Genomic DNA, 59,984 nt, shown 5'->3' with positions numbered 1-59,984 from the left:
CACTTGTTCTCTAGCCAAAAATCTGGACAATATTCTTTGTAAGTTTTCTTTTAAAACTATCCTTTAAAAAAAACTTATTTTAAAGTAAAATTAAGAGAAAATCAAATATTCTCTAAAGTACTCACAATAGATCTCCACTGAGAATTCTCTTCGACGTTTCTTCGACTCACAAGTCACGAAGCACAAATAAGAGTAGTCATTCTCCAAATTAACAGGATTCGTGACCAGCGTAGATCTGTTCCCTTCGTTTATCACCTTCCCATTCAGCGGCCTGTCCATGAGAGCTGCCCACGAGAAAGCTGGGGACTCACAGTGTGTTGTGCTGCAAGTCATTGAAATGGAGTCACCAAGCTGAGCAATAATTTTGGAGGCAGGGGACGTCTCAATTTTAAAAGCTTGAGCTGTGAAGGCAAAAAGAGAAAAACAAACTTAACCACTGCTTATTCAGTATTCCTCTCCCTCTTCTCTGTTCTAATATAACACTCAGAATACCATCCGGCTGGTCTCTTTCCTAAACTGCTTCAAACCAACGCAGGGCAGCATTGGAGTCACTGCCAAAAGGTGTTGAAATCATCTTCACATAGGAGAACTCTCACTTCTGACCGTGATGCCCATTAATCCGAGTTGTTTTGTGACTAGCTAAGTTCGAGCTCATATCAACTACTGGAAACTACAGAGATAGAACTTACTAGAGATAGAATCCAATTACTCATCTGACTTTGGAGAAAAGGTACCCAGAAAACATCAGCTTGCAGCTCCAGCTGTGACAGGACAGTGGTGTATAGCAATGTTCAATAGCACATTAAAAGTTAGGTTCCACTAGGTTTTCCCACCGTTTAAAAACCCTAGTGCCTTTCTTCACTACCAGAGCAAAACTGACTAAAGCCAAAATCAGGGTAAAATAGAATGCTAGCATTTGGAGCAGATCAAGGAGCAGAACTTACAAGCTGCAAACACCATCCAAAGTGTACTTGAGGCTGCAAAGATCACGACCATCTTCCTAGGCATTTTAAGTCGCTGTTGTGATGAGGAAATAACGGTCCCCAAACCCTTCTTTCTGTCCCCCTGAAAGTGGCTGGGAAGAGTCTTGAGCTCCTGGAGCCAGGGAGGTTCAGTGAGGAATGAGATAGAAAGTCTGCTCTTTATAAAGGGTCTTGTTGCAGAGGCTCAGAGGCGGAGGGAGGGAAATCCCTTCAAGGGGAAACTCGGAGCAGAGCCAGAAAAAAAGTTTAGCTGACACCCAGCCAAGTCCAATATTAACCCCTTCCGTTGCTCTCAGTGCTGGAACTCCTCTCTCTGCCCCCAGAAAAATAAAGCACTTCCAAGGCTATAAAATTAAAACCTTTCCTGATTTTCACTCCAAAAGGATGTTTTTGCAAGGAAGATCTAAAGTTATGCTTGTCACAGAACGAGGCTTTCTGACTCCAATAGGGGAAGAGAGATAGAGGGAGGGAGGGAGGGAGGGAGGGAGAAACAGTAAATTACTCTAGTTTTTGAGGTGTCTAAACAAGCACTATGCCATGTGAACCAATTATTCTCCATGATGAAAATACATTAGCAATTCTAAAATAGAGACTAAATTTTCTCTTGCAAGAAAAAGGAAAAGAGCTTTTCTTTTGATGAGATTTTTTTTAAAGGGAGACAGCATAACTGCTAAGTTTTATACTTTTATTCACAAAAATATTTCTTTTGACCACAAACAGCAACTTTCTGAAATGATGTTCTTGAGTAGAAAGTGGAGGAATGCTACCAAAACAGGAGAAATAATTTTCCTCTTTTGTTTTAGAAAAGTTACCAACCCTTTGGGTTCAGTTACTAGAAAATTGGAATTCTTTTGCAGATTTAAATGCAAATGAATGAAATTCATCTGAAGTAGTAAATCTCTTAGACTGTGAGACTTAACCACAAACACAGTGAAAACATGAAAAATAATTTGTTTTTGTTATATGGGAGATGATGACAATTTTATGCTTGTTTTCCCCTCCAGTGAGATACCTTTTTGAAGGATATTTTAAAATGTCTGTTTTTGCCCTGCCCATACCCAAGTCTTTGCAAAACGCTTGCCCATCAAAAAGAAACCGGAAGAGCCACTTCCTTGTATTGTACACGTGCAGGTCTTCCTCCTCCACTGGACCATCAGTTCCTACCATGGTCCCAGACCAGCTCGTGTTCATCGTTGTATCTCCCTCTGCCTTCCTAGTAGCTCATGCGTGGTTTTTATCCCCCCAAAAGGGCAATAACAAATATTATAAATTGAAATCTGGGGAAGAAACTTCCAAAATGCTAACAATAAAATGTAAATACTAAGTGAGAAGAATACTGGATTCTACAAGAAAATCCCAAAGCTTATAGACTCACAGATATGTGTGTAATAAACAGTCCTGTGCTCCATGAGTGAAGAAGGCCAGTAGCTGAGGTTCAGAACTGATAACTGTTCCCACATGGCTGGAGAGGCTCCTGGACCTCTTCTTGGCTACTAATGAGGCTCCCACGGAGGGACAAGGACAGAAAAAGAGCGGAAGAAGCTACCGTCGGGCTGTGATGGTGTATAACTGTGGCTTCACCTACCAAATAGCTGAGCATCAGAGTGTGGCTTCAGGCAAAATTAGCCAGTGAACAAGCAATCTCGAGGTCCTTTACAATGCTCCCACCATGGGAGAAGACTATCCGACCCATCTGTGTTCACTGCTTAACACAGAGGAGATCTAAAGGGGAGTACAGGGCTTGAGCGCATCTCTCTGAGGTGTAAAGACAAAGGTGACCAATGGGATCCCAAATGAGGTCACTAAGAACAAGTCATAGCAAATGACTTCCATTCTGAGCTTGGCTATGATTCCAAGCTTGGAACAATGGAATCTAATCTATTGGATTAGTTCATAGCGGTTTCGACAATATATTGGATAAAGTCCCTCATGATACCTTTGAGTTGGATGCCATTTGCCGTCCCACCTGCTCCTCCCAGGCTGAACTGACTGCGCTCTCCTCTGTGACCTCTACACGAGAGCGTGCTGGCAGTGCAGCACCTGTCATGCTGCGTTTACCCGTTAACATGTATCTCTTTCCTAACTTACAGACTCAGGTAACCACTTGAGTCGTTCCATCATAGTTTTGCATCATAGCTTCCAGCCCAGAATAAGATATTCATTAAAATTTGCAGAATGAATGAGTGAGTAGAATTTCAAGTGTAAGGTCAAAAGATTGGGACTAACCTACCTGGACAGAGCGTGGCTGTGTTTCGCCTTTGAACTCGTTCAGTTCAACATTTTTATCAGTAACACAGAAGGCATCATTATCTAATTTATTCATGATAAGAGACTGAGAAAGATAGTCAGCCTTAGAGATGACAGAATCAAGATAAGAGGGATCTCAAAAGACATAATAATGGTCCAGATGATGAAGTGAAACTTAATGAGAATGCGTTAAAGTCCAGCATCTAAATGTAAAACATCAAAGGCTTGAGTAAAATACGGAAGAGATTTGACTTGATGGCAATGCATAGAAAGACCCTCTGATGGTTTTAGTGAATCATAAAGTGAACACAAGCCAACATTGCCATGAAAACCCAAAAGAGATGTTAAGCCTAAGGTGCACTTGTAGTATTCAACCTTCCAATCACCTGAGGCCATGGTCTTCAGGACCAGACTGGGAGCAGAGGTGTCTGATTCAGGGTGCTATTCCTTATGGGAGAGACTGACAAAATAGAGGGTGTCCAGAGGAAAGTGATAAGGATGGTAGATGGCTCCAAAATCCCTGACCTGGTAGGGGCTATTGAAAGAACAGGATGTTTAGTTTGGATAAGAGACACCTATGACGCCATGTAATAACTGAACGACTGGTGTGCAGAGAGAGGAATGTAATTGCTGCTCTGTGTTATACCAAATGCTAAAAGTAGGACTTACTGGTAGATAGTTACTAGATTATTCCTAGATTATTAACTCTAGGAATGCCAGGAATGTGTGCATCCAGTTCACCACAAGAGCCTCAACACTTAACACAGTGACCAGTAGGTAGTAGGGGCTCAGTAAACCACTACTGAATAAATAAATAACTGAGAGAGAGCTTGACTCAGATCCCAGCAGTCCTGAATTCAAATGCAGCTACTCCATCTAGGAATTGCAAAACCTTGCACAAGCATAGGCAGCCTCTCTGGGCTTGTCTACACATGCTCAAGTAGGGATAATACTGTCATTTCTAGTGATCCACATGGCTTTTATGACTATCAAATTGAAAGTGATCATGGGAAATCTCTTTAAATAAGAATAGCAAATTTCTGTATAAATGGCATGTAATAAGATGCAACCATATTAAGTTCATTGTGAAGAAGGGCATTCCAGTTATTAAATCTTTTCAACAGTGGAATAGGTGACCTTATGAATTCACCAACTCTTAGTCACTGGATATTGTCAACCAAGGTTGGATGACACCTCCTAAAAATATGGTAGAGGTCAAGCTTTGCCTTATATGAGATGTCCAACTGGATGGTCATTAAGGTTCCTTCCAATGTTAAGATTTTGTTATTGTGGGTGGTGTTATCCACCCTTTCTAGCCTAACTTCACCAGTCCCCTCATTGTCCCCTTCAAAATTCTACACATTCTGATGCTGCTCTGGTTGGAACTGGAAAAGTTTCAGGCATGCTTCTTTCAGCCTGTTTAATAACCAACCCGTTTGTGGCAACTCCAGCTCTCTTAGAACTTGCAAATAATCGATTTGTTCTGGCCCTCCTGGAGCAAAAGTTCCCAGCTGTTTCTTGAGGGACCTCACGCATTTGAGGCAAGTGATGTTCCCAGTAGTAACAGTGCCTCATTATGGTGGCCAGTCTCACCAGGGTGAGAGGAAGAGCAACTTCTTTTTTGGAGGGCATGTGACAGAGCCCTGTGGTAGATTCTACAACATCAGTTCCTCCCCACTTTGAGAATTACCACTCTGGATAGATTCAAAAAATCTATGACTATGACTCCATTTGCCCCTATGTAATAGAAATCTTTCACAGCAACTTAACTAATGTGAGATCTAAGGGTCTGCAGTTCAAGGCTGGTTCAACTACTTGATGAAAACACCGAGAACCAATATTGATTCTGGTCTCTGGTTTTGTCATCCATGGCATGTCGTTAACCCTTGTGATGCTAAGACGGCTGCCTCATCTCCAAACATTACATCTGCATTTCAGGCAGAAAAACCAAGAAAAAGTGAAGGGAGAAAGGACAAAGCCAGTGGAAATTATCTCCTTGTAAAAAGCTTTCCACGAAGTCCCAGGTAGTGACTCCACTTATATCTCAAATGGGAGGTTGCATATTTTAACTGAATATATTGTTGCCCCCAAATAAATCAGGATTCTGTTTATAAGAAGAAGAGAATGATGATAAGTAGGCAATTAACAGAGTCTGTCACAATTTACTAATTCAGTTCAAGTCATAAAATGTTTATTGAGAAACAGCTATACAGGTGCTGTGTTGACCCTGGGAATATATGAATGAAGCTGAAGGCAGTTCCTCTGTCAGAATGAAGAATAGCTGGATGGTATCAGTAAAGAATTTCCACATAATTGTGACTCAGAAGAAAAGGCCACTTGTTTCTGTCTTGCCAGAAAATAAAATGCATTTTAGCAAGCTGATATCAGTTTGAAATTTTTTGGAAAGCAAACTATAGGAAGGATCAATGGTTAAAATCCTACTTCACCATTTATTGTGACTTTCTGGAATTTTGAGAATAATGTTACTCATCCTTCATTATGAGTAAAAATGATTACTTAATAAAGCACATACACCTGGTAAGAGTGACTTACTGAATTTTTAATCTGGCACTAAATTGCTACACAAAATAATAACAGGAAGACCGTTGATATGAAAATTATTTCTTTTTTTCTCTTTTGTAGATGTATTTCACAGAATTTGGAATTTAATCATTTATGTTCTGACTCTCCCAGCTATTAAGTTCGGCACTTCACATGGACAAAGTTGTCTCTGTGTGCATTGCAGTCCTGCTCTTTGGGATGGCTCTCCCCTGCTCTCTGCTAATCCCCACCTCTGGCCTTCTTAAAAAACACTTCGCCTTGAAACTGTTCCATTACTTACTATTTCCAGCATGGGCTTTACTCCCTCAGCAGATTTGAACTCTTTGGGTATGAAGCCTTGCCTGTTTCTACTGGTCAGGTGGGCTGATGCTCTGTCTGCCCCAGGGCCTGTGACGTGATATGAAATCAACAAGCACGTGCCTTGTGAGCTGCCGGGCGCTGTCCCACCAACAGGTAACCACTGAGGCAATCGTTCAGGGCCTCCTTCTGGTATTAACGACGCTTTGCATTTGTGTAAGCTGCTCAGCTAAAGCGTTTTCCAAAATGCCTTAAGGTTATCACCTGTGAGCCTCACAACACCCCTAGGAAAGAGGTAAGGTGGCTGTTTTTATCTCCACAGCGTTCATCAGGAAAGTGAGGCTCAGCGAAGTTTAGTTGAGCAAGATCACACGGACAGTGAGCTGTGGCTTCTTAGGCCCAGCTGACTACGTGGTACATTCCGCCAAGTCATCTCCACTTCAGTGGTTCTGGGAGAGGTGCACCTTCCCATAGATGTTGTTACTTAGAGGACCCAGAAGCCCGTGCCATGAGAGAAAATCACTATCAACCAAAATGTGTTAGATCTATTAATAAATTGCTTATTTCATTTGGCAATGATCTTATGATTTACAATGGCCAGAGTTTTGCATAGAAAACAATAAAAAAATTTTTTCTACCATTTGACTAGAGCATATTTTCCTCCAAAGCATAATACCTTTAGAAATCTCCCTTTAAAATGTGATAATTATTAAAATTTATGTGCTAAATTAAAATTCCAATATTCATAAAAAAAACATAAGGTTTTTTGTAACCTAGGCCCATTTTAAGAACTGTAGCTCAGCACTGCACGGAACTGTTTAGAAAGACATTTTGACATTTGCAGGACCCCATGAAGGAAAAAGAAGCAGTCAAGGGTAAGAACACCTGGGTTCTTGCCTCAGTTCTATAAATAAAAATATAATCTAGGGCAAGAGTCTTCACTTCTAGAGTCCAAGTTTTTTCATCGGCAAAGAAGAAGAGGGCAAGATAGATGGTCTGCAAAGTCATTCTCTTCCATCATTGTGATTTCTGAGCTAACAGCAAGTAGCTAAAGAACTGGAGGCAAATTGGCCCAATACCTGCTCTTCCAGGCGTTATGACTCTAAGCAAACCAACACAGGTCCTCTTGCAAGGCACATATTCCTCTGCAGGAACTTCATGGAACTCCTATTGCATATATTTTTTTTAAAAGCATGCTATTGCTTTTTATGCTTTAGACCGACTTTCTGCTGTTGGCTGAGGCTCTTGTACTTACTCTGTTCGTCCCAATATTTCTATTTGAGCCCCTGGACATGAACGTGTCTATTTCCCCTCCACAGCTAAGGCTGGTGACAAAATGAGTATTTATTGAGTGCCTCCTGTGAGCCAAGCACTGTTCTAGGAATACAGGAATTTCTGTAAAGAGCTCTAGTTGAATGTTTCAAAAATATTAAATATTTTCAAACTCACTGGAGAATCCAGAATAAATACTACCTGGGGGTCTGTGCTCTGTGTTTTTCTCCCCTACTTGGACTTGTGAGACCTGAGTATTATGCTACCCTGACAGCATACTTCTTCCAAGTGCAATAATACAAGCTGTGCCTTTTTTGGACTTCTGTTGGTCTGTTTCATTTCTTTTATATACATATGATTTTTAAGCATCCAATTGTAAACACTACTCTAATCAGGAATACAGAGCTCAGGAAGACAGCAGTGACAAAGCAAGCTATCTCTGCCTTCATGGAGTTTACCTTTCAATGGAGCTAAACAAAGATGTATAAATAGCAAATAGACTTGCAGAGGGAAGGCAAGTCAATGAGTTGAAAAAAGTAAGGAGGAAGTGGTCAGAAAATGGGACTCAATATCAAAATTTCAGTTAGGAATATTATAGGTGATGACAAGTTTTAGAGAATGACTATGAGAAGGAATGACTAAGGTTCGGTAGAGGCCATGATTATTATAAGCGAAGAGGTCAAGGAATTCAAAGGCCAGGTCCATGAGGATATTCAGGTTACTAAGAATAAAAGATAGGAGTGGTGGAGAGGAAGAGATTGAAACAGGTGTCAAGATAATTAACAAAGTAGGGTCACCAGAAGGTATCAGGAAGTTAAAGAAGACGGACTTTGGGCAGTAGTGATCTGGAAAAATGTTTTGGAATTGGCAATGAGAAAAAGGAAGATCCCAAATCTAAACTCCAGTCTCAGTGGCTTATGGGGGGTCACCATCTGACAGGACTCCAGTGGCAAGAGTGTTATCAAACCAAGCCAGTCTTCCATGGGAATAAAACGATGAAGGAACGGCTTAGTGAAGATAGAGGTTATCAGAGATTTTGCAGATAACTAATCTTAAATTCTAGACAGCATAATGAAAGAATTGGCATTGAGTAAGAAATGTAGACAGAGTTATTGATAACGAGTTCAGAAGCTTGGACTTGTGAAGAAGGACGTAAGGAAAGACAGGATTCATCAAGAAAAAAACACCATATCCTGACAAGCTAAAATGTCCCAATTAGTCTTGCCATCTCATCCAATTTAGGCATCATATATTCAAAGGTTAATTGGATTATAGAAAGGTTTTTATAAAGATATCTCACATTTGTAAAGTGCTTTATAATTTTTAAAAATCTTTAATATATTTTATCTCTCATGAGCCTCCTAATGATCCTAAGAAGTACTCAGGGTATTTTTATCTCCATCAGATGGAAGAAGAAATTGAGGATCAGAGAGGTTAACTAATCTCCTTGAAAGCACACAGCTAGGTAATAGGAAAACTGGGACTAGAAGCAAAGTTTTCTTATCCCGTGGCGAGTGCCCCTTCTGCTCTAGCAGTGCCTACTTTCAAAACAGTCTCAGTTCAGCTCAACCCCAGACCTTTTTTTGTTTTCCTACAACGGTGGCTCTCCAGGAAAGCCTTGCAGATAAACTTAGGCATGACTTTTTCCTAGGATGTGGTATCGCGTCAGATGCAAACTATTTTTATCCTTTTTCCTTCTGATTTCACAAAAAACCAACTTTCCATTTCCAAATCGCACTTAGAAGTTCACCTCCCTGCTACACAAATATATTTGTAAGAAGTAACATTGTGAAGTAAACCAATTGAATTCAAAAATTCCCTCTGTGTGTTTTTGTTGGCTCAGAACATAAGCTATGGAAATTCCAAAACTGCCATATAAAAAATGAGAAAAACTGGTCTGTGATTTGCCACATTATAGCTAAAATAGGACTTAAGGAGAATATCCTGTTCTTGAAGCCTTTGTGCCAGGATAAATAAGGTAAATACTAAGTGACTAAAATGTTTAAAAGGGAAATTATAACAAAAATTGCAATGTCCTTATGGAGATTCAAAATATTTTCTATAAATTTTCTAAGCAGGTTTTTAAGAATCCGAAAGGGAAATAAATAAATAGGGTGACATGTTAAATGTAAAAATGAATGTAGACAATTTTGACCTAAATGATTTCTCACTTGAGGGATTCAGGCACCTAAGAATCAGTGGGTTCTGTTAATTCCTCTACACTGAGATGGAGGCCATCATTGCTCCAGATGACAATAATCTTCTCAAGCCAAGTGACACTGGGCAACATGACATTTTCCATGCCTCTCAGGATTCTGCAGGAGCAGTGATGGGGTTGACATTTTATTTTCTTCTTGGGCATGTTCTTAAGTTTTTTCAAGGAACTGCTACAGCACTCTTTTTTTTTTTTTCAGATTAGCAAACTGGACAAAATTTCGAAGTAATTGTGCTGTGTAACTCATCTTCAGAGCAGTGAATCCAGAAAGACTACTGTGCAGGTGTGTTGGACAAAAGCCTCAAGACCATGAAGTGAGATGTTTGTGTTAGAAGAGATCTGAGAATCATTTGCCCAGTGGTTCTCAACCACAGAATGGTGATCTGGTATACAAGCTGCTTTTTGGAAATTATTTGTTTTTAAAAAATAGATTAGATTGCAGATAATTCCTATTCCGGTCACCAGGATTACTCACTTGAATTCTGAAATACTCTCCTGATTGGGAGTAAAGCGGTGGAGTTACAGCCAGCTTCCTGTGAATTGCTCATAACCCTCAGTCTATCTTATCTACTGTGTGGTAAGATAACAGACATTAATTATTACAGTTCTTGCAGTTAGGAAAAAAAGTCTGCCGTCACACTTGTTCTGCATCTTTGCAAAACATTTTTGGGTTTCTCCTAGATCTGGGTTTGTGAAAGTGAAAACCATCCATCCTATATTGTGGTGGAGAAAACTTTGAGTCCCTCTGTTGCAGCCCAACCCCATCCAGTGTAAATGCAGCAATCAGGGACCATCAGGAGTCACCGGGAGCAGCAGCAGGGCTGGGACTGGAACTCCGATCCTGAGAGCTCTTTCCACTAATCTCTGGTGACACCGGAATATCTGCCTTTAGGGTTGATTACACATAAAAATAAAATAATTTTTGAGTAGTCCCACTGACTATCAGCAAGGAAAAGGCATGCATGAACATTCTGAGGAAAAGGACCTGAAAATAATTCTTTAAGGATCAGGCATACAAGATGATAATAAATGTACAGGATGTAGCATTTGATTTTCTGTAGAAAAGATTAATGTCTAAAACATTTCAAAAAGTAATATCCTGTAGGCACAATGTATTCTTTCTCTGTGGCATTTAACAAACCTGTCGTCTTATTCATTCCCACATTATCCCTGGGAGGGAGGCCCATTTTACAGAATGTAAACAGTAAAGAGTGTTTCATGGGTTTCCAGGATGATACAGTTGGCGGCAGGATAGAAACTGCAAATCCTGGTTCCATCACTTCCCTTTTGAGCAACCTCAGGGAAGTTACCTCTCTAGGTCTTGGTTTCCCCATCTATAAAATAGGGATAAAAATAATACACATCCAGTAGAATTGTCTTCAGGGTTACATGGGGTCATGCAAACAGCGTTAACAGCATATTTTATGATACGCAGAAAATACTCAATAAATATCAGCTACTCTAGAAAAAAAGGGAGAAAAAAAGGAGAGTATATTGGAACTCTGATTTGTGATCTGTTTCTACTGGATTCTACTGGAAACTGATGAAGCACCATCCAAAATACACCAATCTTTTTATAATTTTTGGCTAATTATGTGAACTAGACTGTCTATAGTTTTGAGGAAGAATGGGGAAATTGAGTGACTGTATGTGAGTTTGCCCTATTCTCCGTTTTCTCTCTCTCTCTCTCTCTCTGTGTGTGTGTGTGTGTGTGTGTGTGTCTGTGTGTGTGTGCGTGCGTGCTGGTTATTACTGGAAAACAGACTCTTCTGGAATCTGAAATAGAAGGTCACAATGTCATCTCAAAGGTTGCCCGTCACATACTGTATGTAACCTGGGCCCACAGTTGACCTGGGGAGGTCAGATCACTGCCTCAACACCAGGCAAAATATGTCCTATAGCAGTGGTTCTCCAAGTGTGGGCCCCAGCCAGTAGCAATAGCATCACCTGAAAACTTGTTAGAAATACAGGTTTTCAGACCTTGATCCAGATCTCCTGAATCAGCAACTCTGGGGATGGAACCCAGCAATCTGTGTAATTGGGGTGCTGCTAAAGTGTGAAAATCACTTTTCTCCAAAGAGTCCTCCCCAAGGAAATCCCCTTTTCTCATAGGTTATGGAACCAAAGGGACCAGAAACACATTCCTGTGGCCCAACCTGCTTCTTAGCACAGTGCCTCCATATGTGTTAGTCATTTCACTCCAGAGAAGATTAAATCATGGAAAGAAATGTGAAGATGAAATAAACATTATTTGATGTACTTGATCCAAAAAATTTAAAAAGGAGAGAAATCAGAAGCATAAATTCTAACTTCCCATTGTAGTTTGCTTTTTCCTCTAGGTTTAATAGCTTAACAATTACAAACTGGACAAGATCTTGGCATTTGTTTAATTCAACTAAAGCCCGGAAAAGCCATCATGTTCCCAAATACGTAAGCCTGTTTACAGCAGAAAACACAGTTACAATCCAAGCCTCTGGCCTAAAATTAGCTCACTGCTTTTCCAGTGGACTAATATACTGGGCTACTTTTTCAAAAGTAAAAATGTCATGGCAATTGAGGGAGAATTTTTTTTTGTAAAATTCTAATCTGGCTTAGCACTAATGCCAGTTTCCTAATGCTTGTCTTACAGGCTCTGTAAAAGACATTTGCTCAAGTGACTGGTGACACTGCTGTCGTCTGTGAGAACTGATTGTCCAAAAAGTCAAGGAGGATATTTTCCTAAAAGTCATAGGGCTAGATGGTGGGTGAATGGGTCAAAAACTACTTGGGTAGAGGATTAGAATCTCTGTGGTAAAGGCTTACCGTGTTTAGAACCTTCCACTCCGCAAACACATACACCTGCATCCCAGGAAACTCTCAGAGAAATCCCCTCCTCCCTTTCCTCAAGTTGCGATACAATCCTTGCTCTTGATGAAGTAGGTCTCCATTGTGAATTATAGGATGCATTCTCCCTTGGAAGAAGATTCTTTGATTTAATATCGAAGTTCAAAGCCCCCGTACAAGACAGAAACGTCCACATAAAAATGTCTGGAATGGCTGTATCAGGCTTTCTTGAGGACCAAGAACCTTGCATTGATAAGAGAGATATTGCAGTGTTGTCACGAGGGCTGCCACGTGACAGTGTCAGAAGAATGTGGGGCTTTGTGTGGAATAACATTAAAATAAAACAATACATACAAAATGACATTAAATTGCAAAACATAATTGTTCTAACACTCAGATTATTATGATTAAGCATTTATAAAATATTTTTAAGGAATTGATCATAAGATGGCTTTACTCTTTTTTCAGCAGATTTAAATCTAGTCTCCCTCTTCATAATCCCACGGTGTCAGGCCTTCCGTCTGTCTCTCCTACAAGGGGAACCAGTTAAAAGCTTTATCGCCCTCTCCTTGACAGATCTTCAAGAGTCAACCGTCTTCTTAGAAATTCGCCTCAAGACCTGTGCCAGTGAGCCGCATGCATTCGATTGTCCCTAATTTTAATACAGAGACGCCATTTCTAGTACACCAGGAAACAGTTCAATGAGATCAGCTAGGGTTACTTTCAGCCAAAAGGGAACGTGTATGTCCCAATTCACTAACTAACCTTGCTGAGTACACTGCATTCACAAAGAAGGAGATGGTTAGACAGACTGCGGGAAATGTAAACCAATCTAACCCACTTCTCAGTTTCAGGATAGGACAAGTTCGTGGAGGCAATGGGACATGATGCTAAGAATAGAGAATAACCTTGTAGTCAGAAAAGAAAGTTCCACTCTTTACTCACTGAGTGACTGTAGGCATCTCAGTGTCTCCTCTCCATTTTATTGACCTGTTAAGTGGTGGTGATAATGATAACACCGGATTTACAAATAAGAAAAAGTGGCCACCTGCCAAACTAGAGCGTTTTAAATATATTCTAGCTTATCGTCAGCAATTCTACTCCTGGAGTAGAACTATAGAGTCCAAAGAGATTCCCACACATGTCCTTAAGGGCCATGTCCACGTACATCGACTTCAGCGCACTTTGGAGGGAGGTAACTGGAGGTAATCATCACTAGGGAAGTGCATAGAGGAAATTATTTATCATTAAGTAAACATATCATAGGAAAAATGTACACATTGTATGGTAGGTAGAAGCAAGGGACAAAATGCACACACAGTCACGGATGAATCTTCAGTATATGGTCCTGAACAAAATAAATCTTCAAAGTAAATAGAAATATAAAACATGGTATTATTTACATAAATTGAATACAGACAAAAACAAGCATTTTGCAAGAACACATGCAAACAAAAAGATACACAATTAATACATTAGAATGGCTACCTGTGAGGAGGTGGAATGTGAATGAGCAATAGAAATAAAAGGGAAAAATTTTTTAAGTAAAAGAAGAGTCTTGCTTTCATCAGTGATGATAATGTGTCATCAGCTGAGGGAAACATTAGCTGAATCCTCTGCATTTAATGTCCAGGAAGCGGAAAAAATATTATATAAATGGTATTTGTTAAGAAGATAATTGTTGCCTCCCACTCCAAACTCTTCATCTCTTTCTTTCAACTCTTCGTTGAAGACTTTTCCTTCCTCTGATCCTTATTAATTAACTATAGCAGTTTTTCCATTAGGGAACCTCATATGAGTAACTCATTTACATTGTTTTTTGTATCCCATTAACTTAATCACCAGTATTATTTTTTATTACTAGATAGAAAGAGGAGCTTAAAATAAAAGGTTCTCCCCTTTATGGGGGAATTTAGCACCAAGGAAAATGGGCGGACTCTTTGAGAGCATGGTGGATACTCCACTGGTGCCAGGTCACATCAAAGGTCATCAGAGATCTGTGACTGGAGACTGAAAATTTGTATAAGATCTCATAGAATGAAAGAAAGAATATCGCAGGTAGCTGATTATTCTCTTCTCTCTTTGAAAGTTGGCTTCGGTTAGAAGTTCTCAGGTCCAAGTGGTCCCCCTACCATTCTTCCCCAACACACACATGGACTATTCAGTGAATAGGTCTACTTTAATCTATTAATGTCTTTGAAATTTTGTGGGTGCAGCAATACAGGAAAAATGAGGTACAGCTGAAAGACTTGAATAACTAGGAGTTGGGGATAACAAAAGACTGATTAAGGTAAAATACAGTTTACTGGATGCATTGTCCAAAGAGACAGCCAGGAAATTCTCTCCCACCATCACGTCACACTGCCGAGTCATCTGGTTCACCTTCACCAAGGAACTGAAGGAGTTACAGCGAGAGGCTCTCTCTTATGTATTAACAAAAGGGCAGGTGTTTGTAGGTGTACTGCGGAGGAGGCTTCTGACGTTCCTTGTTCTGTAGATTATGTTTAACTTGTCACCTTGTCATCTTTCTTTTGTGTTCCTTATATTCCCCCTTTAACATCTTCACCTTCTTTTACTGACTCCTTTGTTCCATGAGATGTTAAGGGTCATCAAGCTTTCATAGCCATTGTCAAGACATTTTGTCAGGTAAATCAGTCACTGCACTTGTCCTCTTCTAACCGCTAACAACTTTGTGAAGTTTAAAGTGTTGAAGACACTCTTCTTGTTCTTTGCTCAATCTTGATTACTCAGTCTCCCAGGTCTTCTAAGACAATGAAGGAGCACAATATCTGGCGGGCCCTCAAAAGGTTTATCTTCCAAAATATCTTCCAAAAATAGTTTACAATAAAACCATTAACAAACATGATCATTGACATCTCTTGTTCTCTCTCATTCTCTTTTTTTACTTGATTTAGGAGTGTTTCTGTAGTCATGATTTCACCATCATGCTTTGTAAGTTCCAAGAAAGAGCCAGATATTGAATTATCAGTTACTCAAGCAAATAGTTTTAAGACACCATTTTTTATGGTATACTGAGCTCAGTACATGAATTTCATTGTAGTCATTTGTGACAGTTTAAATTCTATTATGATATCCAAATAAGAATAAAATTTCAGCTATATTGTTTGCCTGGATTTCCTGTGGCTTCGTATTGCAGGGCACTAGAAAATTCAACACAGAAATGTGTTGGCCAGGCTAGGTGCTGCCAGTTGTCTAACCAGTCACAAGACCGGGTTAGAAATTAAAGGCACGGAAAGGATGATTTTTTTCCCCTATTGGTTTCTAAGGAAATACTGCTGTAATTTATGGACCTAATGGAGAAGAATGGGGTAGATCAATGATGTTTCAAAATAGTAAGAGCAGGTGTTGGTCGTGGGATAGCCTTCTCTTGTCATCTTTAAGAGCATGCGAAACAATCAATTTTTCTTCAGTGCATTTCTACTCCGGTGCCTGGACCAACACGTACAACTCTTTAAAAATCCTATGATTTAAAGCATAATCCAAATTGCCTCTTTCCTTTTAGAAAGATTTGTCAGAAGAGAACGGTGTCAAGCAACTCTCCGGAAAATCTAAACAACATAACCAACAAACTAGTCATTTCTTTTCTCATTTTCTTCATATTGCTTTAATAATTTCTTACAAGAAAATCCAAAATCTATGTTTCAAATGTTATTACAGCTGACATGAGAGCAAATACATGGTTTGCTAGCTTTTCCCCCTCCAGCCTTGATGTTACCACCCACGTGATGAGGAAGAAGATGGGGCTGAAACACTAATGTAAGAAATGGGAGAGGGTCTAGTCAGAAGGCAGCTGTGTTGCAGTTGATGGAGATGATGGGGGGTCTGATGGGGGAGCACCAGTCAAGGGTGGAGGAGAGCTGGAAAACCTGGCTGAGAAATAAGCTGAGGGAGAGATCTGGGCTTGTGCTCTTTTCTCTCCATCCTTATTGCATTAGAGAGGCTATTTATTCCTGTTTGTAGTATTGCCACTACAGGACAGAAAACAAGCCGGGTCAACGCAATGCTGGCCAGAAACAACAGAGCAGTGCCAGAGGCCAGCTAGAGAGGAAGTGGGTAACAACATATGCAGACAGAACAACAGCCCCTGAGAGTTCCTTCTACCCTTTCCCCCATCACTTGCCATATGCTGAGGTTGTGGTGGCTCTGCAATGTGTCAACTTGGGTAGTGTGAGCTACAGTTCCGATAATTCATTTCTCTGTGTTTCCGGTTAGAGTTAAACACTTTTGTGCAATATTGGAGAGTAGAAGTGAAGCAGTACTCAGATTGCTTTATTGATTTATTTGTTTTAATGGAGGTACTGGGGATTGAACCCAGGACCTCGTGCATGCTAAGCACGCTATCACTGAGCTATACCTCCCCCTAGACTGCTTTGTTTTTCTTCCCTCAGAATGTCAAAGCAAGATAACCAGGAATTTTTGAAGCTCATGCACGTTGTCACTTTGCTGGTTTAATTCATTTAATTCACGCAAATGATTCAAATTCTTTTGGAACCTCCTTTATCTTTTCTGATTCATGAGCTAGATGTGTTTGGGTCCATGATGAAGAGTTTCAGCATCTTGAGGTTGAAAGCAGTGAGAACTGACATGGTTTCTTGTTCATCACTGTGGATTCCAACTCATGCTCCAGTTTTTCCTTGCTTCCTCTGACTTCATGTCCATCTGGACTTTTGGACCTACTTCCCTATAGACTTCAAACTCCAGCATCAGAAACGAAGACAACAGCCTTGCAGAATGTTTAACCAGCTCTTTCAACTGTGTAGGTCTGATTCACCGTAACAAATCCTTTAATATAGAGAAATAGATGTATTTCCTTAGGTGATTCTGTCTAGACTGATACAGAGATCAAGCATGCAAAGGAAAAAGCTTTCAGGAAGGACAGTCTCCTAGCTGAAGGCACAAAAAAATAAGCCAAGGAACAGGGTCAGCTGTGGGGAAGAAGAATGGCAAAGTGGTAATGGAAGAGTCTTGGCTCCCCTCCTGGGATGACTTCCCCATCCTACCCTTATTACTTAAACAAGGCACATGCCTTGGAAGTCCTGAACCAGTATGTTATATGTTTGGCTACCATGAAGCCCCTGTGCTGGAAAGATCATGTGAAGGGTCTACATTACATCTGAGATACTGAGGGACTTCTTTCAGAGGGTCAAGTGACAACGCCTCACACACTGGGTTGTGTTACAGAAGAGGAGTTTAGGAAACCCAAATACATCTTACAGGACAGTACATATGCTTATCCTTTGCTCTGGAGAGAGATGTTATCTCCGTTTTCCAAGACTTCAAGCAAATCATCCTTTTCTCCAGAAGGAGATACTCTTCTATTTTCTAAGTCAGTTTATTATATAAATATCCTTCAAAAGTTAGTCTGGAGGAAATGTGTTCAGTGCTGTTGCCTGGAAGACATGATACAATGCAAGAACCCACAGAGTTTCTCTCAGGAGTCTCATTTCTACTGCATTCTATTTGTTAGAAAGATAAATATTTACTAAGGGAGATTGAGGCACAAGGACTTCTACTTCTAACAAAGATAGAGTAACAAGGACCAGATTGACTCTCTGATCTGAAACAAAAAAACTGATCCAAATATATGAAACAATGATTTTCAAGACTTTGGAATTGGACAATGAGTAAGAGTAATCCTTGAGAAATGGAAAACAAACAATGTAAACCTATGACTGCTCTAGCTACGTACTTGAGAGCGTTTTCAGGCCTTGGCACAGGGAAAGGGAATCTAAGCAGGGCTCAGAAAAATTCTGAAACAGAGCTGAGGGCCCAGGGAGATCAAGGAGGTTAGAGTTCCCAGGGCAGAGTACAGGACAGGAGGGGGCTACATCCACAGATAGAACCCAGAGATCTGAAGAAGCACCCTCTTGACTATTAAGCACAGTATTAAGTTCATGTGCATAAGGAAACTACGCAAGGCTGAGGGAAAAAACCACCTGAAACAATTAAAGAGGACAGTAACCAGAAGTTACACAAGACTGGGAAGCTGCTCAGCCTGTCCCAGACTGATAAATATCATAATTAATAAGACATTAGGTAGAAAACTCAGAAGCATCTGGCTTTAGTAATAGGGAATAATTACTCCAGAATTAATGCTACTCTGGTCCTCTCTAATAAATGTCAAGGAAATTTTTATAATTGTATTCCCTATGTTTAAAAAGCAAGGAAAAAAATGAACATGTTAAGTAGAGACATGGAAGACACAATAAAGAACCGAAAGGAACATTTTATGAGATAAAATTAAAATGTGTGAGATGCAAAATGCACTGAATGGGATGAATGATAGATCCGTCACTGGAAAGGAAAAGAAGTGACATTGAAGATGTAGAAGTAGAAGCTTTTCAAAATGAAACGTAGAAGGGAAAAAACTAAAAACTATGAAGGAAACACCAGTGAGCAGTAAGGACAACTCCAAGCAGTCCAATACACTTGTAAATGGGTTCTCTCTCCTTTGGGAGACGACGGAGAAGGGTGCCACAGAAAAAAAAGTAATATTTGAAGAAACAACTGAAATTTTTTTCAAATTTGATTACAACAATAAGCCCATAGATCCAAAGTTATTTGTTAATTTTGACAAATGATCGATGATTAGATGAGAAGTTAACGTAAAGGGAACTAGGGAAAAGTATATAAAAACTGTATTATTTTTATGATTCTTCAGGAAGTATAAAATTATCTCAAAAAGAGAAACAAAATACTGTAGGATATTAAAAAGCAAAACCCAACTATATGCTGCTATGAAACCCATTCTAAACATAAAGACAAAAACAAGTTAAAAGAATAATTAAACTTATAAGCTTTTGCACAGCAAAGTAAACCATAAGCAAAACAAAAAGAGGCAACCCAAACAGAGGCAGGAAAGGATTGTTTTTAAGGAATACAGGTAATTATAATATAGGAGGGGGAGGATACAGCTCAGTGGTAGAGTGCATGCTTAGCACGCATGAGGTCTTGGGCTCAATCTCCACTACCTTCATCAAAAAAAAAAAAAAAGAATAAAAAATACCCCCCCAAAATTTGTCAGCATAGAATATGTGAAATGAGTTTGCAGACATAAGTTTAAATATGAGTATTTAAAATAAGAGTATATGGGTAAATTTAGTGATCAAAAGAGGAGCGTCTTAGTTTGTGTTTGCAAAACCAAGTCTAGGAGTAAGTAGTTTACAAGAATCATCCAATTACAAGAAAAACATACAGAGAGCTGAAATTAAAGGAAGAAAAGGGAAATATGAACCAAAAGAAAGCCAGGATAGAAATTTTAATATCAAAATAAACTTCAAAAATAATACATCATAAGAGTTGAAGAGGGATGTTCTATAATGCTGAATAGGTGAGTTCAAGAAGTCACAACTGGTAATGGAAATATTAACACACCTCTCTCAGAAAGTGATATATGAAGCAGAAAATTTCTTGAGAATTAAAATTAATTAGCTATGATGAAAAGAGCATGAGATTTGATATCAATTCAAATTGATCTCAACTCCATTGGGTTCCAGGTTTCATCTCTATTTACTAGCTTTGCTCCTTACAACAAGTCACTTATCTTTGAATGCCAGTATCCTCTTCTCAACAATAGGCTATACAACACCTAGCTGAACAACTGTGTGACTTTAAATTTGCCTCTCCGATTCCCAATTTCCAATTTCTGAACTAGATACTAAAAAATACCTGCTATGCCAAACTCACCAGGTTGGTAAACCACAAATAAGAAAATGTATGTAAAGTGTGAAATCTAATGTCCTATAGATGTTATTGTTGTTCTTACCTTTACAGCAGCAGTTTGTTCACTGTTTAGCTATAGTATCGTTTAAAAAATTAGACCATGTCAGTGTAATAATACTATCATGTATGTACACAAAATACATATATTTTCACACTTTTTTAAAACCATCCAAAGACTTGGATTTGATATCCCCACTGTAAAGACAATAACACTGTGATTCAGAGAGGCCATGGAACTTAACAAGGATCATCCAGCTAGAAAACTACAGAGCCTGTGTTGAACTCATACCATCTTGACACCACTATTAAAGTACAACACTATATTCACCAAGTAAAATATACGTAACAAACATTCTAATCAAACAGTAAATTGGCATTCTGGAATGAATTAAAACTAGAAAAGGAAATGGCCCCTTAGTCCTTAAAGGGGTGTTTAGGACATAAGAAAGTAATTAGAGAAGCAGTCAGCTTTCATTGCACCTCAGAGCTTGAGAGAAACTGCAGTGTCATAAAAGCAGTGAGGCGTCTGGTTCCCCGAGTCCTCAGCCAATGGAAGCCAAGAATGGCACAGAAAGCCCTTATACTGTCCACCATTCCACACAATGCTCTATTTCAGAGGAAACGTATGGGAATATTTTCCTCTCCTACACATGGCGTTTTCTCAGAAAGCACAAAATGAAACCAGATGCTGAAACAAAAGAATGGCTTCTCTTAGCAGGGGTAGAACCAGTTGAATGCCCCAGGCTCTGGACTTTTCTCATTTATCAGCAGCATCCAGGAACCCATTGCCTTTCTAGGCAGCGAAGAACAATCCATGTGCAATGGAGACAAGAGGAGAAGAAGACTCTCGTGGTGGAGTTGTTTGGAAGATACCCGAGGAAACTGTCGAGCACCTTCCCTCGGTGCTAGTGAAAGGCAAGACTTGGTTGAAATTGTGAGGAAGCCACTGTAAGTCCTCTCCCCTCCCACATCTCATATTTCAGAATCTTCTTGCTGGGAAAGTTCCATTTCCCTTTCCCCTCGGTGGCTGGCTTTCTCTAGCTTCCTCCTGCTTCCTCATTGCTCTGGTCACAAATATGCTTTTAATCCTTTACACCTAGGGGTAAGAACAAAAGCTTTTGTTCTGGGGGCACTTGCTCTTCAAGCTTCATCTCCAGTTGTTGACTGAGAAACTCGGCCACCTCATCGAGGCAGCTGCGAGGAGAAAGAGAAGGAGCTCTGGGCGAAAGAAGCTGCCAGCCCTTCCAGGCCTGTGAAATCTCAGGGCTGAGGTGAAGACTTACTCCCAAGACTGCAGGGCAAAGGGGTGGGCAAGTCCCTTTTAATTTGCCAACTGTGAGCTCCAAACTGCACCATTTACAAGCCAAAGATTTTGAGAAAGGAAATTTTGTGGTTACCTTGTCAGTGAGGGGGGAAAAAATCCCATTAGGGTTAAGTGGGCTGTGTTACCAACCACAAAGAGGAAGCTAAAATCTTTTCCCACTGAAGCATGCAGCTCTGCTACTTTTTAGGCCAGGAGTAATTAAACCAGTATCAGGAGAAAAAGAAACACAAATTACAAGATTTTATAAGTAAATAACATACTTCAATCTTAGACCTTCCAGCAGAAGGTAAAGACTTGAGAGTAAATATGGTCTTAGCTTTTTTACCTTTAACCGCAGAAGTTATCCACATTATGAACTTTGTAGGCAACGCTAGTTAACCAAAGCCTAACCTGCTGAGGTATTATCAGAGCTGAACTGATCTGAGGAAAGAAAATATCTACCTCCAGCCAGCTCTAGCCTTCCGTGTGGATGCAGGAAAATACTCAACCCCAGGCTCTTTTAGCCATCCTCTCCCACCTAAGAGGGGGAGACAAAAAAGCTGAGAAACACTTCTGAAGTTCACAGTGCAGAGGCACAGGCTCATGAAGAGCCCGAGTCCTCCTCACAGGAATCCAGAACACCCTGTCTCCCCCAGCACCTCACCACCACGTTACTAAAGTCCTCTTAACAGCGGTGCCTTTTACCTGGTACATCACGTCTAGCCATCAAGACGCGCAAGGATGTGCAGCAACAGCAGCTCTCATACACTACTGGTAGGAAAACAAGCTGGTACAGCCACTTTGGAAGGCAGCTTGCTGATTCCTTAGAAAGCTAAATATACTCTGGCCATACGATCCAGCAATCACACTCCTTGGTATTTACCCAAAGGGGATGAAAACTTATACCCACACAAAAACCTGCAGAGGGATACTCATCGCAGCTTTATTTACAACTGCCAAAACTTTGAGGCAACCAAGATGTCCTTTAGCAAGTGACTGGATGAATAAACTGATATATCCCGACCATGGAGTATTATTCAGCACTAAAGAGAAGTGAGGTATCAAGACATTAAAAGACCTGAAGAAAATTGAAATGCATATTACTAAGTGAGAGAATCCAATCTAAATAGGCTACATGCTGTATGACTCCAACTCTACAGATTTTTGGAAAAGGCAAAACTATGGAGACAATAACAATATCAGTGGTTGCAAAGGATGGGCAAAGAAGAGATGAAAAGGCAGAGCACAGAGGATTTTTAGGGCACTGAAAATACTCTGTATGATATTATGATAGTTATATGCCATTGTACATTTGTCCAAACCCATTGAATGTACAGCACCAAGAGTGGGCCCTTAGGACTTTGGATAATTATAATGTGTCAATGTAGGTTCATCTGAGGTTAAAAATACACCATTCTGATGGGTGATGCTGACAATGGGGGAGGCTATGAATGTGCAAGTGTAGGGGTTATATGGGAAATCTCTGTATCTTCCTCTCGATTTTATTTTAAAAAATAAAGTCTTTTAAAATGAAGAACCATTTGGCCATGCTATCTTAGTGTCTGACCACTTCCTCCAAAAGAAACAAAAACAAAAAACAAAAACTCTCAAATGCGAGAGTAAACTCCTCTTTTTAACACCAACTCTATGTGTAAGTTGCATGGTTTGTTTGATAACAAGGGAGTATGGTTGGAAAGTCAGAGCTGGTCGTGGAACCCAAAGTGAGTGAAGACCATACAGAGGCACTATTTATAGCTATCTTCTTTGGTTATAAGGCCTCAATAAAACCAGTTTTATAATGAACATTTAGTGGACTCAAACTCAGGCATCTCAAGATTGTTACTAATTTCATTCACCTTCGACCATCAGCATGAATCGATCCAGTCTGGCTGGTCTGACACCTAGAAACTATTAACTAAACCTGAGCGATGGCAGCAGATGGTGATGCACTTCGAGTGTGCTGGTCAAAAATATTTTTTAAATAGCTATTTTGGCTACAAACTTCAGACCAGTCACTTTCAAGTTAGTAGGTCTTTGGGTCACGTTTTGAAAGGCAAAAAGATTTCCTGTACAAGAATACTCTTCCTCTATCTTTACTTTAATTGCAAGGTAAACTCACTGGAAGACATTTAATTTATTTTTCCTAACCGAGAGATGATGGATTGCACCCAAATGAAGGGAACTCAGGAAGAGGAAAAGATAAATGGGCATTCCTCTGCCTAAAGGAGACATTTAAACTTGCATGTTTAGCCCACAGGATGGACCAGTTCCCCCAGCCTCCACATGCTGCAGTCTTGGGGTCCAATAGGGAGCAGTTACTGACCATGTGTATGTGCATAAAGCGTGGAGCACCGTGCAGCTGCCAGACACCCTGAGCGGAACTAGAGTCTATCGCTTCCTTTAAAAGGACAATATTATGGTAACTCTTCTCACACCGCCGTGGGACCTGATTAAACACTGAAAAAATCTAAACTTTTCTGCCTCAACCACTCTCTGGATTTGGAGAGGCCAAAAGGCAGAAAGGAACACATAATGGGAGGGGCAGGGGAGGGGTGGGGGGACAAGGAGGAGCGTGTCAGGAAAGATGTCATAGAAAGGATATCCCTTGGGCTGAGACTTGCAAGATGAGTAGATAGTTTTCTGAAATTCTGGAAGAAGGGACAGTCTGGGCAAAGATTCAGCGGTGAGAATCACATCTTCCACATCATCCTGGTTTTCTGCCGTGAGCTCGTGATTTGGGATGGTGGCGTCATAGCCTGCAGTGTGTAAGTGGTTTTTCTCTCCTGCTGTCTTCCCCGTGTCTGGGATGCTAGAGCCATTCTAAGAAGTTCTACCCTAGGCAATGAGCAACCTCAGAATTTTAAGGCCAAAATAGCATGATCAGTGTTGTGCCTCAGAGAAATCCCTCGGGTAGTAGTGAGGAGGACGAATGGCAGGAGCGTTTGGAATTAAATGCAATAGCCCAGAAAGAGCAAGAAAAGAGGCTGGCCTGAACTCAGGGCCAGACTCAGATACGTGGGAGACCCGAGTCGGCTGATTATTTGCCCTTAGAAACTAATACTTTCTCATATTTGCTCCCCATTCATTTAGAGAAGAAGCTGGGTGCTAACCCCCTCTCGGTAAGCACAGAGGCCTGCACTTCCTGCAGCCCACCTGCTTCCCAAGGCAGCTTAGAGACCGTCTGCTGTTCCTGAAGCGGGCTCCGTGCAGGTCTCAGCCCTCACGCCCACCAATGCAGTGTCCTCCTTGGAGGATTATCGGTGTAAACAAAGCTGCCTGTGGTCTTTAAGCACCTTATAGATTAACACTCCAGGTTTTCTGGCTTGACATATCCCTCAGTCTGTCTCTGCTTAAACTAAATCATAGCAGAGTATTTAAGTAGGAAAGGGTTGATAGAGGCATTATTAAGAAGTAGAATGTGACCTGCTGACTAAAAAGCAGGAGATAAGGCAGAGGAAAAAGAGTCAGCAAAGAATGATGAGAAAAAAGGGTTGGAAAGGTAGGAAAAGAAACTTGAAATAGATGAATCTTAGAAGCTGTATCAGCCCCCACATCACAGAAGCTTGACATATAAAAGCCTCAACCATGCAAAATCCAAAATAATTCCCAGTAGGAAGACCCTCTTGGGAGGCTCCCCTCAAAGTGGTGACTCTGGCCATTTCCACCTTGCGGCTCTGCCTTCTCATGGTTTCAAATTTGCCCTGGTGTCAGCCTGCCAGCAGCTGCTGAGAGAGTCATGCACTTCACTTCCTCCCACACTGCTGGCAATAACCTAGACATAGAGGGGACTGGGGGATGTAATCCTTATCCTGGCACTGCTGTCCAGAAATGCTGCACCACGGGAGGGAATCCCAAAATGGTCATCTCCCAGCCAAAATTCAAACACGAGTAATTGATTAAAAATCTTTTTCTCATTCAGCAAATGACAGAATAAACAAAATATGGTATATATATAATATGGAAAATTATCCAGCCTTAAAAAGGAAGGAAACTCAGACCCATACCAAAACGTGAATGAAACTTAAAAACATTATGCCAATTAACATATGCCAGTCACAAAAGGACAAATATTATATGACTCCCCTTACGTGAGGTGCCTAGCATAGTCAAATCATAGAGACAGAAAGCAGACTGGTGGTTGTCAAGGGCGTGGAGGGAGGGTCAGTGAGGAGTTGTTTTTTAATGGGTACAGAGTTCTGGGATGAAATGATGAAAAGGTTCTGGAGTTGGATGATGGTGATGTCTGCACAATAGTGTGAAGGTACCTAGTGCCACAGAACTGTACACTTAGCAATGGTTAATGGTAAATTTCAGGTTACACATACTTTACCACAGTAAAAAATGTTTAAAATTTTTCGTGGAGTTCTTTAGCCCTGTGTAAAAATATTCAATGCCTAATATTTACAAAGCATAAGTCCTTCCAGGAAAAGGTCACATACAGATAAAAATTACCTAACTTCTTAATTTTTTAAAATATATCTACTTTAATTGAATGAATAGCCACAGAATAATTTGTCTCCAAGTTGATCTTCAACTCTGGTGGAGACTGAATCCCACAGGTTTTCAGGTCTAGGTTGAAAAGCAACTGAGTTTCTTTAAGTCATCGCCTAGTTCCCTTCAGACCTGGAAATGCACCCCAAATTCTTGGGACCTTGATGAACCACAAAAGAAATGGACCAGACTATCAGTGGAAGAAAAGCATGAGAGCAAACAATACGTACACAACATGGCAGTTCTTTTTTGCATTAATATGATTGATATAAATATATACATGTATCACTAAAAAAACTAACAGTAATCTACTCCAAGCAGTGTGATCACAAGAGATGGTTGTGTTCTTCTGTATACTTGCCTTCTTCTTCCAAAATGTACTGAGCATGCGTTACCTTTAAAATCTACTTACTAGTCCACGAGGCAAATAGTTCTCGGACTTTGAGTCTCTTGGTTTTGTTACCTTTGAGGAAAAAACTTCCAGAGTGCACTCAGTAGTAGATCTTTGAGACACACCTTCCCTCCAGAGATTTCTTTTTTTTTTTTTCTTTATTCAAGAACACTTGATGCCTTCTCACTTGAGTAGGCTTCATTATCTGCTGTAATGTAACACTTTTCAGAGGTCCAGAAGATAAATCTCTTGCCAAGGAACGTGCCTGAAAAACAGCTTCCTCAGTGATTTTAACCTTCCTAACAAATACTTCTTCAAAAAGGGCATAGAGGAAGCGACAGGATGTCCAAGGAAATAAGCAGCAATGGCAAGAGATGCATTTGTGAATCTGCCCCACAAACACAACAGTTGTGCTCTTTTTCCTTTTTGCCCTCCATTCTTCTGGCCCTCTCGATTTTCTTGTTTGCTTGTCCTTCTTCAGCTTTCTCTGCAGCATCATTTTAAGACAGTTACTGAGCAGAAGGGAACATGAACTCAGTGCTCATAAGAACAAAGTGCCTGATACAAAGGAAGCGCTTCAGATTTTTTTTTTTTAAGGAGCCAAGACTGAAGACTGCAAAGCAGCCCTTGTGGCACCAATGCAGAGCTCAGCTAGTTTGTCAATACAGTCCTGCTGCGGAAAGGATTTATTGGGGCCAAATTTGCAAATCCTTAGGGAGCAGCCGAAGGAGAGTGATTCATTTTCATTGCCCTTTGAGGAAGGAAAGAAATCATAAATTCAACAGCCCTTTTTGTCTTCTACAGTTTCGCAAACACTGAGGCACATATCATTTAAATGCAAAACGTCTTGCGTTTCTTCTCAGATTTGGTCACGCTTTTTTCTTTCATTGCTTTTTATATATGGGTAGTAGCTTACCTCCTCCAAAGTGACTTAGGGTCCTGGAGGGTCAGAACCGTGTTTTCTAGCTGCTCCTTTATCACGGGTAGAGTGCAGCACTTTGCCAGGCAAGTGGTAGCTGCCTAAAATATACATGTTATTTGTTTTTTTTAATCAAAGAAATATATGTACTTTTCAAGCACAATGATAACAAAAATATTCTAAATATTTAAAACACTTTCACAGAAAAAAACAACAACACAGTCCCCTGGGCACAGCCCCTATCCCTTACCCATCCTTGACTCAGGCAGCACTTTGAATTCTCATAGTCATTTCTTCTGGGGTTTTTTTTCTATATTACCTTCCCATATGCTTATTATTTCTTGATTTATCAAATTTGCATCTTCCCTATTGACTTTTTCTATCAGCAGAGGATTTAACGTCCTTACACCACCACTGCTCACACATTCAGTTCTCCTCCCTTGTTGCAATAAAGTCCTATCACGACGGTAAAAGAAATAATCAATGACTGTACTGCGAAGGTGATGTACATGTTCGTCACTGCTGAGCTAGAACATGCAAGGAATTAAATCCTGTCTCGCTCCGTCCTGTTTTGCCCATCCTCCGTAGCTTTCAATGATAGGATGCATGGAAGTTACATCTTTTGAGATCTTGTGTGTATAAAGCTTAATTGTCTTCCACACTCCATATCTGAATGTAAATGAGCCAATGAATGGAAAACGGAATAGCGTGTTCAAAGGCCCAGAGGCAAGAAAGCACGGAACATTTGTGAAACTATGATAGGGAAATGTCACAGGCTTGCACCAACCAGACGAACAATAAGACACTAGACGGCCACATCATTTTTGTAAGGAGATAATTTCAAATGAGAACAAAAGAAATAACTTCAGTTGACTGTTAATTCAGTAACTTACGAAAGCAGAGAATCACCTAGAGGAACACAGGAAAGTCTTAATTATATAGTTGAACAGGTAGAGATGATACCATTAAGATTTTATATTCTAACCCAAAATTCTAATAGCAGCAAGATGTTGTGAAAGTAGATGCTTCAGGGAAATGTTTCTGTTGCCTTTCAACATTTTCACCTACTTCTGTGTGATGTCACTATGGCTACTTAGTGATACAGTGGTTCCCAAACTTGTGTATCAGAATTGTCAAAGAGAGTTTTAAAAAATCAGGTTCCAGTTCTCATTCCTGACCTACTGAATGAGAAACCCACTTGACTGGAGCTGAGGAATAAGAATTGGGGTTGAGGGGAAAAGAAACCGAGATTATTGTGGATCAACAGTTAATGGAAGCCCGCCTCTCTTCCATGCTCTCGGAGTGCCCCCTTAACCCTCCTCTTCAGGGAGCAAAGGCTCTGCCTTGGACCTCGCTATATCCCAATGCCCAGAACTCTCTCTGGCTAACGGCACACACTCAATAAACTTATGTTGGATAAAAAAATAGACAATATTCTTGACCTTAAACTATAAATGCTGATAATATATCTGCTTCACAACCCTACCACCCCTAACTAGCCTGCAAGCTACTTGAGGGTCCGAATGAAATGCATTCTATCAACAAACCTAAATAAAATACCCAAAGTATAAACACATGAAACAGTAAATATAATAAGAAGAAAGTTACTGATATATGAAAGAAATGAAGTATATACATTTAGGTTCAATTTTAACTGTTTCCTTTCTGACATCAAAGGCACACATCAAGGCAGGCAGTATTTTATGGGTTTTTTTTTTTAAAGAAATTTGTAAACAAAACTAAAATTTCAAGATTGGAGATGAGGCTGAGAGGTAGAGAGACTAAGAAACAGCCAGAGACCTCTGGGAGATCGTTTCATGCTGAGACAGTATTGAATTGGACACAGGAGTCTTATTAAAGGAAAATCTTGCAATGTTCTTATTACATAACTGTTAATTAGCAGCGTATAGTCTCTGTTGGGTTTTTGGATAAATAAATATCTACATGATAGGAACTGCATCCGACTATTATTTGCAAGAGATAATAAAAAGCTGACTAGTCCCATCTTTAGCAAGGACATTGAAAACTTCCTCATCCAGGAAGACAATGCTTAACAGGGTAATTCTCATTGATGAGGTGCCAGTGTCTGAAAAAAGAGTCAAATAATAATAGCAAGCTTCAAAACAATTTCCCCCCAAATTTAAAATCCATGGATCAAGACTTTTATGTCATCTAAACCTAACAAATCTTGAAATATCATGCCACATAAATGTATAAAAGCCCCCAGACACATAATTTTTGATGAGAATTCTTATACGAGGACAAACTTTGTGGTAAGCAAATTTTTCTTCTTTCCTTTGGGAGGAAATAGAAATTCTGTCAGAATAGCCCATGGTCATTGTTTTTCCCTTTGGTTTTTAACTTTTTTTTTCTGGTTATTAAAATAATATGCATTTATTTGTAAAATATATACCAGTAAGATATATTATTAAGTTATTTTTTTCTGAATTCCTTACATAACTGAATTATAGCATGTGAATTTAGAGTCTTGACTTTTTTCTACTTATTGTCTTTGTGAATAAGTTTTTAACCTATTCCTGATTGTTCTCTTGTAATACATCCCTGAAAGAATAAACAGGGTGTGGACACTTTAAAAATTTTAATATATACAGCCAAATTGCTTTCCAGAAATTATGTGCCAATTTACCCACCAAAATCTGATGAGGGTGCCCATTCTATTTTACTCTAATTAGCATTGGATATTTAAAAAATTATTCTTTGCTAATCTGAAAGACAGAAATATAGTTTTTTTTGTTTGTTTTAATTTTAATTTATTTGAGTGCTGGTAAAGTTGTTTGTATTTACCAGCTAGTTACATTTTTCTGATGTGAATGGAAGGTTCATGTCCTTTACCCATTTACCTCTCACGTCTTACTGCATTTATCATCATTCTGTATGAGTTCTTAATATGTTAACATTATAAATCTATCTATCATGTTTCTTACAAATAAATACCATACTTCTTTTATTCTAAGTTGTCATTGATGGGAAGACACACCATTACTTTAATAACAGCTTTTAAGGAAAAAAAAGAAATACTGTATTTATAAGATGTTGATTACAAGACATCTTTGATTTCAGGGATGTTCAAATATAGGTAAATATTTAAAATATTAAAATGTGGAGAGTGTTAAAATATAGAGTTAGCTCTGAATCAAGACAGTGTGGATTAATTGTGAATTCTTATAAATTAATCATTATCGCTGGATGAGTGTTACTACTGAACAGGGTAATATGACCCAATACCTAAAAATGTACCCAGTTTGATGAAATACATTAATTTTAATATAAGTCCTTAGAATATTGAATCCATGGCAGTTATTTGAACTTGGATCATAAATTACTCCAAGCCATTTAGTTTATAAGTGCTGCTTGATGATGTGGAAATTGTTGGACATGGAACTCTGCTGTGAATACTCGTATGATGTGAGTTACATGTGTCAGGAAACTTACACACATCTTTCTATAGTTATAGCTGTACATCTATATGTATGTGTCTGTCTGTCTGTCTGTCTGTCTATCTATCTATCTATCTATCTATCTATCCTGAATATGTATGCATATGTGTGCCTATGTGTTAGTGTGTGTGCATAATGATTAATTAATGTTGAATGTTTAACTGCAAAAGCTGCCATCACAGGTCCACTTTACCAGAATTCTTTTCACGTCCATTATCTATCAAGAATCAAAGAAAGTCCTAGAAAATGGAGTGCTTTTGAAATATGAGTATTTATTGATGTGGATTAAATATGTAAAACTTGCTATAATGGCGTGATGTAAATTGGGTTTATTTCATTGTATCAAAAGTCTGAATGTAGTACTGTTATTTGCCTTCCTTATGAGCCACTGGTCCAAGGCCATTTGTAACCCCCCAACCCTCCACCCCCTCCCAGTAACAATAATTGCAACTATTATGTATTAAGTGTCTGTTTATGTGCTAATCATGGAAGAATTTCATGAAGGGAAAGTAGTCCAAGCAGAATCAATAGATTGGTGCTAACTTACTTTGTTCATTCCATTTTTATTGAGCACCTGCTGTGAGCCAAGCACTGCTCTGATCTCCTGGTATTCACAGCATGCTGGGTTAGACACAGTACACAAGTTAACAACTAAGTAAGACAAGGTCAGAGCGGGAGAAGTGCCATGAAGAAGACAGCAGAACAGTCACGCGGCTGCGGCTGGCGGGAAGACCTGTCTGCGGAGGTGCGTCCTGATAGGGTGCCGGGACTATTCTCTCGAGTCCTGGGCCCGCCTGCATCTGCCACTTTCAAACACGGCTTCCACCCTAAAACCAGCAGACTATGCTTTAAATGAATTGAAGCTTGATTGTCTTGCATTAAAAGCAGGATAATGCCACTCATCTGCAGTTTTTTAAGAGTTAATATTTGGGTATAAATATTATTCAAAATGTAAGATAATGGTTGGCTTTTAGCAATATTATTTAAGATGGTTCCTGGGTATCTTGGTCTCTGTGAAAAGAATAACTACCTCAGTAAGAGCCCTGAACCAAAGGTTCTTTGGGGCTATTTGTCCAGAGCAGCCACCAACTGAGGCCAAGTGGACAAGCTGCTCCTCCCAGTCTGGATTATCAAACCAGTTCCTTGGGGTCCCATGGTTGCCAAAGTGAAAACCACTCTAGTTCCTACATCCTTGTGCTCCATCTCTTGCCTGGAATGATGGGGAAAATGCAATGTTTGCTCCCCCACTGATCTGGAGACACTTTTTCCCCTTTGTCTTGGCTCTAGGCACAGAGGGAAGGAGCAATAATGCATGCTTTTGTTTTGCTCACACCTGTGAACCTACATTTTCCGAGCAAATGTCATTCTGTTTAGTTGGATATTTTAGTTTTGTCTTTAATTAGCCAACACAACTGAGTCTCAACCACCTCACTTTTTTTTTCTTAATTTTATGAGTTACAGTCAGTTTACAATGTTATGTCAATTTCCAGTGTAGAACACAATTTTTCAGTTATACAGGAACATACATATATTCATTATCACATATTTTTTCACCATGAGCTACCACAAGATCTTGTATACATTTCCCTGTGCTCTACAGCATAATCTTGTTTATCTATTCTATTTATACCTGTCAGTATCTACAAATTTTGAACTCCCAGTCTGTCCCTTTCTACCCCCTCCCCCCTGGCAACCACAAGTTTGTATTCTATGTCTATGAGTCTGTTTTTGTTTTGTATTTATGTTCATTTGTCTTTTTTTTCCCTTTTCTTTCTTTCTTTCTTTTTTTTTTTTTTTTTTTTTTTTTTTAGATTCCACATATAAGTGATCTTATGTGGTATTTTTCTTTCTCTTTCTGGATTACTTTACTTAGAATGACATTCCCCAGGGACATCCATGCTGCTGTAAATGATGTTATGTTGTCATTTTTATGGCTGAATAGTATTCCATTGTATAAATATACATCTTCTTTATCCAGTCATCTGTCGATAGACATTTAGGCTGTTTCCATGTCTTAACTATTGTAAATAGTGCTGCTGTGAACATTGGGATGCAGGTGTCGTTTTGAAGTAGGGTTCCTTCTGGATATATGCCCAGGAGTGGGATGACTGGGCCACATGGTAAGTCTTTTCCTAGTCTTTTGAGAACTCTCCATATTGTTTTCCACAGTGGCTGCACCAAACTGCATTCCCACCAGCAGTGTAGGAGGGTTCCCTTTTCTCCACAGCCTCTCCAGCATTTCAATCACCTCACTCTTAACCCAGCTCTGTTGAATACTGTCTTAATTTAAAAATTTAATACTTTGTTCATCATGAATATTTTTGCATTAGTTTTGATTTTTTCAAAATACTGCATTAAAATATTTTATCTTGATTTCTGAGTTCCTCCTTTCAATTCTGTACCCGAGATGAGTGCCCTCCTTGCCTAAGTGCCCTGATCCTGCTCTGAATGACTGTGTGGAGCAGAGCCCACCTATCAGCCACACTGAACTGGGAGTAATAAATGGTTTTTGTTTGTTGTGATAAGCTGTTGATATGTGGGAGCAGTTGTTATAACAGCTGAAACCATTTACCCTAACTAATACAACTTGTTAATTTCTCTTGGTTTATTGTATCTGGGATGTTTCTTAAATTTATCTTTTATTTAACAAAGACTTCTATATCTATATTATCCAAAACTTATCTTGTGCTAACTCAGGTTACATGCTGATAATTAGCTTCTGTTATCATTTTGGAATCCACTAAAAACCTTACATCATTGGTTCTGCTCAGTGCTGTCTTCCAGGTCTGATGGCATACAGTTCTTGAGAAGCAGTATAGCATAGTGGTTGGTTATATGCACAGACTGTGGGGTCAGATATTCTGGGTCTGAACACAGACATAGTGCTACGTAGTCTTAGACTAGATAACAACTTCTTTGAACCTCAATTTCTTCATTTATAAAATGGGGCCTATAATAGTACCTATCTCACAGTGTTGTGTGAAGAAGAAATGAAGAAAGACTTGGTATGTAGTGGGCATGTGACAATTACTAGTAGTTATTCTTTTTTTGGGGGTGTAAGTCACTTCCTACCTCTCCCACTTTGATATCTGATATAAATCTGAATCAAGGAGACACTTATCAACTAGTCATGCCTGATTTCTTTTAGTAGAATCGTGGATGCTAAAGAAAAAACTGAACAAGCTGTACTCTAAGGAAGTCCCTCAGCAGTCCTGTTGCGGGGAAGGCAGTGGTATGGATGGGCAGGGTCACAGGAGCCTCTGGAAATGCCACAGCCTGGAAGCTCAGATGCCAGACCAGCTCCAGAGAGCTGCGTCCCCACCCATAATGGGAGCCGTCAGCAGTGGAGTCATAATTAAAGATGGAATCTTCTCTCCCATTGGATTAAATTCAAACTATGCAATGGCAACTAGAAGTAAGACAGCTTTGCCAAAAATAAATCAAGCAAAACAATGGACACTGGAATTTTCTCTTGAAGTCCAATTCCCACAAGGACTTTTTTTTTTTTTTGCTTGCTTGTTACCTGTAAATGTCTCAGTTCACAGAAAAGGATTAGTGGGGAAATAAAAGAATATTACAATAATCCCTCATATCTCAATGGCAATTTACAGAAGAGGAGATCAGATAAGAGGACTAACTTTTTGTTTCAATTTACTGAAGATATTTGCAACCTGGATAATGGACTCATGGATTCATTGAGCTTAAAGCTATGAGAGACCCTTGAAGGCACCTCCTTCTCCTTCTCTCCCTGCTTCCCTTTTCTTCTTCCTCCTCCTCTTCCTCCTTTTTCTTCTCTTTTGCAAGTGAAGAAACTGAGACCTCAAAAGGAAGGAGAATCTAGGTCCCTGACTCTCGGTCTAGCGCTTACTGAGTATGATTCGTCACCTGGCATATGTTGCCTGGTCTTTCTTAAGAGTTCGACAATCGTACAAACACCCTGCAATGACCTTTACACTGTCCAAAGATTCCATAGAGTCAAATCTCAACAATATATGTTAGTTCCAATTTCTTCTTATACTTCAAGTATTTAACACAGAAAAGATCAAACAATGGTTCTGAACCCAACACCAATGCCTCTTTCAAAGAGATGAGCATTACATGTTAGTTGCTTGGGGCTGGGACCCCAGACATAAATCTGCTCCTGTTACTTGGAGCCTTGGGCCCTCTCAGATAAGATCTGTGTTTTGGTGGAACACAGATAGAAGGAGAAGCAGCTGTGGAGAGCCTGTTAACCAGGGAGATTATCTTTGAAGGCACTTACGAGAACCTAAGCGGCATAAAACCCAGAGAAATTATGCTGTTACACTTCTTTATGCATTAATCCAATGAACATGTATGCCATGCACTGTATACAAACTGGAGAATCAAAAGCTCTGCCCCAAAGGGAGGCAAACATGTGATAATCTGTAATGCAATCTGGTGAGCAGATTGGTCTAGCTTGAATGTGAGGGGTCAGCCTGGGCTAGTGATGGGAACTGGTGACCCCAGTTTTGCAGGATGAGTAAGTCTAGGTGAACAAGATAGGAAGGGTGTTCCCGGCAAAGGAAACAGTAAATTGTTAAGTGTGGGTTGCTCATTGGAGGTGGTGACTCGTGGCTAAATTCTGAAGGATGAGTAAGAATAAGTGGACAAGATAGGAAAGATCAATCCGAGCAGAGGAAGCAGAGTAAATCTTGAAAGATTCTTTCCAGTTTTGATAAGCCCCTGAAGGTCAGAGGCAGCGTGCTCCTCAACTTCACAATCCTAACTCTAACACAGAGCCTGGCAGAGAGCAGGGTAAGTGGAATGAATGACTGTTGAGTAAATGAATGGATGCAGGCAGGGAGCAGGTATCCTCATTTTCAGTCGGCAGAATTCAACACTCTTCCTACTGGGAATCTATGTACTTTTCCAAGCTCCCCTGAACCTCCGGCGTGAGACATTCACTGTGACCAAGGGTGACATCTGGCAGCAGCTTCTTGGCTGTCCAAGACACCCTAATCTGAAGAGGAAGGTACTGTTTTCTCAGTTTGGGTCTCTGCTGGGAAATGAAGTAAATCTTAACAGAGAAATAAAAATAAGCTGCAGGATAAATCAAATTGTCCCTTAATGAAAACATGGACTGGGGGGTGTGGGTGGGGTGCAGTGAGCATATTAAATTCCCCTTGGAGAGCGGACTGTCTTCCTTTGATGTTGCTTTTTAAATTAAGGATAGTTTTGTATTATCTGGACAAAGTAAGCTGTTCCTCTAGCTACACGGCTGACAGAATTCAAGAGGAATGTAGCTAAACCTCCCCAGCTCCCCAGTCCCTGAAGCCTTCTCCTGCCTCTGGAAACCAGAGTTTAGGCTAACAAGCCTGTGGATGTGAGGGCACTGGGGAAAATCACTTTCATTATGTTGCATTTTTTGAAATAAAAATAATGCAAACTAACAGAGCAAAAGGATGACCTAATCAAGTACTGTTGGACCTTGGTGATGGGTGGATGGGCACGGGGCTCACTATGTCATTCTCTCTACCTGCATATGATGAAAATTTTCCATAACAAAATAAGTTTTTAAAAAGTTTCCATCTGTCCTCGTGGTCTGTATCCCCTTAGGCCTCCAAAGCCATTCTCCAGAGTTAAACATGATAATGACTTCTTCTGTATTCTTCCAAACATTTTCTGATCATTTACAAGCACATATATGAGACTGATTTTAAAATAGTATTTCATATGCATACTATTCTGAATCTTCATTGTTTTTTTCTTAACATATTGCAGAGTTCTTGACATAGCAGAGCGTGTAACTCTGCCTCGTTCTTATAATGGCTGTATAGTATTCCACTCGAAGCAGACATGTCAGCACTGCACACTCTGTGGTATTAATTTTTATATGTCTTTGTAAATATAATAGGTGAAAGAGTGTTTTATTAATTATAAGTGAGGGCCAGCATTTTTTCACAGGTGTATTGGTCACTCATATTTCTTTCTCTGTGAAGTTCTCATTCAAATCTTTTGCCCATTTCTCTTTCAGGGATTTTTTTGTCCTCTTTTTATTTGTTGGTAATGTTTCTCTAATAGTAATAAGGCAGCTTTCCATTTGACTAATGCATGTTCCAGATATTTAGGGCACAGTGTACTAATGTGGTCAGGAGTAGCCCTCTGGAGCGAACTAACTGGGCTGCTGGAACACTCGTCACCCCTGACAGGCGACATGGCCAGTCTACTGAAATATACATTGAAATATACTGTTGGTACAAAATGTTACAAGACTTGTCACTTTGAATATCAAAGACACCAGATAGGAAAAACTTTTCTCAGCACGTGCGCACACACACACATACACACACACACACACACACACACAGAGACACACACACACACACAGACACACACACACACACACACACACACACACAAGGAGCCTTCCTCTAAGTCCTTTCTCAAGAACTTTCACAGGTGGATCTGACCACAGTGACTTCTGCCAAAGGCTTTTCATCTTCCAGAACAATGACTCATTTGGAAGTACCACCCCTCCAGGACCCCTGAACCACCCCCAGTCCCACCATTTCCTCCCTCCTCTCCTCTCCTTACTCACTCAGCCACTCCCCCAATCAGAAGACTAACTTCTAGATGTCCTCTCAGCTGGGGAAACTCACAAGACATGGTAGAGAAGACCTGGTTATTCTTGCTGCCCTCCCAAGACTCAAGCCCCTCTGGTTACTGATACCCTAGTCTCTGCTCCCATCCCAGCTCCCCATCCCTCTTCTCCCTCCCATGTCTTTCCTCTGAATCTCCCCGTGATTAACCTCCCTACATCTTCATGGAGCCTTCCCTCTTTGCCTTAAGTAAAACTTGGCTCTTTCTCGAGATACCAAGCAGCCTCTTGAGTGACAGTCTCTTTCCCACATCCCATATGAAACTTTCAGGTCTGAAAATTAGATCAGCATCTTCTTTACTCCCTACGGTTGCTCTCAGACCATTTCTCCTCCACACTTTCGAAAAAAACCTCTATCTCCTGCCACTGAAAGTATGAATTTAGTTACAGCTATACCCTTAATTTCTATCCTCTTTCTCTCCTATTCCAATATTCCTTTCTGTTTAAGGCTGACCTCTCCACTTGTGCTCTTGGCCCCATTCCCTTCCCATCTTTGGAGGTACTTTATTCTACTGTTTTTCCTCCCCCTCCTGTACCTTTAAACATTTTTCCTCCACAGATGACTCCTTCCCACCCACATAGTTCTGCAGAACACAGCAAGGGATCCAGTGGGTAATGATTAACAGCACGAACTCTGGGGTCAGGTAGCCCAGGGACAGATTCTGACTTCACCCTGTACAGCCATGTGGCTTTAGACAAGTTCTTTGCCATCTGTAAAGGGAGATCAAAGAATATCTCCCTTTATGAGGATTAAATTAGTGAATATGTGTAAAGCATTTAGAACAGTGCCTGGCCCATGGCAAGTATTATTTAAGTGTTTGCTAAATAATTCCCCAGCATTTTAAAACATGTCTCTCCTTTGACACAAAAACCAAACACACAAACAACACTCTTCCTAGTTCCCACTTTCCTCTCCAGTCACCACCCTTCTTCTCTCCTTCCCTGACCAGCCAGGCTTTTTGAAAGAGTCTTCTACACATATTGTCTTCACTTTCTCTCCTTGTGTTCAAAACCCAACTTGCCGCAGATAGAATTCACTAAGTCTGCTCTTGCCAAGGACCGTGTTCACAACTTCCTAGCTGAATCCAATAGCTGCTTTTCCCTCTTTATTGATTTGTCACTCGTGTTTACTGTCACCAATTATTACCCCCTTGGAAGGCTCTCTTCTGGCTCTAGAGAATCATCATTCTCTTCTGTTTCTCCTCCTAACAATCCAGCCACTCCCCTCTCTCCCTTTTATGTTCCTTTTCTTCGGCACCGTCCCTTAAACAGTCCTGAAGGATCTGTTCTAGGTTCCGTGGTGATCTGAGGCACTAGCAAGCCTGTGATGACCATTTCTATGCAGACAATTTTCAGATCTCAATCTCTCTTCCAGATCGCTCTCTGGGCTGAGACATGGAGAGCTGGATGAGGAGCTAAAACTAGTAAGTTCAAACATGTGAATGAGTCTGCCTCCTCCCAACATGTCCTACTCCCCTAGTTCCCTCTCTCCGAGAATGGTGCCAGAGTCTACTCTGCCCCCCAAGCCCAAATCCCAGACTTAGCTCTTGGATGCGCCCCCTTCCTAAGCCTCCACATTGGGTCAGTCATCTGCTGCTCGATTATCTTCTAAATCCACTCTTTTCTGCATCCCAAGTGCCACTACCTTAATTTCTGGCCTGTGTTACTGCATCAGCCTCCAGACTTGCTTCTTCCCTTCTCACTGAAGCTAGAGTGATCTTTCTAAACAATAAAGAATAAATTAATTCTAAACCACTAAAATAACTGCTTGCCAAATTCTACATTATAACATTCACAGCTTTTTGTCCCCTCGTCTTATTAATATTCATAAACTCCCTAGAAGTTTATAAATAATGCCGACTGAAGAGTTTACCCACTATTCTCCATAAATAGCTCGTGCAAGACTCTGGTTTCAGGAAGCAGCAACCAAGAGTGCCCCTTAAATTGTTGTTAAGCAGACCCAGCCCCCCACTCCTGGGTTTCCACATACCTGTCAAGCCTCAGGGGCCAGGACTTCTCTCCTAAAAGCACTGGCTTCCTGAGGCTCCGCAAGATGCTCAAGTGTTTTTTTAAAATGTTTTGTTTCTAAGCTGTGATCGCTCCATGGCCACCGCTGAGATTCAGCTGAACTTTTCCCATCATTTCAAAACAGCAGCCAAGAAGCTGGGTTTTGAAATTGAATCAGAGACAAGGGTTATGAACCTGAGTGCTCTCCCAGATGTTTGGCTGCACTGTGGACAATGAGGGCACAGCTTTCAAAAGTTTTACCCAGCCAACAGTGTTCCCCAACAAAATGATATTCGTTTGAGAATGAAACTGCTCCCAACTGACTTTACCTCTTGGGTTTCTTTGGCATTCATGATGAATGTCTGTAGCACCCAAGTGGTTCTTACTTATTAATGGCTTCCTCAATGCTCTCCGTTGTCCTACTAGGTTCCTGAAATGGATTCAAAACTTCTAAATGCAAGAGAGCATCTCCTCCTTGGAATGGAAGCACATGCTTCCTGTAAGTACAGACATGGTTTATTTGAATCCTTAAGAAAAATCAACAAAGTCAAGGTGAAGGACTTTTCTGAAAGTCAATTGATTAAAAATTATTTCTTTTTTAAAATGAGGCCTAAAACTAAAACTTTTATTGATTACTTCTGAAGATTAACTACTCGAATCAGAGAAGCACTAATGGGAGGCCACTCTATTGGAAGAAAATTGAAGTAAAACCATTCCAGCGGCAGGGCTCACTCTCCCCTTTCTGTAGCCTCCTTTGGCAGCATATTTGTAACATAGCAAAGCAGACAAATAAACTTTGCTATGAGAATTTCATAATGGGGACTATTTACCTGATTTAGGTTTCTATACTTCACCATAGTCTTTAAATTCAAGACAATAAGAAATGATGAAATTATTTGTTGAAAATAAATGAACCACATTCTGGGTTGTGCATCACATGTACAATGAACAGTAGCTGATATCATTATTATTGATGTCCAATATGTAGAGAAAAGATATTTTAATTATAATTTCCTATTATGCTTACTTTTCTAAAATTTGGGGCACAAACTATATTCACAGAAAATTATTGGATACAGCCATCACTGTATCACCAATCAAGAGCTGGTGTCTTGAGTAGAAGTCTAAATTTTGGCTTTCCAACTATAAACTTCTGAAAAGGCTCCTTTTTCTTTTATATTTTTAAAAAGTTGAGCTCTAATATACATACAGTAAAGTGCTTAAATGTTAAGTACGCAGCTTAATTACATTTCACATGTGTGTACACCTATCAAACCATCACAGAGACAAGACATAAAACATTTCCAGCCTTCCAGAAGGCTTTCTGGTGCCCACTGCAGTCAATATCCTCCAAAGATACCCACTATTCTTCTATCACCATGAATTAATTTTAACTGTCTTTGAACTTTATATGAGTGGAATCATAATTGTATTCTTTTGTGCCTACCTTCTTTCACTCAACTTTGTGTCTGGCAATTCATCCGTGTTGTTGCATATAACAGTGGCTAGCTCCTTTTCACAGTTTTGTAATATTCTACTGTGAAGGACATTTGGGTTTATTTAAGTCTTAGGTTATTATGAATAAAGCTACTGTGAACATTCTTGTATATCTTTGAGGTGGACATATTTCTCTTGGCAATATACCTAGACGTAGAATTGCTGACATATAGAGGCAGCTATGTTTATCTTTAGCTAATTGAAAAAAAGTGTTGCTAAGGGAGAGAAAAATGACCCTTTACTGGTATCTGTTTGTGTTACTTGACATTCTTAGAGAGAATTCTATAGTTGCAATTGGTTGAATGAAACAGATGTGCTTTTACGTAAAAACTCAAGGAGTCAGTGTGTAAAGTCAAAGGGCACTTGAACTACTTCACTAATAGATTGTATATGGGCCAAATGAGAATTATTTATGTGATTTACTTGAGCCTTTCAGGAAATGACAAAGTTTCAAATATTCTAGTCATTAAAAATTCTTGGAAAGTTGAGAATGCTGTAATTAGACTCAACTATAAGAGCACTGGTGCGATACGAAACTACCTCTGGACCCCAAGTAATCACTGAGGAATACTTTCCCGCAGGGAAGTGAATAATGCTCTCATCACTTATCTTTTCCATTGGATACTGTGGGACTTGGAATTTCCACTTGGAAGTCATCTGTGAGAATAAAAACACTCCCATTTATTATTTCATCCACAGCACCCACCTTCAAATAAAACGTCTCCTCTTCTCTCTTAGGGTTTTTCCTAGGTCTGAGTTAATTGTTTGTGTGGGGAATAAATCTGGTGCCAAGTACAAGTTCATAATTATACTATGCTTATCCTCTGGGGAAGCTGAAACCTGATTGACTTCCTACACATTGTAGAACAGTTTCTTCTTCCCCTTGAATGTTTCCTTGCCCTCCCCCCAACAATCCCTCCAACTACCACATACAAATGATTTGTGTTTACTTTTTCTGTGCTAGCCTCCTTTCCCAAGTCACTTTATTCTCTGTAAAACCCCTTTGATAATGCAGATCTCTGACTGTCTTCTCACATCCCATTGGCATTAGATCAATTGTACAAAAGTTATCTTGAGGTTTTGTTAGACTTAAAAAAAATTTTTTTTTAACATTCTGGGAATAGTTCCAGGCTTTTTGATTAACTGGGCAGTTCTGGAAATGGTCTGCTTTTGCCATTCCTCACTTGAATTACGGTACTCACCACTGGCCCTCTATGTCAGGGTGTGCTGCTGAGAGTTTCTGCTAATACAGGAAGTAACAGCTTGGATTCTTATGAAAGTGTTCATTTTGAAGTCATTTCACCTTCCTATATAAATCTTTACTTAGATTTCTTAATAAACGAGAGAGTCAATGTTAGACCTTTTCTAAAAAATTCTACCAAGTCCCTATCATGGACATAAGTGTGACCCTCAAATCTTTTCCTTCTGATAGCCTCAACCTCTTTTGGCTTAAATTTAACTTTGTTTCAGAGGAACTTGGATCAGAGCAGACTATTTTATGTACTATGTAGGCAACCACTCTTCATGATTATCAATTTGTTCCTGCATTGGAATCTACAAGTACCATTCAGAAAACTGTGGTAATACCAACAAATGGAGAATAGCCAACACATTGATTACAAAACCAGATCAGCTCTACCTTTATGAGACGGGGCCAAGAGTTGCTTCTTGCTAAGTGGTCTTTTGCATATCTTGCCACTAAAAGAAAGGCAGGGAAGGAACTAACATTCATTGAGTGCCACATGCCAAACACTCTGCAAACATTTCACACAGGTGAACTGGAAGTTTATGATCACAGGAGGGTGTGAACTCTTCATAACAACAAGAACGGGGAATTCCTTAACCTACGGGTGCTATGGACTTTACAGAGTCTTGTCCAGTCAGAGGGAAATTTCTTTAGGGATGACTGGAAGGGGTTGAGCAGCTAAGTTTAAAAGACTTTCCTGTCTTGAATAATTATTGGTCTAACTCACAAGTGTATCTTCTCAATTGCTGCTTCCTGCACTCCTAGCTTTGCCCTATCTCTGTCTTATTAAGTGTTTAAAACAGCTTGTTAATAATTCATTTGTCTGTCTCTGTAGTGCTGTTTAGCTGCTCCCTGGGGGTGAGATGTCTCCTGGGCTGCAGCTCAGTTCTTACGCTGGCCGTTGTCCTGCATGGGCTGCCCGCCCTTCTCACTATTTCAAAGACCCCTGGCGATAGTCCTGGTTGGCTCCTGGTTTCATACCTGCCAACTCTTGCTGATTCCTCCCACACGTTTCAAATCCCGACCAGTCCTGGACCTCCAACTAGTACCATCTTGTTTGGTTTCCCATTCTTGCCTAACCCCTCCCTAGATCCGATACCCAGGAATGTGATTGACAAAGGCACATATGGTGGTCCGTATCTATGGTTCTCTGTACAGTTAAACTGAATGGATCACATTGACCAAAAGTTATGACCAGGATGATTCCGGAAATTATTCTTTCCACTGGCCTGTAGATCTAGGCCTAAAAATGAAATCAAAGAGTATTCAGATGGTTGATCCTGAAAACCAACAAAGAGTTGCAGGAGAATCCAAATCTGCTTGGTCTATTTTCTTGAGGAATAGCATCTAATGATTTGATAACAAAATAAGGAATTATGTGTCAAAATCATTTTTTGATATTGGATAAGTGGTAATGTAGATAAAGTAAAATAATAAATAAAGTGATGTTATATAAGATACAAAATAATCAGAAATCTCTGATTTTCTGATGACAGAATGGACTTAATACAGTGCTAGTTACCAGCTATTTAGTTTCTTTTCTATTTCAATAAATTAATATTTTAAAAAAGGGTTTTTTTTCTAAAAGGGTTGACAATTCCTGCATGAGAGGAAAATGATTACAAGCTGATTAAATGCTGATTAAATGTAGTTTATCTCCCAAATGGCTGTCATCAGTTCTTTCCCTCCTTCTATGTGTATGTCACACCTCCACATCTAAAGATAGAGCCTGTCCCTTCACCATCCAGAATCTGGGCTCTCCCCTGAGGGCTTCAACCAACAGAATGTGGTAGAAATGGCATTGTGTCAGTTTTGGGTTTGGACTTTGTGCAGACTTGAAGTTTCCATGTCCTGCCTCTTGGAGCCCTGAGCTGCCGTGACGGAAGTTCAAGCTACTTTGTTAGACAGAAAGACCACTTGGAGGAGCACAGAAATGCCAGACACGTGACAAAGAAGCCATCTTGGTCACCCAGCCCAGCTGCACCGTCACAGGTCCAACTCAGCAGCACTACGGCTGCAAATACACAAGGGACCCCAAGTGAAGTCTGCCCAGATGCACTCAGTCAACCGACAAGACTAGGAAAGATAATAATAAATTGCTGTCTTAAGCCACTAACTATGGACGTGTTTGATTGTATAGCTGTAGATAACTAAGACAAATGAGTCCCAGGGTGCAGGTTAAGGCGAGAATCCAAACCAAGTACTTCCCATTAAAAAAATGTATCTCTGAATTTCCCTCTCCACTTTCAACTCAGTTGGCCTTTCTCCAGTTGTTTCATCCATAAATTTAGTAATGAATGTGAATTATTGCTGTTAAACCTAAGTGTTATGTATGCATATATGTATATGTAAATCTTAAAATTTGTTTGTAAATTTACTGTATAAATACACACAATTCACAGAAGCTATTGGCACATCACAAAGTCGGGATGGTAGAATGAATGGTGGGGAATCCCAATGGAGATCACCAAATTTCACATATTTGGTGATTTATTGGGCAACAAGCATGCACCATCTGATCTATGCTCTTATTCTTTTTCCATAAAAGGATACTCATGGAAGGCATTCTATGGCCCACTAAAAATACCCAATATGATCATTTGCTCTCTGGCTTCCTACAGAAAATGTCCTGCCTGATAATTTGTTATCTGACTTCCAAAAGAAATTAATCCTCTGTCATATTTAAGAGACCTTTCCAGCCCCTGAAAAATAGAAATAAAAATCTTCCTAGATCCACAGTTTGACTTCTGAACACCATATCAGTCTTTCTGTTGAAACTCTCTGGCTCTGTATCCCAATTTCAGTAACTGGACCTCAGATTTGCTTTTTTTGTCCAAAAATAGAGAGGAAGTGTTATGTGCAGGAAAAAAATAGCCAATATATCTTACATTTAAGCATACTGGGCATTTTTCTATGTGCTTCTAGGTCATCTCCAAGCCAAGGATAGAAGTACTTTTCTTCTCAGTTCTCTGCATCTCAGCAGATGTTGCCCGTGTCCATCCAGTTGCTTATCCCTTAACCCAAGTGAAATTTCTGATGCCTCTCTTCCCTCTATACTTGGAATCGCCTCCATTATGGAGACCTGTCATACTGATCTGTAAAACCACTGAATTTTATACTTTAAATGTGCACAATTGAACAAAAGGCTATGGCATATGAATTATACCTCAATAAAACTATTACTTAAACATGAAAACTCCATCTAGACTCTTTCCACCTTTTCTTACCACCACTGCTGTCATCCTTATCCAAGCCTGCATCTTCTCTTGCCTGGATAGCTGTAGCAGCTTCCAGATCGGTCTCCCTGCTTCAAGTCTTGCCCTTTTATGGTCTGTTTTCATGTAGCAGGCAGAGCCATCCTCTAAAAACATAATCCCTGATATGTTGCTTTCTTGGTCCAAACCCATCCAACAGTTTCCCATCACACTGAAAAGAACAGCCTTCAAGGCCCCATGTGATATGGCCTCTCTTTCCAACTTCACATCCACTGCTCTCCACCTGCTCCTTTTACTCCTGCCCAGAACGTGCCCTTCCTAAAACATGTCAAGATCATTCTCGTCTCAAGAATGAATAGTCTTGGCATTGGCTGTTCACTCTGCATAGGATTTGCTTCCTCCAGATCTTTCAGGTGTTTGTTTTGGTGTTTTCTCATCAGAGACCTTCCAAGGCAGCTCTCTGTAAAATAGCAGTCCCCCCCAACACCCCCTCCTCCACCATTTATTCTTTGTCTCTTCAACCTGTTTCATTTTTCCTTTATAACACTCATCATTACATGACATTACACAAATATCGTTACTGGTTCACAGCGACATAGTCTCCGTGAGTGGAGACGCCAGCACTTAGAATAGGACCTGCCACAAGGCAGGTGCTCATTAACACTGTGGAATGTTGCATGAGTGTAGAAGATGAATAAAAGAACGAAGAAATAAATATTACAAATGTCCCTCTTTGCTAAGTTCACCAGTTCTTCCTGCCTGAGGACAGTCTTCTCACATCACAGACAGCAGCCCAGTGTAACGTGATTATGCTCTGGTTGGGTGTTATTCCCTCCAGAGCTTTGTGGGTTGCAAAAGTCCTAGTCGCCTTGGAGAAATACCGGCAATCTCAAACTGGTAGGAAGAAAAGGCTTCTAGCATGCCTTCATGAAAGGCCTCCAGTGCTCTTCACCCACTGAAAGGACACTTGGACCATTAGTGAGCTCCAGGCAACAAACACGTTTTCCCAAAATCATCCATCCTGCAGCCCAATAATATAGTCCCCACACCATTTATTGCATGTGAATATATGGCCCTTGGTGGACACTGAATATGTGAAAATAAATACAATATAGTCACATAGAAGATCTCTTCTCCTTCTCTTGGCTAGTTTTATATGCATGGTTTTAAAAACCTTGATTTTTCAATAGCACATAATTATTTTTAAATTTCAAAGAATGAACATTTCTTATCCTCTTCTCTGGCAAGAGCTACCTTGAACTCTCGCCTTCCCATTGACTGCTTCCCCTCTTAGTACATAGTCTCCTCCTGCCTTCCACGCATGGAGAGTGTCCGTCTTCATTTCGGAGGCTTGCCCACTCACTGTACTCTTGATTCCACCCCTCTGACTACCTCTCCATCATTCAATATCTATGATTTTCATTAACAAATATCTCAAAAGGACATCCCTATTATTGACTGAAGTTGTTTCCTTACCCATCACCACTGATCTCTTCCACTAAGCCCGTGTCCCTTTCTACTTCCTCTTCCTCCTGGCGCTCTCTGAGATATTTGATCCTGTTGACCCCTCTCTCCTCCTCAGACCCTCATCTGCGTCAGCTTAGTGCTCTGACGCTACCCTGTCCTCCGCTCCTCCTGCAAGTGCTCCTCAGTCTTCCTCCCAGACTTATCTTCATCTTCACACACCCTGCAGGTGGGGGATCCCCCAAGGCTCTGCCTCTCAGCCATATTCCCCTTTGATAGTCTCATCTGCATCCATGGTTTCAACTCTCCCCTCTTTAGAGGGTCCCACATGTCTACATCTTCGATCACAACCACAGTCCTAAACTCTATTTCCACAGAGCCGTCTGCCTGCTAAACATTTCTATCTGAAATCCCTCAAACTCAGCGTAGCTAAAATAAAACTTATTATTTTCCCATTCCACAAGTCAGCTCTTTCTTATTTTTCTAATTCCATTAATGACACCACCACTATTTGATCATCTTCAACTCCTCTCTCTCTCTCTCTCCCCTCACACTTTGCTCCTCAAACTGGTCAGTTTTCAAGCTTTGTTGATTGTCTTTGCAAGTTGCCTATATATATTCTGTCCTGTTCATTATACTTGTCACTGCCCTGGTTCTCCTTTTAGTATCTCCTGCCTAAACACTTCAAGTTGTCTTATAACTGTCTTCAGCTTCTCTCCAACCCCTTCTTCTTCATTTAGCTTCCAAAACTGGCTGACCATTGCCTGCTGAATGGGCTCTAAATTCTTTAGTCTAGAGTTTAACACACTATTTCCCTTTATGTGGCATCTTACTCTCCACCGAAAGTGTGCTGTTCACTTTTTTCCTGAGTCCACCTTTTGTTTGAGCACCTTCATATGTTTCCTGATACTCTATTCACTGAGTCCAACTTTCCCCCATTTCCTTCTCAAAAAATCCTACTTTCAATGCCCAGTCTAAAGGGTACATCCTCTATTAAGCCTCCTACAACTAATCTCAGTCAACAGAAGTCTCTCCTTCCTCTTACATCTATAACATGTTGCTTACACTTCATTTTTTAAGTTGTAGTTGTGTCTAGCTTACTTCCTCAACTATATTTTAAGCTTCTTGAAAATAAGGATGACTTCTGTGTTAGGTTATATTATTATTCTCAAATATTCACTGTCTTCTTTGTGGGAGAATCATACTTGTCTGCCCTTCATGGGAGGTTTAGCTACATGACTGGCTTTGGCCAATTAAATTTGAGCAGAAGTGATACATGCCACTTCTGGTCCATCGTGTGCTTCTGCTGTCTCTTTTGTCCCCCTGCCACAAGATAGGCTGGTCCCAATTAGTAGCTGCTCCTCCTACCCAGATGGCAGAATGAGAAAGATAGGAAGTAGAGTTGTACCTAACTCACAATGGACGTTAACATAGATGTGAAATAAACCTTTGCGTTGTGAGCTACTGAATTCTAAGGGATGTTTGTTAAGGCAGCATAACTTAGCTTACACTAAATCAACTTCTTATTCAATTCAACAAATATTCAGTCATTCACTCCACAATCCCGAGAACATACCTTAGGCCAAGACAACTTTAAGTACCATGAAAATTACAGACATTAGTAAAGCATTATGTCTGCCTTCAATTTTCTTTGTTCTGAATAGTAGGATAAGACATGTTCTCAGTTTGCTATGATACAACGCAAATGTCATAAATCTATTTGGAGACACGCCAACAATAGCCACTAGGTTGCAGGAAAGGGAAATACAAACTTACACAGGAGGAATCAGAAAAAATTTCATGAAGGAAGTATTATTTGTGTCTTGCACCCTGCCTAGCTGACAGTAGGTTTTAAAGATGTGTCGAATAAAGCAATAAATGAATTAATAATAAAGCAGAAATGCATGGACCGCTAGTTGTAGTCAATAAAGGCTGACATTTCTGTGTTAATTAAATCACTTAATTTGCCACTTCAGGAAGAGTGAAATGTTTCAGGGTAAATGCTAACGGCACTTAAGAACCTGTGAGTGGGTGAATTTGCTTTAACTGGACCCTTTGATGGAAGAAATCTTACTCATCGACACTGGCATCTTTCGAGCTCCAATTATTTCTGGCTAGTCATGTGGCTTTTCACATGATCCGCTGCTTTTGCCAGGCTGCTTAGGCAAGTTTATCTCACAGTCAGCAACCAAAGGGTTCCTATTTTCAGTTTTATCCTTGATGGGAAGTACCCAGACCTTCGTGGCTGGTACTTCCGAGTTCATTAGGGCTGGGAGAACTCAGTCCAGGGGTCAGCAAGGCAAGTACCAGTTCCCACAGTGGGCAAGCAGGGTCGCCCTAAATAGCCCAGAACAGAGTTTCTAGAAGAACTCTTTCCCTCCCTAACTCTGACACATTCAAATGATAAATGCCGTTTTCCTGGGTTAATAAATTACAAATCCAGGCATCAGTTAAATGGCTTAATCACACACCCAGTGCCACAGACAGGAAAATGCTGAGTTCAGGAAAACACGAGGGCCATCAATGAACGCTTGCCCTAGCTTTCCTCTAACCTAGACTGGGCCATAGAGCCAAGTTCCATCTCTAAGATCTCTTCAGCTCTGAAATCCTGTGCCTCTATGAAATTATGCATATTCGAAAAGATTTGCCTCTGGGAAGTGGACTGCCTACTCTCACTGACCAGTTTTCCAAATGACAGTGGGATTTAGGGTCCTTCCCCCACCCCCATGGTCTTCCCAACTAAGCAAGGTCGGCAGGTTTCATGAAATGCTAGCCCCAGCGGTGACCATGGGGTGACAATAGAACACTCACATGCCGCTGCCTGAATCCATGTGCCCCGCACTGGGATGACAGCTTTCGGTAGTGCTAACACTGTGACAGACGTTTGGAAGAAGGCTCCCCTTTCTAGGAGAGACCATTCTATAACGACGAAGACAGTGTGCCAAGGGTGCTGAGGCCACGACAGTTTCTGAGAGAACAGTGTCACACGCTCCACAGTTGAAACCTGAGCTCAACAGCACAGTCATTCCTGACTTCAGACAAGTTGCTGACTCTCTGTACTTCACTTTTCACATCTGTATGTCAACCACCTTGCATGGCGATAACGAGGTTATTTTGTGGATGTGAGAGTTCCCGGGGCCCCGCAGGCATGCATGTGAACTTAATGCATGTTAGCTGTGTTCCTCTCCAGAGGCCCCCTCAGCTCATTTCAGTTCCTATCTTGAATATTATTTCATTAACTTTCTTTTTCTTTATCCTTTAGTTGAACATTGCTTTCACCTATGTTTAATATGCTTCACAATAAGCTGAGATACCACACACACACAGAAAATTGTCTAACCCAGGGTGAAAATCAGTGCCAAGTCATCTGGCGTAGAACCAACTTCTACTTTTAGGCTTATGGACAAAATTTGAGATCTCTCTTCATCTCACAAAAACTCCTTCGGCCCATTACAACCTAGTTTTAAAATTCCCTAAATACTAACCAGAGCTGTCTCCTGGCTCGTTTCTGATACTTACCCTAGAAGCTCCCATTCTGGAAGCTGACAGTCTTATCTTGCCCCAGCTCCTTCCCGACTACCCAACACTCACTCAAATTCCTGGATCCACCCAGTGCTCACCTTGGCTTCCACCAACAAATTATTCTTTCCCCGGCCCACTCTGGTAACTCTGAAGAATAGCAATCACCCCCTTGTCACAGATGAAATGAATGGAAGAGGATTTCATACCCTTCCTTTTTTCACTTTGTCTCTATCTTTCAGTATTTTCAGGCATCAGATTGGCTGTGTGTTTTGCAACTAAGCAACGTTCAGTTTACAGAGGCGGAAACTGAAGGACAGGGAGATGAATGATTTACTCAGTGCCAAGGAGTTACCAGCAAAGGTCAGTGTTAGAACTGAGCTCCCTGCCTTTTCTTGATAGCAGGGCGCTCGGTGCAGGGAAGGCTGTTCATCATCATTTCTTCAATAAGTGTTTACATGAATGAAAGCTCCATTTCCTCCGCTGTGGACTGAGCGTGACACTAACTGTTCTCTGAAATAGGTGCAATCTATTGTCTTCAGGATCAAGTGCTGAGATATTATTAGGAGACCAGATGTCTGTGGTTAGCTCTGCTGCTTCAGTTTGAGACTTAGTAATGCTCACACAATACACACACGCAAAGAAACAACTTTCAGATATTTCATGAGCTAAGACAGAAAACAAAAAAACGAAAGTGGTTATTAGAGTCTCATCTCATCCTATGATGAGACAGAGGAAGCAAAATGATCACGTCATAGATCAGAGCGCTAGTGTTATAATTTATTGCGTGCTTTCATAAGCCTTAGCTCATTTGAATCTTATATCAACTGCATGGCAGTGGTAACACAGACATTATCACCTCTGTTCAGCCTTCGGAAAGTTGAAAACTCAAAGAATATAAGTGAATTTTCCCAGGTTACAATCTTAATAAGTAGTGGGACCAAAACTTAATAAGTGGTGGAGCCAAAACCAATAAGGCCCAAGTCTTCTTCTTTTTCTAGATGAAAATGAGTCATTCTCGTGCTGTCAATCATCAGTCATAAAGCATTTAGCCCTTGATGCTGAGTATGGCTTTTTTTAAATAGGTATATTCTACCTTTCCGCGTAAGACCCCTGAGGGCAGGGCCGTGTCATATTCATATTTGATCCCTTATGTCTATGACGAGTTTCTTTCACAAAGTAAACCCCCAGTGACACTTGGTAACAATAATATTATTTTAATGGATAAAAATAACATTTTTAAGAAACAGCAGCTATATTTAGCAAGTTGGCTCTTCCAAGATATGAACTAGTTGGTCCCCAGGTCACACTACCCAAGCAAAATGGAAAAGTTTATTTCTTAGTGCTTGTCCCATCAACTTTGAGCAAACTTTCACATGAGGGAAGTCTGTTCCTTTTAAGAGAAGTTGTTTTAACTCTCTGACTGTGCCTTGTTCTGGTGTCCCCAAAAGACCCCTGATTTGCCAAATGATGAAAAAAGCATTCTCTCCTGAGCTCTAAGATTAGAAATATTATCTCCTCCCCTCAGATTTTTTCCTTATAACCTGTTGGAAAAGGTTTCCCTGTTACCATTTGGGAGCTGGTTTCAGCCAAAAAGCTGCTTTGTGTTTTCAGAATACAGGGTATGTTTGCATAACAATCTTCATCAGCAATGCAGATAGTATTTATGGAATGCTCAGTGTGTGCCATAATTTTTATGCATTACTTCATTTAACTCAAATGTTTTAACTCAGTTAAGGTCTCATTTTTTCATAGGAAACCTTTGGCATAGAGAATATTACTATTCTACTGAGAATAACAATTTAATTAAGGAGACGGTCTTAACGATCACATAGCTAGTAAACAGCGAAAGTGAGACTCGATCTTAGGTCTCTCTGAATTTGGAATTTCACAACTATGCTGTAAGTTTCTGTTGCTATTGACGGTGGCAGATGGGCCTCACAACAGTGGGAGATAGCCTCAGTTTCCTTTTGAATATCTGATGGATCAGTTTATCAACTGAGATAGCAAAAAGCGTAATTCATACACACACCTAATCCTTCACGTAAAGGTTTTTTTACTTCAACGATCTCTGTAATAGTATACAAAACTGCAATAAGATACCACCTCACACTCATTAGGATAGCTATTATTTAAAAAAAAAAAAAGAAAATAACAAATGTTGGTGAGTATGTAGAGTAATTGGAACCCTCATGCAGTGTTGATGGGAATGTTTATGGTAGACAATGTAGAAAACAGTATGATGGTTCCTCAAAAAGTAAAAATAGGAACTACCATAGATCCAGCAATTTCACTTCTGGGTATTATACCGAAAAGCACTGACAGCATCATCTCAAAGTGGCATTTGTACACCCCTGTTCACATCAGCATTATTCACAGCAGCTAAAATACAGAAGCAACCCAAGTGTCCATTGACAGATAAATGGTACTTATGTGCAATGGAATATTATTCAACCATAAAAAGGAGGGAAATTCTGACACATGCTATAATGTGGATGAACACTGAAGACATTATGTTAAATAAGTCAGTCACGAAAAGAACAATACTGTGTGATTCCGCTTATGTGAGATACTTAGAGTAGACAAAATCATAGAGACAGAAAGTAGGATGGAGATTGCCAGAGGTTAGATGGTGGGGAAGAATGTGGAGTTATTGCTCACTGGGTAACTGAGCTTTAGTTGTACAAAATAAAAGAGTTCTGGAGAAGGATGGTAGTGATGGTTGCACATTAGGAACATATTTAATACCACTGAACTGTGCACTTAAAAATGGTTAAGATGGTCAATTTTATGTTATGCATATTTTACCACAATAAAAAAACTGAGAAAAAATTGAGGCTGAGTAATTGTCAATGTATGGTCATTGTGAACAACCAATCCAAAGGTGTTAAGTTAAAAAATAGCATTATTTTCACACAATAAAAATTAAACAAGAAACAAGAGAGTTATATTCAGAAAGGGGTAGCTTGCTTTTCGTATACCTGCAACCGAGAACGTGGCCCGTGATTAAAAGGTAATCCAGACGCACAGGACCTCTGAGGAAGCAACTGCTGTGTGGGGAGGGAGGTCTGCAGTCCGGATGGCTCGGTCATCATGGTACGGAAGGCAGTCTCTCAAGAACATGTAAACGAGATGAAGAGCTCTCTCAGAAGGTTACAGCAAACACGCACCAGCCCTCTGTGTTCTCTGTCTAGGGTCATTTCACTTGTCGTGATTCATCTTAATCTTTAAAATTCTGGGAAGCACACACTACATCAGGTGGAAGTACCAGGTTTCTAAGCTTCCAGACTTTAATATAAGAAAGAAATCCTTTCTAGATGACCACATCTCAAGTCAGAAAACAGCAGGACAGAGTGCAGAGTTATGCATGGATTGTTTATTCAAAAAATCCCTAATAACTAACAGAGCGAAGACTGGATTTAGGAAGCTACATTGAAAACTTATTTTGATGATCTTCAGAAAGGACACTTCTGAGCAAAAATTTATCCTAAGTTTTACCATATTTGCTTTTTGAAACAAAATGCATCCACTTAACAGGTCTGGTTGTTTGGCCTTCACTTCTGCTAGTATCTCTGGGAGATATTCCCTGTCATTTCCACAGATTCTGGTCTTATTTCCAACAGAAAAGGAATTTGGTGGGTCATGTATCTCTAGAATTCTTTCTGTAGTTTGTTCCATGTTATTCGTGTCCGCTCTCCTACTCTGTCACTCTGACCCACTTGCCCACCGTAATGAATGGAAATGCCTCGTCCTGATGCAGCTCAGTTTAAGCCACGAAGCTCCAGACCACAGCCAACTGGACCATTCAGGGGCCAAGCCTGTGACTCCCCTATTAGTAGCATCATATCCTTCTTCTTATAACGCGCGCTAAGTCCTACAGGTAACGGAGGTCTTTAAGAAACACGGCGTCACTGCAACAACTGTGTGCCAGCAACAAGCCCACAGAAGTGGGGATCCGCAAACACCTAGGAAGTTACTGCACGAACTAACTGAACAACAGATGAAAATTTTGCTCTACTGTTGGTTCTACCTTTCATTCATTCATTCATGTATGCATTCAGCAAATAACTGTTGAATGGCTGCTATGTGCTGGCCACTAGACGTATCAGAGTGAACAAGACAAATGTGTTTCCCGCAGTCACAGAATTTACAATCTAGTGAAAGGAAGGTACAGAGAAGTTGAGCGGAACCTCACAGTACCTCGTACTAATGCTATTAAAAGAGGAGACTTACAGAGCACTGTTGAGATCACAAAGGAGGGGCAACTAATGCAGTTGGGGTGTGTGGGTGTGTGTGTGTGTGTGTGTGTGTGTGGAGGCCAGTCCCCAAGGGCTCCCAGAATTAACTCATAGTTAATATTTAACATACGAGTTTTATGAGAGAGCGGTGTGGGGGTGGGAAGAGGAGGGACCAGCATGAACAAAGGCACAGAGGCTGGAAAGAACATACCATTAATTCCATCGTGTTTTGACAATCTTTGCATGTTTTCTTTTCTTCTCTGTGACAGAAGGCAGTGTCATGGCCAAATAATTGGGCAAGACCGTATCTGGACTTGCTGAAAGCTGCCGCCCATAAAAGTTGTTTTCTCTGTTTATAATGGTTAACGGTTTGAATATGTCATTTACTGCATTCCCACTTAAAAATGTGACCAACTGGCAGACAGGGTCTGTAGATCATCGTATTTCCGAGAACCCAGGGCAGCATTCTGTACACATTGGAAGCTTAAGAAATCCTTGTGCTAAACAAATACATAAACAGCAAAGAAAGGTCAGCACCCAAGCTGGAACTCCCAGAATTTTCAAGGGAGTGGCAATGTTTATCCAACAAGGCTTTTTAGCCAGCATACTTGCTTCAGTTTCAACTTTAGGAGCTGAGTCACAAAGATCCTCGTTAAATTGTATCTCGGCAATCCGAATAGTCGCTGGCCCTTTGACTTGAGTTAGTTGACTCAGTTGGTCAAGGAGGCCAAAATCAGGAGCTTCATGTCCCGTGAACGGTTCGGAAGCCTCAGAGAGAGAAAGACCATGCTTTGGTCTCACACATCAGCCACACCACATGGCATCTGGCCGGGCCGAGGGAAAGGGCATTGCGTTCGGCGTGGGCGGGGCCCATGTGATGGGCAGGCGCTGTACCAGGTGCTGCTGACATGAACATAAATAAGAAGTAGTTCTATAGCCAAATGCAAGTTCATGAGCCTGATGCACCGTGAGGCCCAGCAAACCGAAATGCAGAGTTTGGAGCAGAGAAAGGTTCACTGCAGGGCCGAGGACAGGGCGGCTCATGACCAGGAAACCCCTGAACTCCCCAAAGGGTTTCAGCAAAGCATATTTAAAGGTCGGGTGAGGGAGGAGGGTCACAAGGTATGTGATCAGCTCGTGCACAATTCTCTGAGTGGTTGATGTTAAAGTAACAGGGTGATCAACACTGTCGACTGGTAGGCGCCATTAGGCCTGGGGGCTACGTGCTCTCAGTCATCAAGTAGTTAATTTCTTCCCTTTGGTGGTGGTTTTTAGCATCTTAAAAACTCAGGAAATGTGCATTAGATGATGTCATTTGGGTACTTCAGAGAGGAGCTACAGCAGAGGGTCTGGGGGAAGGGTCTGTCCCCGGGAAGGCCCTGCGGGGTCCTGCTCTGCTGCTGCTCCTGCTCCTAAGGTGGACCTGGCACACAGTAATCTTTGTTTAGAAACTGAGTGAACACAATCCCACCTATTCAGATCAACTTTATTATAAAATATGTTGCAGTTTTGTGTTTTTTATGGGACTCTCACTTAGGCAGTGGAAACTTCTGTATCCTTTGAACTCTTCGTAATCTCTGCAAAAGGCAAATTCCTTCTCTGAGGTCGTAAAAGAACCCCTACCATTTTGCAGACAGTAAGAGCTGCAGCTGCGGAAGGGGACTGGGTCCCCCTCCCACGGAGACCGCAGTGTCAGCCCCGGTTCATCACTGGGCCACTGGGCACGGTTGGACGGAAAGGGTTGCTCTGACAGTCACAGCGGGCAGCCGTCCACGAACTGCTGGCATCCCGGGGGAGTGCTCCTCTACAGAGAACCCTCGTTTGTCGGTAGCAAGACTCCACTCCAGCCCTGGGGCTGCCCGACCCCAGTGCTCACGGCCCCCAGGAAGGGAGTCCTGACGGGAGGGATCAGTGGCATTATTTCCTGATGCAGAGGATGACACGGTCCCTTCCTCTGAAACCCGGAAAATCACGTTCATTATTGTCACAGTGATTCATAAGCATACTTAGAAGGTCTCTCTCTCTCCTCGGTAAACATAGTCTCAGATTTCAAGGAGTCAAGTCCTGTTTATCAGCCTCAGTGACACTGATCAGAAGCTCTGACTTGCAGGTTCCTGAGTAGTGAGCAAGCCATTCTGCTTTCAGGGCATTTTCCTTGGGCCTCTTTGGCATGAATTGAGGCCAGGTCTTAGCTATTTCCTGGGTGAAGAAATCTGCTTGGTTTCTTCTATTTGTGGATGAATGTGGATGACTGGGTGTGTGAGAGAGATGAAGGGTGTTTCAACCCCTCTGTGAGTGTTAACCCCTGTAGCAATGGGGCAGCAGGATGGGCAGAGAAGTTTAACCAAATTGTACTGGGCAAGAACAAACCTGACTCCACATCAGGTCTGTGCCTTTGGCTCTAACCCTGGGCTCTGTTTCCTGGGCTTAGTCCTGCTGGTTCTGTGCCTGTTGTAACAGAACGCTGCCCAGAGCCCGAAATACACAGGAGAGCCCATCTGACCCACATGGGCAGCTGCAAGAACAAAAGATTCCGACACCAAGAAGTTTGCAACAACCAACCACACCCCCTGCCCTTTTTAGTATAAAAGGAGCCTGAATTCTGACTTGGATAAGATGGTTCTCCAGGACATTATTTCGCCGATCTTCTCAGTCTGTTGTCTTTCCAAATCAAGTCATTATTCCTTGCCCCAACACCTCGTCTCCCAATTTATCGGCCTGCCATGTGGCAAGCAGAACAAGTTTGGACTCAGTAACAGAACTGAATCTTGCAGGACATACAGAAGTTTTGGGGCAAGTAAGTGCAGGAAGAAGATCAGGTAGTCAAGACAGAACCCCAGGGAGAGGAAAAAACGTTAGCAGCAGCCAACACTTACTGATGTGTCAGGCACTGATGTGTTTACAGCGTGCTAAGCACCATTCTACATTCTTTACCTGCCTTGATCTTTTCAATCCTCCCAAAAACCATATGAGATAGTCTCTAGTATTATTTCTATTCCAGCAGTTGATACACAGAGAGATCGAGTAAGTCGGCCAAACCACACAGCTAGACAGTGACAAAGTCACAATGAGAAGCAGAGCCCGTTACATTACAGGACACCGTCAGAAAGATATATGCAAGGTTCAGAGATGAGAGAACAGAACAGGGCTTTCTGGGGGGACATCTTCAGATCTGAAGGGGACAGAGTCATCATGAGGGAACATCAGACGCAAATGAAAGCGAAGAGATAAGCAAGATGCTAAAGAGTCTGTGTACCCTGCTGACGTTTTCACTGAATCCTGAGAGCAATTTAAACCTCAGTCTTTATCCCAAGCTCAGATCTACATTTCATGAAAATGACTGACAGCAGAGGGGAGAGTGGATTCCAGAGGGGCCAGTGAGCAGGAGACCGGTAAAGACAGTCTAACCGTACAGGCGATAAGTGATGGGGGACCCGACTAAGGGAATAGGAACAGAGAGGGAGGAAGGGAGAACCACAGGAGCTGCTCAAATGGTAGAATTTATAGAGCAAGGAGGGAAGCTGGCTGGATGTGGAGGTTGACCCAGAAGAAAAGGAAAGAAGGCTGACTTCTAGGTTGAGGAAAAGGTAGAAGCTATGACATTAACCAGAACATGGAATGTAAGAGGAGTGCCTGGTTTAGGAAGAAAACAGTTTGTTCAGTTTGGGAATATTACATTTGAGATGCCTGTTCCTGCCATCGATTGCCACATAACAAACCATCCTAAAACTCAGTAGTTTAGAGTAATAATTTGTGATTGTTGCTCATGATTCTATGAGTCAGCTGGGTTCAGCTGGGCAATTCTTGCTCGTGGGCTCTCAGACAGTTACTGTCAGATGTTGGCTGGACTGCAATCTTCTGAAGGCTCAGTTGGGCTGGTTGTCCAAGGTGGCTCACTCACATGGGTGGCAATCATGGCTGCCTCTTAGGTAGGAGTTCAGCTGGGCTTTTCCACCTACACGTGCCTTCTCCACGTGGCTTCTTGCAGCAGGAGAGCTGGGTGACAAGAGATAGAATCCAAAGAGTAAGCATTTTAAGAGGCCTAGGCAGAAGCTGCAAGGTTTCTAATGGTGTAGCCTTGGAAATCCTATCATGGTCAAGAGTGAGTCACAGGGTCATCCCAGATTTGAGGAGTGGGGACTCCCCAGGGCCTGAAGATGGAGAAGCATATTTCATTGGAGCCCATCTTCGGAGTCTAACACAGTTCCACTGAGACACTCAATGAAAGAAGTTTAATAGGTATTCGAGTTATGGTTCTCTAGTTCATGGAGAGACCTGGGCTGGGGATTTAGCTGAGAAGACAACCAATATGCAGGTGGTGATTGAAGCCATGGATGTAGACAAGATCTCCCAGGGAGAAGGTGCAGGGTGCAACAAAAATGAGGCCAGGGAAGACCTTGAAACACCAGCATCTGAAGAGTAAGCAATGGAACAGTGAGCCCCTAAAAGAGACCAAGAATGCGGGGCTACAGAAGCAGAGAAAACCATGAGAGGATATGCTCATGCAAGTCAAACACAGCACGTAAAGGAGAGGAAATAGCCAACAGCGCCAGTGCTGCAGGGGCACGGTCCTGTGGGGCCTGCAGACTATTTTCACCAGATTTGACAACTAGGTGGTCTTGGTAGGAGTGGTTTCAGGGAATAGGAAAAGCAAAGAAAAAAATAAAACAGACCGAAGTGAACTAGACAGTAAATGGTAGCTGAGAGCTAAAAGGCAAGAAGCTATCACAAAACATGTAATTGAAGGAGGGTTTGTGTTTTAAGATGCTTAGGGCAAGGTTTCTGGGGTCAGATTGCCTGCCTTTGCATCGGTGTGCATTTTAGCTCCCCCCCCCCCCCCCGCTGTGTAATTTAACCTCTCTAATGCTCAGTTTTCTCTGAAAAGGTAACATTTAAGCTGACACTGGAAGGATGAGCAGGAATCAAGCAGGCAATGGGTTGGGAGAGTAAAGTTCTTGGTTGTGAGTCGGGAACGCACTTGGCTTGTGTGAGGAACAGACTGGAGCGACTGGAGCGAGACACCCTGGCCTGGGAGGTGGTGGTGGGGATGCGGTCAGGGGAGCAGCATGAGATTGAGCTGAGGAAGAAAGGAGTCTGATCTTTCTGGGCTTTTTATTTGGGGGGAATTTCATTCTAAAAGCACCAGAAGTCATTGGAAAACTGTAAACAGAGGAGTGACATTATTTGATGCATTTTTCAAAGATCCCTCTGTTTTAAAAATAAACATACACCCACCCAGCAATTCACCAAAATATTCACCCAAAACAAATGAAAATGTGTGTTTACCGAAAGGCTCATGCTACAAATATTCATAGAAGTTATATTCATAATAGCCAAAAACTGCAAATAGTCCACATATCTATGAATTTTAAAAAGTTTAAAAACATTGTAATATAGTTTTAAATGGTTTATTACTCAGCAATAAAAGGAAATGAATTACTGATCCTGCAACAGCATATTATATGGTTCCATTTA

General features: G+C 40.9%; 1 protein-coding gene and 1 long non-coding RNA gene across 2 annotated transcripts in view; both read right to left on the bottom strand.

Annotated features, from left to right (window-relative positions):
- VCAM1 (vascular cell adhesion molecule 1) overlaps positions 1-1,183 on the bottom strand; it is an 18,398-nt gene extending 17,215 nt beyond the window's left edge. Inside the window, exons 1-2 of the mRNA XM_010975136.3 lie at positions 945-1,183; positions 126-401 (exon numbers count right to left, since the gene is read on the bottom strand). Coding sequence (XP_010973438.2) covers positions 126-401; positions 945-1,008 — 340 coding nt within the window. The 5' untranslated portion in view covers positions 1,009-1,183. The remainder of the gene's footprint in view (positions 1-125; positions 402-944) is intronic.
- Positions 1,184-26,447: 25,264 nt separating this feature from the next.
- Positions 26,448-53,590, bottom strand: LOC135321998 (uncharacterized). Its single transcript, XR_010382203.1, has 3 exons — positions 53,253-53,590; positions 27,244-27,347; positions 26,448-27,078 (listed from the first exon to the last, which is right to left on the bottom strand). It is a non-coding gene; the product is annotated as an uncharacterized LOC135321998 (long non-coding RNA).
- Between the last annotated feature and the right edge of the window lie 6,394 nt (positions 53,591-59,984).

Source organism: Camelus dromedarius, chromosome 9 (assembly GCF_036321535.1).
Source record: "Camelus dromedarius isolate mCamDro1 chromosome 9, mCamDro1.pat, whole genome shotgun sequence".
Taxonomy (NCBI): domain Eukaryota; kingdom Metazoa; phylum Chordata; class Mammalia; order Artiodactyla; family Camelidae; genus Camelus; species Camelus dromedarius.
This window is presented reverse-complemented; position numbering and strand designations above follow the sequence as displayed.